Source organism: Gossypium raimondii, chromosome 10 (assembly GCF_025698545.1).
Source record: "Gossypium raimondii isolate GPD5lz chromosome 10, ASM2569854v1, whole genome shotgun sequence".
In the NCBI taxonomy this organism is placed as follows: domain Eukaryota; kingdom Viridiplantae; phylum Streptophyta; class Magnoliopsida; order Malvales; family Malvaceae; genus Gossypium; species Gossypium raimondii.
This window is the reverse complement of record NC_068574.1, coordinates 47,443,129-47,515,217: the sequence shown is the minus strand read 5'-3', so window position 1 is coordinate 47,515,217 and position 72,089 is coordinate 47,443,129. Positions and strand designations below refer to the sequence as shown.

At 30.6% G+C, this 72,089-nt stretch overlaps 3 protein-coding genes and 1 long non-coding RNA gene across 7 annotated transcripts; 3 read left to right on the top strand and 1 right to left on the bottom strand.

The window, feature by feature from the left end:
• The first annotated feature begins 20,919 nt into the window (after nt 1-20,919).
• Nucleotides 20,920-24,016, top strand: LOC105777138 (acetate--CoA ligase CCL3). The gene is made up of 3 exons (XM_012600219.2): nt 20,920-21,205; nt 22,130-22,720; nt 22,954-24,016. The coding sequence occupies exons 1-3, from the start codon at nt 20,993-20,995 to the stop codon at nt 23,848-23,850; spliced, it is 1,701 nt and encodes a 566-aa protein (XP_012455673.1). The 5' UTR covers nt 20,920-20,992; the 3' UTR covers nt 23,851-24,016.
• A 35,692-nt stretch (nt 24,017-59,708) lies between these two features.
• LOC105776795 (beta-D-xylosidase 1) lies at nt 59,709-64,445 on the top strand. Its single transcript, XM_012599707.2, has 7 exons — nt 59,709-60,158; nt 61,277-61,555; nt 62,009-62,178; nt 62,288-62,385; nt 62,470-62,817; nt 62,909-63,322; nt 63,415-64,445. Exons 1-7 carry the CDS (start codon nt 59,751-59,753, stop codon nt 64,014-64,016), a joined length of 2,319 nt encoding a protein of 772 aa, XP_012455161.1. The 5' UTR covers nt 59,709-59,750; the 3' UTR covers nt 64,017-64,445.
• A 2,114-nt stretch (nt 64,446-66,559) lies between these two features.
• Nucleotides 66,560-68,402, top strand: LOC105778296 (uncharacterized). Of its 2 annotated transcripts, XM_012601975.2 has the most exons (7): nt 66,561-66,710; nt 66,877-66,940; nt 67,553-67,615; nt 67,690-67,737; nt 67,950-68,012; nt 68,094-68,156; nt 68,222-68,402. In XM_012601975.2, the coding sequence occupies exons 2-7, from the start codon at nt 66,890-66,892 to the stop codon at nt 68,228-68,230; spliced, it is 297 nt and encodes a 98-aa protein (XP_012457429.1). In that variant the 5' UTR covers nt 66,561-66,710; nt 66,877-66,889; the 3' UTR covers nt 68,231-68,402. The 2 variants fall into 2 exon arrangements, with proteins under 2 accessions (XP_052477752.1, XP_012457429.1); XM_052621792.1 differs by lacking the exon at nt 68,094-68,156 and having other exon boundaries at nt 66,560-66,710.
• Nucleotides 68,403-69,511: 1,109 nt separating this feature from the next.
• Nucleotides 69,512-71,388, bottom strand: LOC105778297 (uncharacterized). Of its 3 annotated transcripts, none has more exons than XR_008189815.1 (4): nt 70,930-71,388; nt 70,747-70,810; nt 70,374-70,631; nt 69,512-69,750 (listed from the first exon to the last, which is right to left on the bottom strand). It is a non-coding gene; the product is annotated as an uncharacterized LOC105778297 (long non-coding RNA). The 3 variants fall into 3 exon arrangements; XR_008189814.1 differs by having other exon boundaries at nt 70,587-70,631; nt 70,930-71,383; XR_001128650.2 differs by lacking the exon at nt 69,512-69,750 and having other exon boundaries at nt 70,173-70,631; nt 70,930-71,380.
• Between the last annotated feature and the right edge of the window lie 701 nt (nt 71,389-72,089).

Sequence of the window (72,089 nt, the reverse complement as noted above, 5' to 3'; positions counted from 1 at the left end):
TTATAGGGCCATTAATGTATCTTGCAAACAACACACGACTTAATATAGCGTTCGTTGTAAGCTTGTTAGCAAGATTTAGATCTTTTTCAATATATAGACGTTTGAATTGAATTAAACATATATTTAAATATCTTAAGGGAACCACTGATATGAGGCTATTTTATTCAAGTGATTCATTTTTATTAGTTGGTTATGCTGATGCTAGATATTTATCATATTCAAATAAAGGTCTGTCTCAAAAGGGATATGTATTTACATGCTAAGGTATTATCATATCATGGCATTCAACAAATTAGACATTAGTTGTTGCCTCTTAAAATCATGCAAAACTAATTACAATGCATGAGACATGTCGAGAGAGTGTTTGGCTAAGGTGATTGTGTTGAGATTTTGTGCTCTTAGTGCAATTATTTTGTCATAAATACTGTGATTTTTTTACCAGATTGGTCAATAATATTTCATAGTTAAATTATTATCTTTCTTATTTTGTCCTATCTGGTTTTTGCATGAAAAAAATGAACTAAGAAAATATTGGCTCACTAATTACTTTAGGTTTAACTAAAACTAAGTTGCATTATAGGGATGGATTATGATGTAGGAAGAAAACTTATATTAGTAGGTAATCTAAATAGTTTGTAGTTCGACAAATCAAAATGAGAAACTAATTCAAGGGGCTATTAGTCATCTACTAAGTCCAATTGGAAAGATATCTTGTTTTGAGTATCAGAGCGTATGACTCCTAAAAAGATAAATACGTGTGTGGTTTTCTAGATTGGTAATACATCAGACCAGACCCAAGTTGAATTAATCTTAAATTTTTTTATGTATAAATTCACTTTTGATGTTCATAGTGTGGTTTATCTCAATTCTAAGTAAATGATTGACTGTGCGTATGTAACTGGTATGTTGAAAGCCTAAGCTTAGTCATTGTTAGAGCTTAAAGTTGATATGTTGGGTATAACATTATGTATGGCATGGATGTTCTTACAATAGTGGAATTCATAGCCTGATTAAAGAGTAAATGATATCCTCTCATTGACATTGCATGAATTATGAAAAATTAAATGTGATCATGGGTCATCCGATGAGAACACATGATTGTTATTCGAATTCATTAGTAATAATCTTTTTCATCATAGAAAATGTAATGGTGGTCATGAGATAAAATATGATTACATTTGGGTGAACGAATACAACCCAAAAAGATTACAAATATCCTATAAGGCTAACACACAAATGACAAGATCTTTGGACAAAGCATAAATCTAGGTTGTTTTCATGATAGTATATAATGAAGAGATCAATCATGGTACTTATAGTGGATTGATTCTATTGCTAAATAATGTTGTAACTAATAGACGATGAGTCAAAAGTTAAACACAAATTATTTAAGCCCTAAATATATACGTCCAAGCAGTCCCTCTGCCAGCTCAACACAACCTTGTATGGGTTGCAATTAGAACTGATATAATGAATGAATAAAAACAATGAAAGAGAAATATATTGCATGAATTACTATTTGCAGTAAATGCATTTTCTCGAAAGGAACAAAAAGATGACTTCGAAATTAATTTAGTTTCTTTTAATTGTCATTTAATTGATTATAGTTACATAATTGAAGTTCAGACTGAAAATTAAATTAATCAGTCATCGTATCTTAACTGAATGAGAAAATTCAATTTATTTACTCATAGATTTTAATACGGTAAATTCATCATTACTTTGGTGGAATTAAAAGCGAGTTGAGAAAATAAATTAATTTGATTAATTGATTTTAATTAATTAAATAAATAATATTTTGGGAATAGAAAACTGATTATTAGGTTGGATAATTTTATGAGATTGTTTTAATTAAAATTAAAATTTGTTTACAGATATATAATTGTACTCAATATATGAAAAGCTCAAACAACCCATCTTGAAGAAGGGATGGACGACACACTGATACCCCTAAGTGCCAGTGCCACCCCCCATATATTGTCCTGGAGGGACTTTGAGTTTTCTATTAAAATATTAGTTTTCCTCTCCTCAAGTAGAAATCTTATGATTTTTTTTCTATATAAAGGGGCCATAGGTGACCCAAAAACACACACATCATATACACGGACACTCTGTCGAGATTTAGGAAAATTTACTAGTTAAAAAATAATTTCTAAATTTTTTGAGTACTCGATTCTATGTTTTCCCTATTTTGGTTGCCCTAAAGAAAGTTGAATTTTTTCCACTGGAAAGTTATTATTTTGTTTTGTGATCAGTTTGGATTAAGAGCTTACTCTCTTAGCAACCGAGAGTTCGAGAATAACGGAGAAGATCATTTGGTAGAAAGTCTGGAATTCGACAGGTCTTGTGATTCCAAAACACAAGTACTAATTTTGATAAAATTTATTGTCATAGATAACACAACATGGATTTAGTTTTATGAAAATTTTAAAATTTTCACATAAGGTACATTTGGCATGCTACGTGTAATTGTACAATTATTTCATCAATTACATCAGTTTTTAACAGTTAAAATCATAAGGATTTGAACATCCAAACATTATTGTCCATTAGTTTAATATTTTCTAAAAAAAATCTATCCATCATCCTTTCACATCACTCCCTTTTGTTATAATTATGTTTCCAATCCTCCCTCTTTTTTCCATCCTTATTATCTACTTAATTCATATTTTTAGTTTTAACGCTACAATTTAGTAAATTCCCTGAATTAAGTTTCCTAAATTCAGAAGTCCTTTTAATTTCTTATAATGTCCAATCACCTTTTCTACTACTATTATTAATTCTATTTTTTTCATTTTCAAAACTTTTGAATACATATCAACCCAATTGACACTGTTCACTTCTCAAAAAATGTGAGGGATGTTACTTGCGGCCTTAGACACAAGTCTTATGCTAGCATGACCTAAATCAACCTTCAATCTTTCTTGGAGAGGTACTAGATAGCCTCTAAGATCTAATAAGCACACTAAGAGAGCACTCTAAAGCACACTAAGGGCCAATTTGACATTTCTACTGCGATTGATAAGTGCTTTTGAAAAGCTCAGTTTAGAAAAAGTACTTTTAGAAAGTGCAGCAGAAAAGTGCTGTGAAAAAGTGTGATTTTTTAATTTAAGGTGTTTGAAATTGTTCTCAAAAACTACGAAGGGAAGTTAAAAAAGTTCATTTTGGATGTAAGAGCCCTATCCCATCTCCGTTGCCGAATTAGGGTTATAGAGCATTACAGTACAATTCGAACATTAAATCTCAAATAGAAACAAATAATCAATTTAATTTCTAACATTCATTTACAAAATCCATTTATAAAATAATATACACTTAATGGCTTTAAATCGAGCCTACGGGACCCTAAAAATAATTTAGAAACATTCCAGGACCATTCTGAAAAAAACAGAAAATTTTGGAAAAATTTAAAAATTTTAGAAATAGGGGTCACATGGCCATGTGGCTCAGGGACATGGCCGTGTGGCCAACCGTGTGAGAAACCGTGTAACATTCAAAATAATTTCATTCGGTCGTGTCGCAGGCCGTGTGTCAGACCGTGTATCAAAATACCCTCATATGACCATGTTACAAGTCGTGTGTTAGACCGTGTTTAATTTGAAATAGGGACACACGGCCGTGTAGCACACTATTTTGTAATACACAGCCATGCAAAGAGACCGTGTGCAGCACACGGTCGTGTGACAGTCCGTGCCTTAGGCCATGTGCCCCTAATTGAACCTTCAAATGCAAGTTTACCAAATTAACTTACTTGGACTACAAGCAACCCTACATAACATCTTAATTTTCTTATTTACGTATTTATAATTTATGATTATAAAAATCCTATAAGTAGAGGGCATATATACACTTATAGCATTCAAGATAAAAAAATGTTACTCCCTAATATTGTGTCTTAGATTTTTTTTTTTTGTCTCTTGTTTTACTATAATTTCCTTTAATTTTATAACATTAACTAACTTTTTAAGCAAGCTTTTCCTTTTGAATTTATAACTATAAGAGCCATCAAAACACATCAAAATAAATCATTAGAGTAATAAAGTAGTGAATAATGAATCGAATTTACAATAATATTGTGATTAAATTGAAATTTTTTGTGATCCAAGTTTTTCCTAATTATACAACATAAAATGATTAAATAAATAATTTAATTCAAACTAATAAATATAAGGAATAACCTATACATTTATACAAGTTGTGATGCAAAGCTGAAAGAGTCAAATTAGGCGACTTAGGATTTTTGTCTGCCTGTGATGAAGTAAAATGGAATTTCAACTTTCCCGAATGATAAGATGCCAATTTCGAACCCAATTGTTGTCTGTCTGGATGTAGTAAGTTCCAGTATTTACTTAAGTGCAATTTGAGAGAATAGTTATCACTAATTATTCAACTATAAAGTTTGGGGAGGGAAAAGACCACCAACCGACAAGTTTTGAGTACATGAATCGAGTGTTTTTTTTAATCAGGTTCCCGGTGGACTGGTGTAAGGTTGGGTTTAGTGTGAAATCCCCCCATTTCGTGTTGTCCTTTTATATATTTAATATTAATTATATTAAAAAAATTAAAATTTATCACTACCAACCGCATTTACTTTCATCTCATACCAATTTATTTTCCCTATCTTTTCAATTTAGTTTTGAAAATCTCATCTTTTTAATGTAAATCACACCGCATAGATATATATTAGCACACAAACATTCACAAAATTTTACTTAGGCATCTCAAGATTTGCTTTTGTTGTAAATCATGAACCCAACAAATTCAATGGGAAGTAGTGCCATTTTTTTAAAATTAATTCTTTACAATTTCAAAAAAATTAAACTCTGGTAGGATATACAATTATTTTTCAGTGCAGGTTCGAGGCAGGTTAACGTTTTTTTATTGGTTGGGATGAGGTTGGGGCATGGTGGTAGAACATCATGCCAAGAATAACCAAAAATCCGCTCCCTTCTCTTACCATCACTATACTTAATCCTGAATATTTCACTAGTATGGTCTTCTCATTAGATTAATTATTTATTTCTTTTATTAAATTATAAAGTAAAAATTTAGAAGTTACAATATACTTTAAGTTTTTATACTTTTATATATTTAGAATTTAGAATTCAATCTTCATATTTTATTTCAAGAACAAATTTAATTATTAAAATTGTTAAAATGCTATTTTAATAACCTAATATTAACAAAAAAATTAACATGCTAACCATTCTTGAAAATCACATTAACATTTTAATTGAATAAAATATTTAAACTAACCGATAATATTATACAAATTGAAATGCCAAATCATACAAAATTAAAATACAAATATTAAATCTTAAATTTCATAAAATGTAGGAATCAAAACTAAATTTAAATCATTCCTACATAATCAAAGGGTTTAACCACTACCTTATCATGTAAAAAACCAAAAAAGGCAATGGACAAATGTCATGCAGGAAGGCTTTAGAGACTTCCTTTTCTATTTGGTAGTATAGATTATTATTACATTACATCTTCTTTGGCCAGAAGTATGGAGCGTACAATATCTATACCGTAGTATTTCAAGTCATCAACTCAATCAAGAAATAATATAAAATTTAGTTTTTTAAGAAGTGATAAACATTATTATAATTGTATTTTCTTATCTATAAAGTGTTTAAATAAAACAATTAGAATTTACCATTAAAAACTAAATATCTAGGATTAAACCCAAAATTAATTTATATCTAAATGATTTATCACTCCACCTATGATTCAATAGTTGAATAAATTTTATATAAATACATTTTAATATAATTTTTTCTTTACTTATATTCTCGGTGTTACTAATCTAATGTTTATTATCTATCTATCTATCTATAATCGAGAAAGGATTGTATGAAATTATGATACCACGTCATTCCTATCCAGTTTCAATAGGAGAATGACAAATTAGATTTTTTCTCTTGATTTTCACATTTTTCCTCCTCAAAAAAATTCAAATCGAACTAAAAATGCTAAAAATCAGGAGGAAAAATCTGGTTTGTAATTCTCATATTCAAAAGTGAAAAGGATGACATGGAATCACAGTTTCATACAATCCTTTCTCGTCTATAATATTATTAAAGGGTTGACTGAGTCTAGTATCACTCGACTTGATGACAATAAGCAAAAGTAGACTCTCAAGCGAATAAGCGATGAACGAATAGAAACCCACAATAAAGCAAATGCAGACCAAGTGTTTGAATAAATGCTCTCAAAATGTTCTATTACTTTGAATAAATTACACTGAGTGCAAAATGGAATGATTACAAACAAGGGAGAATACCTCTATTTATAGTTAAGCACCCATCACATCCAATAGTACAATTTAAATTACATTGACGATCAAGGTGAGATCTAATGTAGATCCAACTTTCTATTCACTCATGGGATCTGGGCGATTCGAGGGGGACCACCGTGACTCCTCTTTTCTTAATAATCCTTATATCTTTTTCAGTGTATGGATAACTATCTCTTGAGCACATGTTTAGGTTCGGCCTTAATGGGAAAATAAAATGGAACACCTAATAACGTATCTGAATCTTCTTCCATAATGGTACGGAACAATAGTATCATTGGAGCCTATCTATAATATTAGAGTCTTAAGGAATTTAAACTCTATATAATCTTATCCCTTAGGATTACAAATATTCACCATGGTAACTCTAGTTTTACTAAAGTGTTTCATTGGGCCACCAATGTTTTAAGTAGATGGGACTCTTAATGTGTTCCACGAATCAAGCCAATTTATGTAGGTTAAATGAGCCTCATTTGATCAATTGACCTCTATGGCCAATTCTATGCACAATGCTCACGGGCTTTCACCTATGACCCGTGAAAATTTCCCCCACCTATTCTCATGACACCCTTATTGTGTTTTTGAAATAACACTAGTTTAACTCATCCAAGAACTTCCTAAATGTCATGGCTGATTCCTAACTAGTCTCTGTATTGGGTAGTCCCTTTCCTTAGAACATGTTCGAAAATAGTTTTCTTGCATGGTGAAAAATAAAAATTTTAAAAATTGACCCGGTTTGTGATATTTATAACAATAAACCCTAGACCGAAATTGTACCTATGTTTTCGAATAAACGAATCCTTGTCGTTCTCGGCTTTCAACCAAATGGTCTTCTCCACTATTGTTGTACCATGAATTTCTTCGAGTTTGGGTTCGAACAATTCAAATCGAACACAAAAAATAGAAATAGTTCTCTTTTCTTTTGGGGTTAAAACAAAAAATTCTCTCTTTAGATAGAAATCAGCAGAATCATTATTCCGAAAAATTTATTTATTTCTTAGATAATAGAAGTCTCTCTATTTTCGGGTAGAATAATGATATTTAAAAGATGTCTAAATAGCCCTACCGGTACTATCTATTTATAAGAAGAGAATGTAGAACCCTTGTTGAATTGTAGAAGTTTATTTCAACTAGAAAATTAACTTCCTACTTAGAGGAGTGGGGTGGACGCATCCCCTAGTATTCTTACTAGGGTTGCTGCCCCTTCATATTCCAAGAAGGGATTTTCGGTCTCTCTCACGTTAGGTCTAATTACGAGTACTTCCCAAACTTTTCGACCCAGTACTTTATAATTTGATCCAACCCAATTAGGTTTTTCTATTTTCGAAGATAAACTTCAATATATTTATATTAAATGATTTTCTCACCCCAATTTACCCCCAATAAAATTATGATGATTTTACCCCTGGTAAAATTTCGAAAATGTATTTATATTTCATAATTAAACTTGTTCACTATAATTGAATGGTTTATTTTCAATTTTCAAGCTTTGAAATAACTCAAAAACATAAACTCAATCTTATGATCATTTTTGAGAAATTATTGTTCATTTCGCATTTCGCATTTTCATTTTCATTCCCATTTCCATTTCCATCTTCATTTTGGAGAAAACCACATTCATTTCCAAATGATTTCATTTCTACATTTTCATTTTCATTTTGGATAAAACCTTAATCATTTCCAAATGTCTCTTATTTCTCCATTTCACCATTTCTATTTATTTCTGCTCATTTGATTCAACATGTAATTCATTTCTAGTTTCAACGAGTTAGCGGAGGGACCGATTGGACATATGCAGTTGAGACTCAAATGATTTATAATTAAGTTCCAATTTTCGTCTATTAATTATAAATTCATTTAGTCACGAAGTCATTCTACTATAGTATCGTGACTGAGCACTCTCCAATGGCATACCATTATGAAAACAACTTGATTAGTGTTCGTCCAATGACCTTGTCATAAGTGTGTTGCCCTCATAGGATATCCTTAATCTCTTTGGGATAATATTCGTTCTCCCAATATGATAAAATTTTATCTCATGGTAACCATTACATCTTCTTTCATGAAAAGTCAATCACTATCAAATAGTGATCAAGTCATCTATCACAAAGGCAAATGACTCGTAACCACTTTTACTTTTCATCAACCATGTAATGCCAATGAGAGGATATCATTTACCCATGTCTCGGGCTATGAATCCCACTATTGTGAATGGTGCTACATGTTGTAGAAGTCGTACACCCAACACACAAGCTTTTGGTTCCTTATCTATTCGAACTCAGGATTTCACTTCATCAAAGTGTACGATTCACACATACATAGTCCATCATCCATTTAGGATTTAGGTATGTCACACTATGAAAGTCACAAGTGAATAAATCCATAATTGGATTCATAATCTATTCTTCTTGGGTCCATTTCGATGTACTGTCAGTCCAGTCAGTCACATCTATGTCTTTATCTTCTAAAAGTCATCCGTTCCGATGCCCAAGATAAAACATCTCTCTAATTGGACTTGATAGATAGTATATTAGTCTTTCAATCGGTTTGATCAATTCTGATTAGACTAAGGACATGTTTAGGTTCGTCTACTAATATAAGTTGTCTTTTTGTATTACTATCCGACCACATAATACCACTTAGTATTAGTTAAACATTAGACAATTAGTGAGCAACATTTGCTTTTATTTTGCTTTGCTTGGAAAAAACTTGTGAGGACAATATATAAACTATTAATGTAATTCATGAATAATTTTATTAACCAATCTGTTCAAAAAATTACAAGTGTACATAGACGAAAATACTACACTTAGGGCACCAAATCCAATAGAACATTTACCTCTTCTTATGTTTTCATTGTCGTCTAACTCAAACTATTCCTCCCAGTTTTACACTTCATTTGCAAGAGCCCACCACTCCTACTTGCCCCCATTGTGACTTTCCTCGATCAGGGATCCCTTTGATCCATGCAAATAGGCTTTGCCATGCCCACATTGAACACTGGTTAACCTTGAGTATTGCCGCCAACTTCGGTTTGTAAGCCCATTGACTTACTTGCTTCAAAACTCTAAAAGGTCTTTTGTGTCTTTGCGAAAGAAATGGTAAGTCATAATGAAAAACACTAGATAAGTGTTTGCGATGTACCTCGCTTGTAGCATTTACTCGATTTAACTTCCTAGTTTGCACCACTTATTTACTCGTGAAGTTAGATGCAAAACTCACCTCTCATAGGTGGTAGCCCCACTAATAACTCAATAGGCTGTTGAAAAAATTTGGTTATTTAAACTATTTTCAGTTACAGCAAAAGTTTAAAATTTTTTAAAATCAATACGGTTTATGATATTTATAGTAGTAAACATTTTCTCAAAAATTACCAATGTTTTGTGTGAGACAAATCCAAAACGTTCTCAGTTTTCAACCGAACGACCTTCTCCACTATCCTCCTACCTCAAATGACATCGAGTGTGGGTTCGAGTAACAAGAACCAAACAAAAGAAACAAAAACAATTTATTACTTTTAATGGAAAAGTAATTCTTTCAATAGAAATCAGTATAAATTATTATTTTCAAAAAATAAAATTTAATTCTAAGAAAATAAAATTTTACTTCTTTCTGACATAAGAACAATATTTGCAACTTATGTGTTAATGGCTCTACCAGTGCCATCTATTTATAGAATGAGATAGGAGAATATTGGTTGAATAAGTATAATACAAAATATATATTTAATAATAACTCTCTTTGTCTAACTAGAAAAAGGGGGTGACACACCCTAGATAAAAACACTAAGGTTGTTGTCCCTCATATGTAAAATGAGAGGAATTGGGCATCTCATGTATTAGGTCCAATTATATGTGCTTCTTAGACTTTTTATTCAATATTTAATCTAACTCAATATTTGTTTTCTGTTCCCCAAAAAATATTATTTACTTAATTAATTTAATTAACTAAATTAATTTCTCAAGTAAATAATTTTCTCAACTTAATTCTAATTCCGTCAAAGTAATGACGATTTTACTATAAAATAAAGTGACGATGATTTTACTATAAAAGAAACTAGGAGGAAATATATTTAATTTCCATATTCAATGGATCAATCTTGAATAATTAATTTAATTCCACTTTTGAACTTAAATTATTTAATTAAAATTAATTAAATGATAATTTGAAAACATTAAATTAATTTTCAAGTCATTTTTAAACTCAGTGATAAATTTCATTCATTTGTGAATGTGACCCATTTCTCTAACTTCATCATTTGTATTCATTTGCTTTTACATGCAATTCGTTTTTGGTTTCAAAGAACTTGCGGAGGGATCAATTGGAGATATGTAATTAGGGCTTAAATAATTTATAATTAAATTTCAACTTTTCGCCTATTAATTATAAACTTATCTAGTCACGAAGTCATTCCACTATAGTCTCGTGACGAAGCTCTTCCTAATTACATACCATTATGAAAGCTACTTAATTAGTGCTTTTCCAATGACCTTGTCATCAGTGTATTACACTCATAGGATATCCTTAACCTATTTAGGATAAATTCGTTCTCCCAATATGTTCCTATTTTATCTTATGTTAATCATTATATCTTCTTTCATGAAAAGTCAATTACTATCAAACAGTAATTAAGTCATTTATCACAAAGTCAAATGACCAGTGGCTATGTTTAATTTTCATATAATATGAAATATCAATGAGAGGATATCATTTACCCATTAATTAAGCTACGAATTTCACTATTGTGAATGATACTATATATTGCAGAAGTCGTATACTCAATGCACCAACTTTCGATTCCTTATCTATTTTAACTTAAGTTTTTACTTACATCAAATTATACGAGTCGCGTATACATAGTTCATCATCCACTAATGATTAAGGTATGTCACTCTATGAACGTCAAAAGTGAATAAAGCCATAAATTGATCTAGGATTTATTTTACTTGGGTATTGTCTAATGTACTATTAGTCCAGTCAGTAACATTTATCTTTATCTTCTAGGAGCCATCCGCTCTAATGCTCAAGACAAAGTATCTTCCAAATTGGACTTGATAGATGACATATTAGTCTTTCAATCGGTTTGCTCATTTTAGTTTAGACTAAATACATGTTTTTAGCTTCATCTACTAATACAAGCCATCTTTCTGTATTACAATTCGGCCATGTAATATCGCTTAGTATTAGTTAAATCTTAGATAAACAGTAAGTTAATATTTGCTTCCATTTTGTTCTGCGTGCAAAAACGTTGAGGACAATATACAAAGGGTATTATTATAATTAATAGATATTTTTATTAAACAAGTGCCATCTTTTATAGGAAGAGAAGGTAGAACCATTGTTGAGTTATAATGGTTTATTTCAAATAAAAAACAAAATCCTATTTAGAATAGGACTAGGGTAGACGACACACCTTAGTTTCCTACTAGAGTTACTGCCCCCTTCATGTCCATGTGTGGTTTTTGGGCCTCTCTCACTTTAGGTCCAATTACGAGTACTTCCTAGGCCTTTTTGACCTAGTACTTTGTAATGTGATCCAACCTGATTTAGTTTTTCTATTTCCCAAAATAAACTTTAATATTTATATATAAAATAATTTTTTCATCCCTATTTTACCCTTAGTAAAAATTTGACGATTTTACCTATGGTAAAATTTTGATGATTTTTCCCCTAGAAAATTTTGAGAAAATATGTTCAATATTTTACAATTCAACATGTTCACTATGACCGAATGGTTTATTTTCATTTTTGGGCTTCAAAACAGTCCAAAAATATAAACTTATTCTTCCAATCATTTTTAAGTAATCCATATAGGATTGCAAATGGATTATTTCCATTTTCATTTTCATTTTCATTTTTATTTTCATTTCCATTTTCTGAAACCTATATTCACTTTCAAATGATTCCATTTCTCCATTTCGAAAAAAAGCATAACTATTCCTGAATGTTTCTCATTTCTCTTTTCCTATTCATTCTGTTCATTTCTATTCAAACACGAAATTCATTTATGGTTTCAATGAGCTAACGGAGGGATCAATTGAACATATGTATTTGAGGCTTAAATGATTTATAATTAAGTTTTGGCTTTTTGCCTATTGATTATAAACTCATTTAGTCACGAAGTCATTCCACTATAGTATCGTGATTGAGCTCTCCCCAATGACATACCATTATAAAAGCAACTTAATCAATGCTCATCCAATGACCTTGTCATAAGTGTGTTACCCTCATAGGATATCCTTGATCTCTTTAGGTTAATATTCATTCTCCCAATGATCCTCATAGTAACCATTACATCTTTCTTCATAAAAAGTCAATCACTATTAAATAGTGATCAAGTCATCCATCACAAAGACAGACAACCCGTGGTCACGTTTACTTTTCGTCAACCATGTAATGCAAATGAGAGGATATCATTTACCCATGTTTTGGGATATGAATTCCACTATTGTGAATGACGCTACATATTACAAAAGTTGTACACCAAACACACTAGCTTTCGGTTCCTTATCTATTCGGACTCCGGATTTTACTTACATCAAAGTGTATGAGTCATGCATACATAGTCTGCCATGCACTCAGGATTTAGGTATGCCACACTATGAACGTCACAAGTGAATAAATTCATAAACCGATTTAGGATCTATTTTGCTTGGGTCCTGTCCGATGTATTGTTAGTCTAGTCAGTCACATTTATGTCTCTATCTTTTGGGAGTCATCTGCTCTGATGCCCAAGATAAGACATCTCTCAAATTGGATTTGATAGACGACATATTAGTCTTTCAATTGGTTTGCTCATTTACCTTAATGACATAATATACAATGTCCATTACATGAAAGTACAATCCTATCCTCCAAACTAAGTTGTCCACATTCCTCGTGGATCTTGTCTTCTTAAACTTTTTCGATTTGGGAACATCCATCTTACGTTTGGGTGTTGCCCTCAACATCTTTTTTTCCCACGATAGCTCTGCACACAAAATCTTTTTTTCGCCGAACCTAAATATCAGGATGCCACACCATCATCTCACATCATACACAGTACAAATGAGCTTTTTATTAAAAAGTCTTTCATTTTAACATATGCACGAGTTTTGAGTCAAACTTACTCTAATCATCCTTATTACATACTAAACATACATCAAATAGTCTTATAAATATAATTGAACATGCATAGGGTTCATTTAGCAAAATTCCAAAACATGTTGATATCGATACTAGAACATGGGTATCAATATTTTCCTTACTCGGTATCGATACTGATTGGAAAATCGGTACCAAAATAGTATTCTGTTTCTCGTCTAAAAATCAAATCCCAAAAAATACCGTACATTTTTTAAAGTATCGATTATTTTACCCAGAGTATCAATACTCATAATAAGGTATCGATACCAAATTAAAATACTGACTTCTTGTACAATAAAATATCACAGAGGTATCGTTTCTAAAACCCGAATATCGATACCTCTGCTCCAGACACCAAAAATACAGCATAATAAGACAAATAATCCATCCCAATCATAAATCATTCAACATGTAACTAATACCTCGTCAAATAAACATAAAAATGACCACAATAATAGTTCAATCGTCGAAAACATGTCCGAGTAACCAAGCAACATAACAAGAAAAATATCCATAAATCCTAAGAACTAATAAACTATGAAAATAACCAAAATATCATGGAAACACTTATGCAATAGTTCTACCACATTGCTTTTATTTCCCAAATCAAAAACAAATAATAAATCACCTATGAAGTATTACTAGAGACTCGCTTGGATCAATCCCTTGGAACCACACAGCTCAAACCGAAACACTACTAATCTGCAATGGATTAAAAGGAGTGGGTGAGCTTTACAAGCTCATAGAATGATCAAAATAACTACCATGCAAACATGTCATCATGCATTAAGGAAACAACCACGTAGCACAACAGCAATCCCAACTTTAATGTCATATTATACTTAGTCATATTTAACTTATTGGCTCATTTACATATTTTCACATTCATGTTTAAGCATATAACACATTACACATAAACACAATTAAAGATAATTTGACATTTGAGCTATGAAACGTAAAAGTGGGCTCCATCACCACTCATCGGGTACATGGATCTCTAACACACCAAATGACTCATAGAGTCGAACATATCCCAAAAAGTAAAGCCTATAGCTAACACTCTCCATCACACCAAACATGTCTCATTGAATGGATCTTAGCTTACATTTCCTTATCTATCCGACATGTCAACGCCCAAATCACATAACACATACCGGTGAGTACTCACAATCTTATGGCATGCCAACTATATCTAATGGTATCAAGTTCACAAGGCCAAAATATTCGTTATTAACACACATTTACTTACCATTCACCGCACTTATTTACTACAAATATCACATTATAACACAACATTATGACTGTCATCTAGCATGTATAGCATGCTTACATTTGCACTTTCTCAAAGGTAATCATGAGCACATATCACATAATATAACATCTCATCTCAATTCATAATTTTACAATCAACAAGTTATATTAAATTAAGAGTACGATAAAGCTTACACTCAGAATTTAGAGTAGGGTTTAGGCTACATCTAAATTCCCAATTAATGCAATGAATCGTGTCCACAAGCAACTATTCTAAACACTCACCAATTACACTTTCGCCGAAAAGCCGAAAGCTCAAACTAGCCTTTCTTTAACTTGTAGAAGGTCCTAATGAATTCAAAGCTTCAACACATTAAATCACACAACAACACAATCAAAAATCAGCTAAGGACTCAACTCAAGCTATCAAAAACATAAGCCTAAGCTAAGTTCTCAAGTAATCGAAACCTTCGACATAGCAAACTTAAATTCTAAATGTCTCGGTCTATACTTAATCTTTTCATCTAAAATTGATTCCGTTCATCTATTTATTCACCTACGGTTAATTCTCAACCTTTAAATTACGCAAAACTACTCAATTTATGGTATCAAAATTTTCAACATGTTTATGACAATTTCCATAAAAATCCATTAAAACATTATAAATCTTTAACGAAACTTCAAAGTAAGTTTAGAAACATTTTAATCATGTCAAAACTAATTGAATAGCACTTTGAAACCATGTTTTTACCCAAAATCCTAAAATCCACCATTAACGACCCAATTTTCGGCTTTTATTTAAAACATGCGATTTAATAGCTAAAAACTCAATTTAAAGAATCAAATAACATCAAAAACAAATAAGGAATCAAATTGTTTCCTTAGTTGACAAAAAACTGAACGTTTGATCAAAAACCCGAAAACCCCGATAGTTAAGCAATGGAGAAATCTATGGTGTTTTTCTTGAAAAACTATGGAGATTTATGACTTGGGGAATGATAGAAATCTAAGGAATTAAGTTTGGGAATCAAAATTAAATTAGAGGAGCTTTGGAATATAATGGACAGCAAAACAAAAATATGGAGAAGAGACTAAAGTGAGTTTTATAAAGATGAAGGGGGAAAATAAGGTGAAAAGGTAAAATTTGGTTTAATTGCCTTTTAAAAACTCATAATTTAGATTCTTTTACAAATTAGTCGTTATTTCAAAATTGAAAGTCTTTTGAACATTATTTTCAACAATTATTTTAATTTTCAAAATTCCATAGACAAAAACATTTTTGAATATCATGCTTATGAAATTCCCGAGCACACTAGAGCTAAAATCCCTAAAATACCCTTAAAACTCTTAGGCCCAATTTTGGGATGTGACAGGGAGCATCATTCTTCTCAATCAACTTATTATTAGTGGAGTGGAGTGCCCTTTATATCTCATCCATATTCATGTTAATGGCATCCAACACATATTATTTGAGTTGATCTTTCCACGATTCCAACCCTATGGTATGTCCCTCAACTATCTCAAGACTTTCCTTTATACCACTTACGAATACCTCGAGATTGGTCACTTGACATTCTAAAGCTGATAGCATATCCCTCGATCTGCTCGCTTTCTTGGCCTCTCCATGGGTCTCCCTCAGTTCAATCTGATCATGTACTTCTTTCCCCATCTAACTTAACACATTCAAACCTTGGCTCTAAATACCAACTGTCATTGGGCTAGAACTTTAGTATAGCAAAATCGTGCGGCCTTAGGCGATTTTGTTTGCTTCAAATCTACTTAAGTCAGCCTAACTTTAGAAAGGCAAGATTTCTCAACGGAAATTCTCTAAGGCACCAAAAACAAGTGGAAACAAACTTTCAAGCGAAAAAGTAATAAACGAAAAGAAAAGTCACAAAAAAAGAAATGCACATCAAGTGTTTGAGTAAATGCTCTCAAAGTATTATTATTTTGAATGAATTACATTGAGTATAAAATGGAATGACTACAAATAAGGGGGAATACCCCTATTTATAGTTGAGCTCCCTTAGATCCAATGGTACACTTTAAATTACATCAACAGTCGAGATTAAAGTCTATCTACAAGATGAGAATCCCAATGGATTTAAACTCTATATAACATTATCCCTTAGGATTACCAATATTCATCATGATAACTCCAGTTTTATTGTATTATTTCATTGGGTCAGCAAGACTTCAAGTAGATGTGTTTCTCCACGTGTTCTACAAATCGAGATGTGCGTCATTTAATCAATTGACCTCTATAAGCAACTTTATATGAAATGATCACGAGTTTTGATCTGCAACCAATGACATTAAACTACTTTTTCCTTTTTATTTGACTCCAAAAATCTACCCATTAAGAGTTTATTTTATCTATAATAATAACTATCCTTAAAACCAATCATTTACTTAAAAATAGTGTTTTTGATCTATAGTAACAACAATCTAAATACTGTTATTTAAACCCATCCACTAGTCTTCTTAACGGTTGTATTCACCAATTGTGGATATCTACCCAAAAAGAAAATTTAAAGCCTCTGCTTTAATTTCAAAGTTTCATTGGCTTGCGCTTTATTTATATGTAAACAAAAAAAAATATAAATACTGGGTTTGATATGTGGGTGAGAAAATAATTTTCTATTTAATCTCATGTTATAATTGTTGATACGTATATTTATCCACTTGTGAGTATACAGTGAAACTTAGAAAGAAATAAATCTGTGGGCGAATAGGAATTGGTTAGCCTCACACAGCTTTGCTGTGATGTGATTGTTGTAACTATTTGCCTTTAACTTCGATTTTAATCTGTTTCATTCATCAATTTTATTGATTTGTAATATAAAATAATAATTTTAAAAACTACAATAATAGTGTAGAAAAAAGATAACCATATGTGAGGAAAAATTATATATACTTTATAAAACCAACACCAAGGATCAAACCGCTTATCCATTTTAAGATTTATTTAAAATTTAATTTAAAAATAAAATTATAAAAATAGAAGACGTACATGTTATTATAATAAAATGTTAAATTATTTAATGTAAAGCTTAGAATTATTTCATTTTACAAAAATAAAAATAAGATTAAGTACAATAAACAATTCAGACTTTATATTTAATATTGTCATCACCCAATTTTTTTATTTTATTTTATTAACATATAATGAAAAATATTAGTACAATTTCTACCAAAAAATCAATTACAAGTGTTAATCAATTTAATATATCAAATTATTATTATTTAAATAAAATATTGTTAGGACTAAATATAATTTTACTATACAACAATATTAATAAAATTAGCCATTATACAATCAGCTGGTGAAAATTTTAAAAATATTTACAAAATAATAATAATAATAAGATGGATTTTAGTAATTTATTTTTAGATAAGGAAGTTTTTTTAAGTGGGTAGTGTATTTTAAAAAAAGTTATTTCTAGTCTGCAATTTTTAAATACAATAATAATTTTAATGTCATTTTAAAATAAAATTTTAAAGTAAAATATTAATTATTCTTAACTTAATCTAATATAATTTTCATAAAAATTCATCTAAGATCACGTACTAAAGTTGATTTTTATTTTATTTTACATTTATCTAATTGATTTGATATTCAATTGATATACGACATTAAATCAATTAGCATTTTTAAAATTAGAGTGAGCGTTTAATCAAATTGAGCGAATTGATAAAAAGATATTCAAGTTAAAGGTTGACGAATCCTATTTTACTAACTAAACTTATTTTAAAATTTTGTGAATTTAATTGAATGAAATGAAATACGAGTCAAGCGAATAAAATTGTCCAAGTTAAATTAAAAAATAAACAAGTCAAATTAAAACTTTATTGCCGATATGATTAAATTCCAAATTAGAGCACATAAATTTAAGACAACTTCTTTTAAAGCAAAATAAGAGAAAAATAAAAGGATTTAAAATTTTATAAAAGTAATTTTATTTTATAACTTTTTTTAATTTTGAATATTATATTTGAAATTTTTAATAATAATATAGATAAAATAATTACAGAAATTTAATTATTATAAAAAGTTATAATATATTTATTTATAAAAGCTTATGGTCAAGAAGTATGTACATAATTTATTTATGTGTTCATGTTATATATTAGAGAAATACTATACTTACACATAAAAAATGTTAAAATTTTCAATTATAATTTATTTATAAAAATAACTTCCTAAAATTATTGCAAAAAAAAAGTATTATTCATTAAAGTTGTTATGAAAGTTATTTGACAATTTATAAAATATTTTTTATAAAGGTTATATATTATGAATTTTATATTATTTTGACTTAATTTACATATTATAAAAGGATTCAAATTAAATTTATATAAAATTTAATAATTAAAGCTACATACTATTTGGACTTTGAACCCAAATATTATAAAGCTGTACTAATTGTGCAAATACAAAAATTTTCTTGCATCATATCATGGGGTATAATACCATTTAAGAGAATGATGTTAGACACAAGTACCATAGATAACTCACTAACTCTTTAATTTGATACATTTAAGATTTTGAAATATGGTTGAGAAGGCGGTTGTTGTTTTAAAAATATTTTCCATATTAACAATATCACCTTAGTATAATATAAAAAACAAGGTGAGTCATACTAATATGTTGCATATTTCATAACTTGAATTATAGGCGAAATTGAGATTATTCATACTTCAAAGATTACATGGAAAAATAGATCTTGATAATCTTAATGACATAAATTCAAATTCAGATGATGATAATGAATATATGTTAAATATTAAAGATGAAATAAGCCAACAAATATGCATTAGAATAATTAGATAAAATTGCGAATCGAGTGAAAAAATTTCGAGTTAATCAAGTTGACTAGTCCTATTTTATCATATTAACTCGATTTGTATTTTTTTAATCGAGTTGAGTAAAATGAAATTCAAGTCGAGTCGAATCAAATCAAATAAAATCGAGCGAAATTGTTCGAGTTAAATTAAAAAATTAAACATATCAAATTAAAAACTTATTATAGTATAACTAATCCCATGTTATAGCACATAGATTTGAAACCATATATATTTAAAAACTTTTTCAAAACAAAATAATAAAAATAATATATTTTAGTATGATAAACTTGAATCATTAATTCATTAATTTAGGTCCCTAAAATTATTATTTTAGAAATTTTTAAAATTTTAACCTTCTTTATATATTTTTAGAATTTTTTTAAAATTTTAAATTTTTAAAATATATATATTTAGAATTTTTATAAATATTTTGAAATTTAAAATTATTTTAAAATTATTTTGTAATTTTTGTTTGAGAGAGAGACCAATTTGCTCATTTTCAAAATTGATAGTGACCAAAGGGGTATTTGCACCGATATATTATTCGAATTGTAAAATTTAACTTGACTCGAACTCAAAACTCAAAATATTTATTTGAGTTGACTCGAATAACTCAAATAATTTGATTCAGTTAATTCGAAATTTGAATTTTATTTTATTTTATCGAATCGAGTTTTGCTTACCCTATTATCAATTCCTCTTTTATACTGAACATAATGCATATGGTGATTTGATTTTAGTTTTGGTTACATGTTCATACTAATATTTTTATGGTAATTAATATTTTTAAAATATAAATTATACAACTGTAATTATAATTTGTATTACCAAAATGATATATGGAATTATCTATCAAAATAATAATTTTGTTATTATTTGTAACACATCTACCAAATATAAACACATCTAAAAATTATAATTATTTGTAATTATGGCTATAAATGGTAAAATTTATTACCATCAATGCATATCTTAATGACGGTTTGGGATAAGCATCAAATATTTCCATTTTGATCCCTTAGAGTAGGAACTTTCTTTTCTAAAATTATAAACCCATAGATACACTGTATATGTAAAAACAAGGAAAAAATATTTGTTTTACACTAAAAAATTGAAAATATATTATTTTGATAATTCACATTCTTTCTTTCTATAAGAGAGAAAAGAAAGGTAAAATTGTATCCTCAATCCTTGTAGTTTGAAATTTAATCTTATATTAAAAAATTAAAGCAGTAAATAATAAGCACACCATAAATATACCTTAAAATAATTATTTTTAAATTTTTTAAATATAAAAATTTCGCCAATATATTTTAACAGAAAATCTACGTGGCGGTTTCGGACAATTCCTACTATAAATACTGACTTTACGAATGAATCACTTTTTCAGCTTCGAAACCTCAGCATTGAATTTTTTTTTCATTTTTGGATAAACAGGAAGGAGACGGAGAGGGAGTATCGACGGTGATGGAGATGCGAGACATCGATGACCTCCCAAAGAACGCCGCCAACTACATGGCTTTGACGCCGTTGTGGTTCTTGGAACGAGCCGCCACGGTTCATCCCACCAGAAAAGCGGTGATCCATGGATCTCGAACGTACACGTGGCTCCAAACTTACCAGCGTTGCCGTCGCTTGGCTTCAGCTCTTTCGAAACGCTCCATCGGCGTTGGTAGCTCGGTAATCAGATTTTTTTCCATCGCCTATCATCATTATTAACGATAACGATAGAAAAAATTCGGATAAAGTGAAATCTGTCTGTTTTTAACCTTTTTTTGCTTGCTGAGTTGAATCAAGAGAACAAACTTTAAAAAAAGAAAAAGACAAAAAAAGGGAGAATTCTTTTCCTTTTTCCTTGTCAAATTTAAAGTTTTTAGGTTTTATTAGTAAGCTTTAGTAGTATAACTATGCTCATAGATTTTGTATAGTGGAGTGGAGTTGGCCTAGATCTGGTAATTCATGTATTTATCGGTGTGATTTGTAGAGTAAGATATTTTATATTATTAATTATTCGGTTTGTATAGATTTTGAGACATTTTGTATATTTGTATCTTCTGATGTTTATATCTATGCTGTGAATGTTTAAGATGTTATTATATTATATAAAATTTAATATATTAATAATTTGTATTATAATGATTTTTGAAACATTTTGTACATTTGTATCATGTCATGTTTGTCATAATGTTTTCATGGAATCGTGTTTAACATAGCCGGTCTCGTTGGTCCCATGCTGTTGTTCCATTACTTGTTATTATGGTATTATTAGTGGAATAAGATGGAAGGTTTTAATTTGGAAAAAAAGGATAGAAGGTTTACTGCTTTTAATGCTTGATGCGTGGCCCAAATTTGGTATGGGGATTGCCAGTTGTGTTAATCTATTGAATCTGGAATTTTAAGGTTTTCTTTTTGGTGGAATAGTTACGTACTGACTTCTTATATGTTTATACATAGTTGAGAAATCTGAGTATCATTTACTAGATTGAAAGCATATTAATTTCTGCTCCAGAGAATTGTGGATGGATTCTTTATATAATGACTGTCTTTTATGCAACTTAAATGGTTCTATTGCTTGTATTCATTTTTTTTTAAAAAAATTGGCAGGTAGCCATAATTGCACCAAACGTTCCTGCTTTGTATGAAGCTCATTTTGGGATTCCGATGTCTGGTGCTGTTGTAAACACCATCAATATTCGCCTAAATGCATCAACCATTGCTTTCCTTTTGGGTCATTCACAATCCACCATCGTCATTGTGGATCAAGAGTTTTTCAATTTGGCGGAGGATGCTTTGAGAATCATGAAGGAGAAAAGCCAAAGCAATTTCACGCCTCCGCTTGTTATTGTCATTGCTGACGAAAGCTGCAACCCGGAAACACTTAAGTATGCTTTGGGGCAAGGAGCCGTTGAGTATGAGAAGTTCTTAGAAAGTGGTGACCCTGACTTTGCTTGGAAGCCTCCTCAAGATGAGTGGCAAAGCATTGCTTTGGGCTATACTTCCGGCACGACAGCCAGCCCAAAAGGGGTGGTATTACATCACCGAGGGGCATATCTAATGGCTTTGAGTAATCCTATTATATGGGAAATGAATGAAGGAGCTGTATATTTATGGACTCTGCCCATGTTCCATTGTAATGGTTGGTGTTTTCCTTGGACACTTGCTGCTGTTTGTGGAATTAACATATGCCTCCGACAGGTAATTTCTTGTCTAAATAATAGCTTATTGTTTCTTGGTGTGATTTTGTTGAAATTCTAAAGTGTTGGATTCAGTGTTCTGTTCTTGTGTATGTCATAATTTCAGTTCAGAGATTCAGACTTTCAGAAGTCTTTAGTCCATTATAAACAATGTGGATGCGAAAGTTGTGCGCTTTATCTATGATCATAGCTTAAACTTACTGATGCCCCTATTTGTTTCTTTCGTATCTGCAGGTAACAGCGAAGGGCATATACTCGGCCATCGCGAAGTACAGGGTGACTCACTTCTGTGCTGCACCTGTGGTTCTCAATTCCATAGTTAATGCCTCGCCTGAGGATACCATTCTGCCCCTCCCCCATGTTGTTCGTGTAATGACAGCTGGTGCAGCCCCACCCCCTTCTGTCCTTTCTGGAATGTCCCAGAAAGGTTTCCGAGTCACCCACACTTACGGTCTCTCCGAAACCTATGGTCCTTCTACAGTGTGTGCATGGAAGCCTGAATGGGACTCCCTACCTCCTGAAACTCAAGCTCGTCTAAATGCACGTCAAGGTGTCCGATATGTTGGTTTAGAGTGCCTAGATGTCATTAGTACTCAAACTGGTCAGCCCGTACCTGCTGATGGAAAAACCATTGGAGAAATAGTGTTTCGCGGTAACATTGTGATGAAAGGCTACTTAAAGAACCCGAAAGCAAATGAGGAAACATTCGCAAATGGCTGGTTTCACTCTGGGGATCTGGGTGTGAAAAATCCAGATGGATACATTGAAATAAAAGATAGGTCGAAGGACATAATCATATCGGGAGGCGAAAACATCAGCAGCGTGGAAGTGGAAAACAATCTCTATTTGCACCCTGCAGTAATGGAGGCATCAGTGGTGGCGAGGGCGGACGAGCGGTGGGGAGAGTCACCTTGTGCTTTCGTTACCTTGAAGCCTGGGGTAGACAAATCCGATGAACAGCGGTTAGCTGAAGACATAATGAAGTTCTGCAGGTCCAAGATGCCTGCATACTGGGTTCCAAAATCAGTGATATTTGGTCCGCTGCCAAAGACGGCCACAGGTAAGATTCAGAAGCATGTGCTAAGAGCCAAGGCAAAAGAGTTGGGACCCGTCAGGATGAGTAAGTTATAACTTGGCAAGTTCCAAAACTAAATTATTAGGCATCTAAATCTTGTTGTTATTAACATTAAAAAGAAGATAAAAAATGTAGGGGATTCCTACTAGTAGTGTTGTATTTTGTACTGTTTGTGTAGGCTTGTAGCAGTATTTTATGAATAAATATTTCTGGTCAATAATATATATTTGATTGAATGTGATAGATAAAGAATAATTAAAGTGATAGGAATGCTGTTATGAAATAATTTAGTAAGCTTGAAATACTATTTTTTAAAAGAATTGTAATGATATAAATAAAAATATAATTATTTTATGAGAGTTGGAATATATAATTATTAATTACATTAAACTTATTTAATTTTTGTAAATTAATATATTCGATAATTATTGTTAAATTAATACTTTTCTCTCGAAAACCTCTCCCCCTCTATTTCTCATTATCTTTTTGCCCACTGTTTCTCATGTCCCTACAATACCCAGAAATTAGAGCGAAAAAGAAATCAGTTCCTGCAAGTTAACCACCGTGACTATCGTCGCAATCCACCATCCGCCGCCGGTCAAATATCCAGAATGTAAATCAACCCCAAAACTTTCTTCTATTTATGTTTCGACAAAAAATATGGAATTGGTACAAAATTAGGATTTAATATTCTGATTTTGGGATAAAATCCACTAACGACACGTTTATCTTTTTGGATAGGGAACAAAACACTCCTCTTTTCTTTGTTCTTATTGTGCGTGCAAAAGAGAGTTCTTTAAAAAAAAACTTGGAAAATATTATTATATATATTTCTGAATTGTCCATTAAATGACGGGATATATAATGGGGAGGATATTTGTAAATTTATCATATTTGAATTTAGACTCGTACATTTGCTTTTAAATATGAATTTAAATAATAATATCTGAATTCCCTAAATAAAAAGAATTTGAAAATCAAGTAAAAAATGAAGTCCAATATTTAGATTTATAAAAGCAAAAGGAAAATCAATAGGCTTAGTATTTAGATTTTAAAAACATGGATTGGATTGGGATCTCATTTCAATAATATGAGGCTGCCTAGACGTGAAAGTTGAAAAGGCTTGTCTATTATGCTCACAGAAAGGCCTAGCCCGAAATTCTTAAATCCTAAAGAGCATGGATGTTTGGAATGCTTTATGAACAAGGTTTGGTACATGTTTTCATCACCATCAAGTTTGACTCATATCCTAAATTCTCAATATATTCAATGAAGTTGATACAAGCTATTCACATCTTAACAAGTCTCTTGGGATTACATGGAAAACTCTATGCACCATAGAGTCATTGGAATATCATTTTTGTTCTGTCCAACTTCTATATTTGCAAGTAAAACGGAGCAGTGTTAATTGCCTCAAGCATGGGTGATGAACAAAACATAAAAATAATGAACACAATCATATGTTTGTCCAGTTCGATTTTCTTATTTTCCCTAGGCTTTCTCCTAAGATATAATCTACTACCTTAGTGCATTGTACAACAAGTGGTTATAAACATTAACGCTTATCGAATTAGAATCTCACTCGTTCATCTAAAATCTAGATAACTCTCCTCTAAAACCCTATTTGATAAACTATTGAATAGCTTTATTTTTTCAAAATAGTCTTGATAACTATTCAAGAGATAGAATTTTTTCCAAAAAAAAAAAATGTGAAAAATGATAAATAGATAGTAAATAGTTCAACATTATTTTATTTTATTCTATATTTTCCTTCAAACATTTTACGTATACTCCAATCTTTGTTCATTTATTCAATATTTTTTTTTATTATTTTACGTATACGACCGTCATGATGTCCACCTACCAGTAAATTCAGCCTCCATTGTTATAGATTGTACATCAGGTTGGAATGCTTGATTTATGTATAGCAATCTAGGTTTAATTTCATTGTTGATACGTGATGAGTGCAATAAATAATATTATAATGTATATAAGATAAAGACAATAGTAAAGAATGGATGAATGGAAGCAGATCACGAAGCGTGTGAATTTCAATATCCATTTTCAGATAACTCTGGTACCCAAGGAATCAAAGGAGGAAGTAGTTATGGTATGTAGCTGAAAAGTGGATCGTTACAGGGTTAACATCACTGAATCAAATCAATCAAATTTTGTGTGGAAAATCAGGTCTTGAGTACAAGTTTTATTTTCTAATCATTTCTTTTAACCAACATACGTATCAAACTTGAAGTCCACGTCACTCACAACAAGAGATTCAATGATGCATTCCGTAATTGGTTTTACCTTCTTTCCGACAAAATTAAAAAGAAATCGTTGAATTCAATCTATTACTCAAAATGAAATCCATACATTATGAAATTAATTAGTTTTACTATAAATTCTAAAGGAATTTCAATTTCACCGTAGCGAAACCTAATTGGAGATGGGGATCTTGCTTATGAAATTTTGGAAATTTCTCTTTAACTTTTTTAAAATTTTTTTTTAAAAGTTTTTAATTAAACTCTCTATAATTTTGAGAATTCTTGTTAAGCCCCCAAACTTTTTAAAAATTTAATTAAGCCCCTCCAAAACTTAATGTCTTCTTCTACCATTAATTGAATAGGCATCTGACAAATTCATGGTGTAAAGCCTTGGATATTTTTGAGAATCGAAAAAGTATACTTCCTCTATTTGATGTTGACTAAAATAAGGTGTTTTAACCTTACTGCTTTACTTCTATTTGCCTTTGATTAGAATAAGGTTTTTTAAACTTATAAATAGACATAATCGTCTCTCCTCTTGTATCATTCGAATTCGACATTGTGTATTTTCTTCTCCTCTGCTCGTGCTTTTCCCCGAAAGGGTTTTTGCATAAAATTCTGAGTGTTCTGTTTTTTTCTCTCTTTCTTTGCAATTCATCATCATTATCAACGTTCAATTTTACACTATCGATTTGTACCTTTGCCTTGTATTGTAGCATTTTAGCTACTAACTTTGTTGTATTGATGCAAACAAGCCATGTTTCGATACCTGGACCCTTGGAGCATAAAAATTAATTAAAAAAAATACACAAAATCATCCCCAAACATCATCATACGATTCCATCAAGTTCCAAATAATTCCAAAACATTTCCAAGGTCCATTCAAACAAAATTTGAAGGCATACAAATTTTCAAACCAATTTAAGAGTAAAAACCTAACTTTAAAATAACAAAATAGTTTCAAAATGCACAAGATTACACAGGTCATACTCACAAATTCTTAAAATAGCCTAAGCCTTTACTTACATGCCAAAATACAAATAATAAATAAAAATCCTTACTTTAAAATTTCAACTTTGTCAATGCAATCCTCCCAAGAGCACGAACTCAAACTTCTTAGTGTAGCACCCTACACCCAACCCAATTGTTGGCTTCGAATGCATGATGTCATATTACTTTAACGAAGCAACTCAAGCTATCTCATTATATAATCACAAAATTTAAATCACAATTATCATTCAAACCAATTTAGTCATTAATCATGCTCACACATATGCATTCATAAGGTTTAGAATTCAAATTCATCATGTTACGAGGTTGTGCTAGGTTAAATTTTAGAGTTAGGACTTGAATTGAAACTCAACAATCAAATTTCAATGTTGTGTCTCAAGACAGAGGACTTCTTGTCTCGAGACAGGCCTCATTTTATTTTAGGTATTTTTTATTTCAATGTCAACATGTCTCGAGACACTAGATGTGATGTCTTGAGGCAAGGTCTCTTAAGTCTCGAGACCAACCTCCTCTGTTTTCTTGTTTTAGCTTCAATGTTTGGATGTCCCGAGACAAGGGGTTCTTGTCTTGAGACCTAAAGTAGGGCAAAAATGATTTAGCTTCGAAGTTTACTTGTCTCGAGACAAATGCCACTTGCCTCGAGATTTAAATAGGATTGTCTTGAGACACTAAGCATGTAGGTCTAAATATAAGGTAAAATTTGTTCTTATGGTCTCGAGACATGATCATACTATCTCAAGACACAATGGTAAAATGGCCTTAAATGCACATTTTCAAAGGTCCAAACTAAACCAAATGGCACCTCAAGTGTATCTAAACTTTACATCAAAGTTACACCATCAATCTAACACATCTAAACACAATCAAACATCACCAATTCATAACCACCAATGCATCAACATTTAACTATCTATTTCTCATAATCAAACTTATAGAAACTAGCATCGTTATCTACTAATTAAAGACTAAAATTAAATTTAAAAAACTTCATAGGCGAAATATCAATATATGAAAATGACCATTTAAACAACATGACCAAAACAACCTAGGTACATGTTATTCCAACTTAAACGCATATATACATACAAAAGAGGTAGCAAAATGATTCTCGAGTTGAGTTGTTAAAAATGGATGCTTTGACACTTTCAACCTACGAAAATCCTCGTCCAAGACCTGCACACAGGAATAAACAAAGTCGTATGATGAGTATTATAATTCAAATTCATTTCATTAAAGATAAACTAAAGTAAATATATGAGTATATATATAACAAGTATCAATTACATTTATATTTACTACTTTAACTAATTATACCAATCATCCAACTTTCTTTTTAATTTCACAATTCAATATGAATTTCCTTACTTATTCATGTTGGCCCCTATTATTCGATGATAGAAAATAGGACGAATACTCGAATCTATTTTATTCTTTCATCCGGTATTGTCCATATTGTTCATATTGCTCATTCTGCCATCCCAGACCGCCCAACAACAATGGCTTGTAAATCACTATATCGATGACCCTATGGCATGCCAATTATACCTGAACTATGTCTAACATTGTTTAACGGGGCATTAACATCATAATCACCTTTGTACACATATAATCGTAATATCAATGCCTCAACATTTATATACATAGCAAACACGGTTTGAATATTTATCACATATTCCAATTATCACCAATCAAATCCATTATTTCAAGTTAATAGGGAAACATGTCATTGCCTCAATGCATAGTCATATTGTTTATAGCAATTAATTAGTTAAATAAAGAAAATTGAAATTGAATTATAAAAGTAAAAACTGCAAAAGTTAGATGACATCTATCTTTTCCTTTCATTTCGTCTCTGACGTTCCAACATTGTCTTTGGCTACATTCAATAATACAATTACAGAATTGTTGTTAATCACACAATTCATCGAAATCAAACATAAATGCATTTAATTAAATTTAGCCCTTTACAACCCTAATATTCAAAACATATATATTACACAATCTATCTGATCAAATTTAGCTTCGACTTAATTAATATAGTACAAGGACCTCTAGCTTTCAATTCATGACATAATTTCTAATAGTTTTCAATTTATTCAATTTGAACCTTAATTTCAAAATCAACAATATAATTCATTTTGTAAATCCAAGCTAATTTCAATATCCATTAACATAATCTTACATAGTTTAAGCTTAGGATTGAACTACCCATCATCTTTAAGCTTTGAATCTAGCAATTCTTTAATGGTAAATTAATGCATACTAAATAATTAGTGAAATCAATATATAGGTTAGCTTAATCAAGCTCCCATGATTAAAATCCATAACAATATTAAGAACTAAATCCTTTTCATTTATAAATTAAAATTTTAATATTGATTGCACTTTTATAATTTAGTCTTTGTATTTTAATTATCAATCAATTCATGCTAGTTCTACTAAATAATTTAATCTATCACTATCGTAGATGACACATGAATTTTTCATTTTCAAACCTAACTATCTTGTTTAGCATTTTGACTCCAAAATCAGGTTTTTCTAACACTATTGGAATTTGGGTCATTACACAATGCCTCTCACCAACACATTTAAACCACTAACTCTTTAAACTTGAAGAGCTAAGTACACAAAGATTTCCTGTCTTATCCTAACTAGATTAGTTTTGAGTCTTTTATAGCCATAAGGTTAAGTTCCAATTAAGCCATTCTCATTATACTTCCACAGTAAGGCTCAACACTCAAACAATTTCCATTACACTATTTTCTCGTTACTTAATGAGGTGACTTGCACAATTAGCATTTATTAACCATTTAATGAGAGTCCAACTTATATTGTATCAAACTTAATTCCAATTATATATAATATTTATTCATTGACAAAAATAATTTTATATTTTATCTACATTTCTCAAAGCTTACCATACTAAAATTGAATCCTCAATCTTATTCAGCCAAAGGCTTCTGTCTTCAAATTCTTATTTCACATACCAACTGTTTCATATTTATTAGCAGACAGTCCATTTATACCGAATACCAATTTAATTCATAATTTTGCTAAGTCACTTATCTTTAGTTAACCTTATTATTAAATAAAATCTTTAGTAGAATTAATTCCTCCTTCAAGGTTCTTATGAGCTTAGAAATTGAACTCTTTGTGAATTGAGTTCAATATTTATTACTTACTTTTTCAAATAAACTTATTAACAAATTAAATTGCATATCCCTTTGTAGCTTAATTAAGAATAGACTCGGATACGCAAATTTCCATCCAAAACACACCACATATAATACAGGTAGAAATTGCACTATAAGTGCATACCCTTTAATCACACAGAGAACAAATGTGTTATGCCGTAAGGCATAATATCATATCTCCCTCGCACACATACAGATCCATACAAGCACGCATCTAATTCCTATGGCATATCAATTGCATCCTAGTTAATCTACCAAGCTCACAAGGGCATTCACAATATTAATCCATCAAATGATTCACAGTTCACATAACGATTCATATACTTACATATCACATAATATTTTCATGTTTTTTAGTCACATAAAAATTTTTATATTGCAAACATATCATATTTTTTGTGCTTATTAGAAACCAATATCATCAAACTCATTCACATTATCAAATTGTCACCTAAATGACCAATATCACCACACAAAGCTTCATAGTTTTATGTAGGCACTTAACAAATCATCTCATTTCACATATCGTACAAAGCATTCTTATTTTTCAATTTACTTACTCATTTGTGTTGGAAAAAATCCAGTTCGAAAATGGTTTTCTTGCACAGCGAAAAAATAAAAATTTTGAAAATCGAGCCGGTTTGTGATCTTTATAGAAATAAACTTTTTTCAAAATAATACCTGTGCTTTGAGCGAGACAGATCCTAGATGTTCCCAACTTTCAACCGAACGACCTTCTTCATTGTTATTATACGATGAATTGCTACCAGTGTGGGCTCGAACAATTTCAAATCAAACATAGAACCAAAAATAATGTTCTTACTTTTAGTAAGAAAGTAAATCTCTCTCTCTCTTACAGAAATCAGTAGAATTGTTATTCCCTGAAAATATAATTTATATCTAGAAATAAAATCTCACTATTTTCGAGTAGAATAACAATATCTCAAAGTTGTGTTTTAGCCCTACCAATGCCATCTTTTTACAAGGAGAGGAAGTGAAACCCTAGTTGAATTAGTAGAACACAAATAATACTTATTTAATAGAAAAAAAACTCATCCCCTAATCTAACTAGGAGAGAGCGGTGACTAATAGGGTGTGCCTCCCCTCATATGTATTATGATGGGGATTCATGCCTCTCCTGTATTGGGTCCAATTATATGTGCATTCTAGACTTTTAACCCAACACTTTATAATTTAATCCAATCCAATACATGTTTTTCTATTTCTCAAAATAAATATTATTTATTAAATTAATTAATTAATTTTTTCCAATTAAATAATTTTCTCAACCTATTTCTAATTCTGTTAAAATCATGATAATTTTACCGTAAAAGAATCTATAAGAAAATATATTTAATTTCTACATTCAATGAATTCACAATGCCCAATTAATTTAATTATATTTTCAAACTTCAATTATGTAATTAAATAATAATTTAAAAAACTTAAATTAATTCTTAGGTTATTTCCATACTTTGTAAGAAACGACATTCATTTCCGAATGTAACCCATTTCTCTAACATTATCATTTCTATCCATTTTTGTTCATTTGATTCAACATGCAATTCATTTTTTGTTTCAACAAGTTAGCGGAGGAACCTATTGGACACTTGTAATTAGGGTCAAATGATTTTTAATTAAGTTCCAGCTTTTTCTCTATTAATTATAAACTCATTTAGTCACGAAATCATTCCACTATAGTATCGTGATTGTACTCTCTCTAATAACACACCATTACGAAATCTACTCGATCAGTGCTCGTCCCATGACCTTGTCATAAGTGTGTTACCCTCATAGGATATCCTTAATCTCTTCGGGATAAATTTTACTTCATGAAAAGTCAATTACTATCATATAGTAATTAAGTCATTCATCATTGAGCTTTATTAGCTTACCCTATATTTTTTATCTTCTCAATTAATTAGTAAGCTTAAGACCGGACAACGTGTGGGAGCTCGGATTGATTTTCTCCCATAAGGTCTTTTTAAATAATTATTAAATTTATGGACTTTTAGATTGTGGGTCTAATTTGTATATTTTTATTTCGGTTTTGGGTTTTGTTGAGTTTTTAGTTAACTAGTTTAAGTATTTTGAATAGTTTCTGTTAATTAGATTAAATGTTTGATTTTCAAAATTAAACAAGTTAAAAGCTTTTCCACTTCAAAAAAAAATGAGCAATCTAGTTTTCCAAAAAAATAAGCGAATTAACGATGCGTCCATTGTTTCAAACTCAGTAGTAAGGAACAAATGTTTTAAAGAAACCTTTTTTTTTTATAAATATATAATGGCTTGTTTTTAATAAATGAGAACGAGTTTTCAGAAATTACTTTTTCAAAAAAAACAAGTGGAAGTTTTTAGAAAGCAAACAATTTAGTTTTAAGTAGTCCGTGTAACCCTCAAAATCTTGTCATAACTTTTAGGCCAAATTTAGGGCGTTACATTATGAGCATCATAATATTATGTTTTTTTTTAAATTTGGTAAAATTATGGTCTAAACTCCTTAAAATTTTGTTTGATTTTTTATAGATCTTGTAATTTAATATGATAAATTTAGTAATGCTTTTAATTTAAACCCATTTATTTTATTAACTTAAACTATCTCTTTTACTTTACATTAATTATTCATAAAAATAAAAAATGTATAAATAATTATAATATTTAATACAAAATTCATATTTTACTTATGCTAATAATGTAATTTTATATTTTTCTTTTGTAATATGAATTAATTTTATGTAAGTTTTAATTATTTTAGTTAGAAAATAAATTTTTAACATTAAAACTTCAGTTCGTATTAAAATCTTACATATGCAACATAAATAATGATATTTAAATATTACTTTTTATGTTTTATTAGAAGAAAATTATATATTTTTGCAGTATTGATAAAATATATATATGTTAAGTATGACTCTATTTTCAGTCAAATTTGAAAAATAATCTTTTAGTTAAACTTTGTTTAATTGTTTCAGTCAAACACTGATTAGTTTAGATTATTTTATTATTATTTGACATATGAATTTAGCTTATAAATAGGCTCTTTTACAACCTTAGTAAAGACACCCATTAGAGATTAGAACTCATAACACATTTAGAGAATTTTGTGTTTACGTTTTGAGAGTTCTTTGTTTTCAGGTTTTCGGGGTTTAGTTTTTATCTCTATCTTTTGTACTCTTCGTTCTTTTTCCATTATAATAAAATTATCTTTACCCGTGGTTTTTTATCCTCTTTGGAGGAGTTTTTCCACGTTAAATTTGTGTGTTCAATTTCTCAATTTATTCCACTATTTTGTTACTTGTTGCTTAATCGGGACGATCCTAACAAGTGGTATCAGAGCTAGTTCAATTTTCATAGATCAGCCCATTCAGATATGGCAACAACAAGGTTTGAAATTGAGAAGTTTGATGGTGAGACAAATTTTAATCTGTTGTAAGTTTGGATGATGGCAATTTTAGTTCAATCCGGTTTGAAAAAGGTTGTTATTGGGAAAAAGCCTGAGAATCTAAATAAAACAGAATGAGAAGAGCTTGATGAAAAGGCCTTGTCTGCAATCCAGTTGTGCCTCGCGAATATGGTATTGTAGAAGGTATTGATGGAGAAGACCTCATCCTCTTTGTGGAAAAGGTTAGAAACTCTTTATGCGACTAAGTCTCTAGCTAACCGTTTAGTGTTGAAACAACGTCTATTTACGTTTCGCATGAACGAAGGTGAGCTTCTTAGAGATAACATCAGTCAATTTATTACTCTTTTAAATTATTTAAAGAATGTTGAGGTTCATATTGAAGATGAAGATCAAGCTATGCTATTATTGTACTCTTTACCCCTTTCATTCAAGTCTTTCAAGGAGACCCTGATTTATGGCAGAGATAAAATCTCGTTCGAAGATGTAAAGGGTCATTTGTTGAGTAGAGACAAACTCGACAATGAGCTTCATTAGATAGCAAGGCAAATAGGCAAGGTTCCATTTTGGTAGCATCAAAGAAACGAGACAAAAGGTGTCGCTATTGTAAAAAGTTAGGTCACGTCAAAGCAGATTGTTATAAATTGAGAAATAAAAGAGCTGCTGAGAGTAATGAGGAAGATGTAGCTGGTGCTAATTTGGCTGATGAAAGTGGTGATGATTTCTTGTTAGTGTCAACGAACGATAACTCCAAGCTCACGTCCAAGTGGATCCTATATTCGGGATGTTCTTTCCACATGTGTCCCAATAGAAAATGGTTCTCTACATACAGTTCAGTTGAAGGTGGAGTTGTGCGCATGAGAAACGATTCATCTAGTAAGGTAGTTGGTATTGGAACTGTTAAAATCAGGACACACGATGGGACAATTAGGACACTCTCAGATGTCAGGTATGTACCTAATTTACGAAAAAATCTCATCTCCTTGAGTATTTTAGACTTGAAAGGATGCGGAATCAACATCGAGTCGAGCGGTATTAAAGTATCTCATAGAGCTCTCGTTTTGTTAAAAGGTAAAAGAACTGGCAGTCTTTATATTCTGAAAGGTTTTATAGTGACCGGTGAAATTGGACATCCCTCATCCGTTACAGAGTCGAAGTCAACTCGTTTGGAGCGGAGGCAACTTGGTCATAGGAGGGAAAAATGTATGGCCGTTTAGTTGAAGAGAGATTCTCTTTTGGATGCAGGTTTTGAAAAGTTAAGGCACTGTGTTCGTGAAAATCAGACCCGAGTTAGTTTTGATTTGGCAATGTACAAGTCGAAGGCTAGAAGTCTTCCAGTTTCTAAGCACAGATTCGACTTAGTTAATTCCCTGCATAGTTCAAGATAGGCTCGTGGCGGGCTTTGGCAAAGATGGCGTTGTAGAAATATGAGTCAAGGTGGAGATTTGTTAAGTATGACTCCTATTTTCAGTCAAATTTGAAAAATAATCTTTTAGTTAAACTTTGTTTAATTGTTTCAGTCAAACACTGATTAGTTTAGATTATTTCATTATTATTTGACATATGAATTTAGCCTATAAACAGGCTCTTTTATAACCTTAGTAAAGACACCCATTAGAGATTAGAACTCATAACACATTTAGAGAATTTTGTGTTTACGTTTTGAGAGTTCTTTGTTTTCAGGTTTTCGGGGTTTAGTTTTTATCTCAATCTTTTGTACTCTTCTTTCTTTTGCCATTATAATAAAATTATTTTTGCCCGTGATTTTTTATCCTCTTTGGAGGAGTTTTTCCACGTTAAATTTGTGTGTTCAATTTCTCAATTTATTCCACTATTTTGTTACTTGTTGCTTAATCGGGACGATCCTAACAATATATAATTTTAAAATTTAAATATTTTGAAACTAAGGTCTTTGTTTAATAACTTGTTGAGAATATTAAATTAACTAAAAATAATATCCTGAGTGATTTAATTTTTAACACCTTTGATAATTCATAATAAAATTCACATGATAAATAAAAAAAGTGTGAAAAATGATATGTGGATAAGAAGCTACTGAGAATATTTTCAATTAATCTTATCTTACTTTATATCTTTTATGTCATATTATCCTTTAAAGGTTTTACATTGAAAATTTTACTTTGTTTAAAATAACAAGAAATATTTTTAAAAATAAGGATAGAATCACAAGTGTTCATAATTTAAAATTTACACTTATCAAATGGTCTAATTATATTTCGTACTTAATTTTAAGTAATATATCAAACATATTTTATCACTTATCCAAAATCTCATATAGCTCGTAAAATCTCATATATATATACCTATTATAATCATAGGTGTCTTTATCCGTTTTATAGTCTAAGTAAAATCATGTTTGAGCTAGAGGTGATATTCACGTAAAGCCTTCCTAACAATGTCGACTAATACATTTTATAATTAAAATTGAACAAGATATATATTATTGGGTTTTTGCAATAATCTTTTATCTTAAAATTTGACATTCTTTTCTCGACTTTGCCCCTGATAATAACTTATGGTGTTACATTTTCCTATCAAAATTCTGATTGAATATTTGGTGAATAACATGATTTTTTCCCCTTAAAGAAACAAACATATTTGAGTCTGTTTTTTTTTTTTAACAAATAAAAAAATAAAAACAAAATCTCCAATTTTGTTGAGCAGAGTGTTGAAGTAAGTACATGAAGGAAGGATAAGAAAAGCATTAGCGTACGCCACTAACTAAAGGGGATAGGAATGTTATCACAATTATCTCTGTTTGAAGCCTCATAAGCAAAGCTTCGTCATCCAGATAAAATTGTTGGTATCCCTCTCCTTCTCAATCCCAATCTCATCCCCTCTCCTGATCTTTTACGTTTTTTTTTTCTTTTTTGATGATAGAGTTTATTCATTCTCATCCCAATGTTTGTGCAATTTTGAAGCCCAGATTCAAAGTGGGGTCTCATTTTCAACTCAGATATGATATGATCCACTAATACCCAAATGTCATCCAATCATCTCCCTTTCTCTCCATGCAAATTGTTGCTTTATTTATTTTTTTCCATATAAAAAATATCTTGAGTGGTGAAAGACTATCCCATTCCAGAATTTAGCATGTATGATTTAAGTTGTGGACAAATTTTTTTATCCAGTTAGATAAAGAAAGGTATGCATGATCTAAGTGAAATTCAAGTTTCAATCTAATTTATACTAAATTTATGAATCCAGATATGATTGATTAAAAAGAAAAATTGTTAATAACAAAAATAGAGTCTCAATCTTACAAATAGAATGATGAATTATTGCCAACTCATTTAGTTAGCATTATTGTTAGTTATTGAAGATGAGATTGGCATGGCAGGCTGTCCATATAAACCCCAATAAATACTAAGCCCCACAATATCCATATATACTCATGCAAATGCAAGTAAATGTATTTACAATGTTTTTGGATACTTGTACATGTTAGCAAGCAAGTGCTTGATTGGTTGTTAATGGCTGCAAGTAAGTGCCAAACCAAACTCTCCATGAAAATGATTTATGTATGTACGTGTGAATATGTGTTTTATATATATGGTTGAAAATTCAGGCATTCATCTAGAGATTAAGGTTATGCTTAATAAATTAAAAAAATTAGTACTGAAAAAAATAAGGGTTGAATTTAAGTTATAAAATTTATTTGGTAAACTATTTAAAATTAAATATTGAATATAATTAGATTGCTTGATAAAGGATAATATAATCTTAAATGAAATAGGATAAAATAAAAAATGAATTTATTCCTATTAAGTGATAAGTAAGACACAATCTACTAATCGTTTTCAACACTTTCTTGTAGAAAAAATCTATCTAGTAGATTTTATTGTGGATTATCAAACGTGTTTCAAAAATCTTTACCAAACAAGACTTAATTTTTTTATCGCAAGTGCTCTTCGAAGAAATAAACCGCTAGACATAAAATAATATATATGACAATTATTAACACCATTTGATTAAATAGCCCTTGGAAGAAAAAGAATGAAAATATTTCTTTATCCAAGTTTAGGACCAAGTTACCTAATTTTGGGACTAGAGTGGGCAAAAAAGAAAGTTTAGGACCAAGTTGGGAGAAGTTGTCAAGTTCAAAGTTTAAATGCTGCTTTATCCAAGGTTTTCAAAATTGGTCAAGCCATTGGTTCTTAGCTCGACCAATTCGACCAAGTAAATTAATAAAAATTCATAAAAAACAAAAATATTTAAAAATAGAGAAATTGATTCAATTGTTGGTTCTTTAGGGCTAGTTCTCCATTGTTGTTGCGATTGAAAAGTGAATTTCAAAAGTGTGATAAAAAAAAAAGCACAGTAGAAAAGTGTGGTTTGTTAACTTTTAGTGTTCTCCATTGCTATTAAAAATTGTGATTAAAGGTTAAAATGTCCTTTTTAGACATGATAGTGGAAAGTAAAAAATTAGTTAAATTACATGATATTTAAATAATTTGATATAGTAGCACATGAAGTATAAAATTTAAATTTCTTTTAAGTAATTAATATCAATTATTTGTAAAATTAATGATACATAAAATATTTTAAAACTTAAATATAAGGGTAAAGAACAAAAATGGTCACTAAAGTATTGCTCGCATTCTATATTGGTCATTGTACTTTTAATTTTTATCTATTTTGGTCACTAAACTATACGAAATAAAATATTTTCGTCATCGAACTTTAACAACTGTTTGAAATTTGATGAAAGTATTGACGTGGGCTTTTTTATTGGTCTAATAACAAATTTTGTCCCCCAAAATAGAGTTAGTAGAAATTGGGTAAGTGAACCAAGAGTGGTCACGCCCTGTTTTTTAATTAATGTTGTAGGAATCATATTAACTAAAATAATTTATTTTAGTGGTTAAGTGTTCTGAATGTGTGGCTAATGTCTTGTGTTCAAATCCCTTCTCTTGAATTTTTATTATTTTTGTTCCTTCATTTGACTGTTCACATGTAGGTTATATTTTATTCTTGTTTGCTTGTTGATAATAATGAGCTTGTTGATTCAGTAGTAAGGCTTTAGTTTACCCTTGGGTCCCTAGTTCAAATCCTGTTGTTCCTAAAATTGAATTAATTTTTGTACCCTCTTATTGTGACATCTATAGTAGCAGGATGTTGGTGAAATTCGAACTCTTGGTGGTTGGATAGGGATAAAGTTGATCAAATTTGGGGGTATTTAATATTTTATAAATAAATATATTTGTAAAATATCCCCTAAAATTTCTCCCCCACTTAAACGTTACTCTCTTCCTAATTTCTGATTTTTTGTTTTTTTTCATTTTCATTTTTGCTACTGAAATTCTTTTTGTCGTTTTCTCTTCCCTACTCCGTCCATTTTTCTTTTGTTTTATTTTTCCTATTTTGCACGATTAACAACCCTTGTTCTTCATTGTCGTCATTCCTTTTTTTTTCTTGTCACCACTCTGACGTTTTGACCTAGGGTCATTGCCTCTTTTGGATTCAATTGTAGTTAGTTTCTTCTCGTTGGGTGAAGATCGAGTGGCGAATAATCCTCTAGCGATTAGTGAGCCTTAGGAACTATTGTTTTGATCGGGAGTTTGGAAGTGTGTCGTAGCATTGTTTTCCAGAACTGTCAGGTGTATAACTTCAATTTTGAAAAATTAGTAATTGGCGCAAAGCCGAAAACCACACTGTCGATGCCACATGACTTTGTGTCAAGCTGTGTGTGTCACACAGTCGTGTATCAGGCCATCTGGGTCATACAGCCATGTATGAGGCCATGCGCCAGACCATGTGAGCCACACGACTTATGCCAAGTAGGGTGTGTGAGTCACATGGGTGTGTGGACCCATTTTGAGTAAGTTTAATTAGGGTTGAGTTTTGGATTGCATATTCGAGGTCAACAGTTTCATAAACTCCAATGAATAATATGTATGTTTGTCTGATCAATGAAATCTGTTGTTTCTATTGTGTGTGATTTATCTTGTGTGATAAGTATATAACATGTTTGATTTTTGATTAATTTAGTAATGTGAAAATTATTACAAATATTATAGAGTGGTTGAATGTGTTAAAGGATTTGTGTGTTGAAAGAAGGTAAGTATTTTGTTTAAACCTATCAAATGATTGTTATACGATTATGATAAATTATGTTTGTTCCAATTCTTATGGCATGTGACATTGTGGCTATTCTGATTATATTGATTTGTTATTATTGAAACCTGACATAATTGTTCTACAAAACATGAAATTCCAAGCCTGTTGATTTTTGTTAAATATACGATAGCATGTTCAACATGCTTATTGTTCTGATTTTGTATTTGAATGTCATGTCATGTCACATTGCATGGGGTTAGGATGATATGGTAAGGAGGAAGTTCTCGCAGTTTAATGATCTGCACTATCTGGTGGTTTAACCATATATCTGTTCTGACAGTTTGACTACAAATATGGTGGCTTGACCACATATATCTGACTTGGTAGTTTAACTGCAACTCTGGTGACATTGTCCACAATTATCTGTCGGTGTGTTTTTGGATGACAAGTTTTGGAGAACTCTAATTGGTGTGTAGCAGAGTTGGGTAGAAAATTTTCTGAAACATTTACATTATGTTTTCCAAAAATACTGCATTGACATAACCATGCATGCTCAATTTTGCTCATTTAAATTTGACAAAATTTTCTGTGATATTTTGATCTATTTTTTGTGTTATATGTACTTATGTTTGAGTTATATTATACATTGAGCTTCATAGCTAACCCATTTACTTCATCTTCTCAGTAATTCATGGACTTAGGATTAGGTAGCATTTAGGAGCTCGGATTGGTTTTCTTGCGTAAGATTATATTAAATAATCATTAAATTAAACTTTACTGGACTTTTGGATTTGGGGACGGATTTTTGAACTTTTAAGTTTGGTTTTGGGTTCGCTAGACTTTAATTAATCATTTTTAATTGAAAATTCTGCATGATTTCTGACAATTAAAAATTAGACGCTTGATTTTTCAAAGTTAAACAAGTTGTACGTTTTTTCTGCTACAAATCATTTTAACCGAGAAAACAAGTTTTACGAAAATAATAATAAAAAAATTAATTAGTGCGACTTTTTTTATAAATTGAGTATTGTATGTTATCTTTTTGGAAAAACTCACACATCTTACAACTGACAAGTTTTCTAATTAATAAAATGAGACCATTTATGTTTTAAATTGAACTTTGGACTTTTTGGACTGTTAAAGTATTATGGACTTTATTTCTAGTTTTTGATGGGCTTACTACCGGATTGTGTTTTTGTTGATTTGCAAAATGATTCGTTTCCACATTTTGAAATCGTGCTTTACAAGTTAACGACTCTGAAACTTCTAGTGCGAAACTAAGTAACAAATTAAATGTTTTATGTCAAGTAAATAAGATCTATGCGTATTTGCCCGAATAATTGCAAGAGATTTGTAAAAATTAACATTTCTCAAAAACATACTTTTCTAATTCAAAGTCTGGAATTTTAAAATAAGTTTATTTAATTTCTTGAGATTCGGTCATAATGTCTAGGGTAGGTTTAGGGTGTTACAAATTTAGCCCCTAATATTTACACATTCTATCCATTTGATCCTAAATATAGAAAATTCAATGATTTAGCCCTCAATATTTACAAAATTTATCATTTTAGTTCAAACTCTAAATTTAGCCTTTAAAATTTAATAAATGATAAATTTTAAATTTTAAACTTTTTAAATTAAAAAACCGGCCAAATCTAATGTAATAATTATAAGAAATTATTCCCGATTAAAAAATCTATGGAGTTATTGGCTACATCATAGTCACAACCATCTAAAACACATTTAGCCATAATAGTGTAAGAATTAATGAGAAAGTTGAGTAAAATCCAAAACAATAAATCTTATTAATCTACCTTTTCAAGACTTTTAATGTAAATTAAAATTCTTTTCCCATATTATATTTTTTGCATTGGATTTAAATTGCTATTTGCCATTAAAACACTGTCAATTTCAGTATTTGTCTCATTGCTTGATCTTCATAAAATATTCTAGAAATATAGTATTGTGTTTCTGAGAAATTGTGAAGTTTGTTTTACTAATCTAAGTTCACACCAAATTTCATTCATGTACTCTACTCGTGATTTGCTTGTGGTTCTCTTTTTAGTTTCTTATGCTTGAAAAAAGGGTTTCAAAAAAGTTTCGTTTTTGGTGCTTGAAAATGGGGTATTAATGATTTTTCAATACTGCTGTTAGTTGTGTATGAAGTTTTTCAAATTTGTGTGTTTAACCAAAGGGTGGGGGGATCAATGGCATCTTTTATATTTACTTTTAGGGTCGCACCTTGTTATGGGGTTAACCCAAAGTTGAAGTCTCATTTTAGAGTTAAAAGGTTAACTAGTGGTGATATGTTAAATGACACTCAAGTTTAAAAAATATAGATAAAGATAGATATTACTATATCAAGGTGTTTGGTTGTTGAGAACTGTGATATTTATTACTATTATTATCTCGTGTTTGTTATGAAGTAAAACATCAGTGTTATGTTATTTATGAGTGTACAATTTTACTCTTATATGTAGTAACCATTTTTGTAATATAGGTTCTTGTTTTCTTTCTTTTTCAATCGATTATTATATTTCATTATTTTAATAATATTTCAATTTTCAAAATTTAAAATTTTATTAAAATAATATATTATAATGTGATATGACCAAGTTGTTTATTGACAAATTTTTTATCAAACCATTGAAATTATCATATATTGATTTATTTTAATAAAGTTGTTGATTTATCGATTTTTGTCGACCAACCTTGGTACAAATTTCATGAACCCACAATTATAATATCAAAGCAACTACAACAGTAATGACAATTAAATATATATAAACAAAAATATGAAAGAAAAAGGGTAAAATGATCACATATGACTAATATATTATAACCATATAAAATAAAAATAAAACACACCCCATCAACTTAAAAGCAATGCAGCTAATTAATAAGATAATATTAGTCTCATAGGTAATTTAAAAGTTAAAATATTTTACATAAATAATACAATACATAGTTTATAGCACATTCACATATTTATTGTTACTTCCATAAATCTATAGCATATTCACCTTTTAAAATGTCATTACATATCATTTATCATCTATCATCAATGGATTAAAGCCAAAACACAACAAAAAGTTAGATGAATAAACATGGAATATCATATAACTAATTTCCTTCTGCTAGCAATCCCCTCACCCACATCTCCTTTTCTTTAGTTGGGATAATATAGAAAATAAGCATATTGATTGGATTACTAGAAATCTTCCTTGAAGCGGCAAGTTTTTTAGCTTTAGATAGTCTTGCTATTTTCATCAGCTCATCCTGTAGCTACATAGACTTCTGAGCAATTAAGTGCTTTGTCCCTAAATTCTTTGTTGAATCCTTTGTGACTTCAACCATTTTGTTTCCCAACACCTCAACTAAGAGATAGGGACCTTGATCATCCATTTTACTCTTCTCAGCCTATCTTACTCTTTTCAGCTTTTCCAGCCTTTTTTAATTTGGCCTCTACTAAGAGATAGGGACCTTGATTGGCCATTTTCTTTAAGATCTATTTCATACCCACCATTTTCAGTTCCTATAATGTCAACTTCTCCTACACCAGTACCATTTGCATTATTTTCTGTTCCACCATTATCATCTTTATCCTCTTTTAACTCTTCAATTACATTAGTTGTTGTTTGGGCATCTTTTCCAGTGGCACGGTCTTTATCATATATCATACTAAAATCTTCAAAATATGGCAATGCTCTATTCTTGAATGGGGCCTCATTCTTATAACTCTACATACATGTTCATATAGAAATTATTAAATGTGTTCAAATATAAACATAAATTTCATATATAATCATAATTTATAAATTCACCTTAAGGAATTCATCCCAAACTGCTTGCTCAACTGTCACCACTTTCCTTGTGCTGTCCCATCCAAAATCGCTAGTGTGCTTGCCATAAATCATGTCATATCATGTCATGTACAATTGACCACTTTTTTCTAAGTGTTCTTAACATGTTGTCAATATGAGACTTAGCCTTGGCACCAGAATTTAGGTTTTTGATTGTAACATTCTCTCAAGTACAGGTAGATGCCCTTTCTAAAGCCACAGTTAGCATTGTGGTTGCCTATATGGTACAATTCAACAAAGAAATTGCACCAAAATTCTATCCTGTTCATCTGTCCAATGTCTCCTAATAGACTTACTACTTGAAGTCTCATTTTTGAAGTTCACCTCTTGACCTGCCATTTTATTTATATATGCCAAACTGGATTAGCATTATATTTCATAATTGTTATTAAATCAAGTGTAGATAAAAATGAAAAATGTAGAAACATAAAAATATCTCATACAAATAAATGCACACACTACATAAAAGTACAAATAAAATATTTATAAAAATATAGTTTGTGCATAGACAACTAAACTTAGTTCATGTATAAAAAAACCATAGTTCTACATTTATTGAACATTTTTAACCCTAAAATCAATTCATTTTTCTATAATGTCACCTCATTTATCGAGTAGCCTTCCACTCTTGCAACATCTCCATAGCAAGTTATCTCCACATGGTCTACTCATTTGTAGGTTCAATTTTAAAAATTAATGTTTCATCGGTATCACCCCTGACTTCCTCACTACTTGAAGCTTCATCATCACATTCCAAAAGGTTGTAAGACATTTCCTTTCTAATATAATTGTGTAACAAGCAACATGTAAGGATAATTCAATTATGTGTCTTAATGGGATAGAAGAGAGGCTCCTAATTATATCTCATCTCATCTTTAAAAGACCAAAGAACCTTCATATTTCATGTGGAACCATGCTTCATGTTTAACAATTCTTCATGAGTGGTAGATTGAAAGCCACAACTCCATTCATTTAAGTGGTACCATTTTCTTTTAAAGGGGACTAAGAGTGTGTGTAACCCGCATCAACAAGGTAATAACAACCTCAAAGAATTTATAAAACAAAATGTCTAAAAGTTACATTTTAAATAAAAAATTTTTCTTAAAGATTGAAGTGCCTTACATGAAGTTTCATTATCATAATAACCAAGTTACATTTTAGACCATTCCTTATATTCAAAGCATCTTGGAGAACTCTACCGTTAGAAACTAACCCTTCCCAACCAAGTAATACGCATGTAAATTGCATGTCAGAGTCACATGCCCCTAGAACATTAGTAGTTATCTCATTTTTCCTTGTACGATACCTAGGTTTTTCCTCAAATGGCACTAGTACTTTGATGTGGGTTCCATCTGATGCCCTAAGACAATTCTAATAAACATATAATCACAAAGAGTTTTCAAATTTACTTAACTAATGTGAGTAATATGTATATCAAAACAACATTATTTTTAATTAATTACCTTAAACCATTTTCACCTGTCATATGTTAAATCATTTGGAATAGGTTTGGGTTTTCTAAATAGTATGTGTTCGAGTTTAATGACATTAATAAGGACTTTATTGAAATACCTACTCACTGTTTCACTTGACCTTTGAAACATGTCACTAAATTTCTGTTCTTAATGTGATGAGAAAGTATGAAAAGGAAAATTTCTACTTTCTCATCACTCAACAAGTGTTTTGTGTCCATCAACCCTCTTTTTATTTTTAGTAACTCGTACAACTTAAAAAAAAAATAGTTCTAGACATTCTTAATTCATCAATACAAGTTTGCTCATCACCACGGACAAAAGTTCTAATCTTCACTCGCTTCTTGAAAATATCCAAAGTGTAGGACTTAATTTTAGGCCTATAAGAAGTTAAGTTTATTTTCATGATTAAGTTAACAAAGTAATAATTTATGAGTGTTATCATCTTAATCCAATGACTTAGCTAGTATCATTCTCATTCAATTCCTAGACCTAATCAAATTAAAACATCCATCCTTACTTCTTTGAACATTAATACCCAAATAAGGCATTCTTTATGAAATATCTACAATTGTTTAACAACATACAAAAGTTGTTTATCAAGCAATTGGGTGATTAGATAGATTCATAAAATTTACAACTTAATGAGATACTAATTGTCCAACCAAGGTAGCAAAAATATAAGTAGCAGGCTAAGAATGAGAATAGTTAGATCTATCATATATGAACCTTTTACAAGTGGAAATTTATTTAAAAACACACATTTAATATATATACTCCAATTTTGTTTTTTTTTAAAACATACATTCATGTAGAAATAGTTAACTTGGTTTTCAACTAAATCAAGAGTGGGTTATAGAATACATACCGCAATTGAGAATTGAAGACTTTAATGCTTGTTTATAGAGGAAATCTAAAAAAAAGGGGGGAAAAGAACTGATAATGAGTCATGAATGATGAAATTTTTTATTAAAAACTATGAGTATTCATAAATATATCTAATAAAGTTTGAACAATTTTTTTACCTTTGATAACAATGGCTGATGTCCACAAAACCAACTAAAAATCTGACTAAGGCGAATGAATCTTTCAATTAATCGTATAGCTATGGTGAGCAAAGATATCGTTCTCGCAAGGACTAAAAGTACTAGTAATTACCATCTTTCTATCATTTAACCAATAAATTTAAGTGATTGATTAAAACTAAAATTAACTAAATTAATTAACTATGAATGTGACAAAGAACAAATCAGGAAAATAATCGAGTAAACAACCAAGAAGCTAAACAATACCCAAGAAAGAATTCACCTAGACTTCATCTGTCACTATCAATCTAAATTACATAATTTCTTCACTTAGTGTCTTGATCCGTATAAATCCCTAAATTATGCTAATATCTCTTTCGAAGAATAAGGGCAACTGACTCTAGGTTGATTGATTGGAATTTATTTCTAATTAAAACCCCTATTATCGCATTAACTCGATATATGGATTCCCCTATTAGATTTAACTCTAATTCGGTAGATTTATATCGTCTTATTTCTAAAATTGCATGCAACTCCACTTAATTACACAAAATCTACTCTTAAATAGGGTCTATTTCTCCTCTAATCTAAGCATATCAAACAGGGATCAATAGTCTAAAAATATCAAACCAAGAATTAAGCACATATAACTGAGAACAAGATCTAAATATTTATTGCGTAAAACAAAAAATCAAATGACAAAATTCATCATAGGGTTCATCTCCCTATGTATTTAGAAAATTAGTTCATGTTTGCAAATAAAAACATCCAAAAGATAGTATAACCACAAGAAACAAAGAAATTCATAATAATCTCCAAAGAAATCAAAAGGAAATCTTCGATCTTGATGGAAATCTATTTCAGAATCCGCTTCAATGGTTCTTTCTGAGTTATTTTCTTGAATATTTTGTGACAGCTCACTCCTATCTTCTTCGTTTTGTCATATGTAGGTATCAGAATGCCCGAAAAACCATAAAAATCATGTTTTTCCACTGTTCGGAGTGCAATTGTGAAATCGACACGACCTGTCACATGTTTGTGTGGTAGCCCGTGTGGCTTACACGGCCGTCTGTCCAGGCCGTGTGGAATGGTCCAGCCCATGTGGCTCTTGTAACTTGCTCTGATTTTTTTATTTTCGCTCGTTTTTCTCTCTTTTTGCTCCCAAATACTCTCCTAAGTATAAAAACATGAATTTAAAGTATTAGGAGCATAAAATTCACCATTAACATCAAATAATTACCCAAAAACTTATTAAGAATGAGATTAAAATATGTTATTTTTAGCACCTATCAATGGCAAATGAAACGGAGAAAATAGAAAAGATGAAGTCCATAGAATGATCTTTAATACTCAATAATAATAAAAGTGCAATTTTTTTTGTTTTAGATAAGGGTATTATTTGAAAAATAACATAAAAAATGTTAACAAAAGTCTTGTTTAAATACCACCTCCAAGTCTATTTATTTATCCCCATCTTGAAAGAAAAGTTATGTGAATGTATAAATTTTAAACTTACCAAACAACTTGTTTTTTTTTAAATTAGATATATCACGCTAGTTTTACCTCTACTAAACGAGTCATAAGTGATAATAATTATCTACTTACTTATCATATTCAACACTTTTTATTGAAAACTTCATATTAAGTAAAAAGTGTATATGGTTATCAAACATAATTAAAATTTAAATTTAATTTTTGAAAAAATCATATTTAACTTAAAACTCCTAATTGATTTTGGAGTAAATTAGAAACTAACTTGCATTTTGATAGATCAATGTGGAAGCATCGGAGTAGTGATAAATGAAGTGATGCCAAACACAATACATAGATTTTGTATATGACACATCTATACTAAGTTGCCTAACAAGCTTAAGCATCATGCTCAGTATAAATCAATTAAAAATGAATTCAAGGTCATCGTTGAGGAGAGTCTTACTGTTACAAAATTCAAGAACAAGTGGGGTGAATTTCTAAAAAATATGGCTTGGATGGGAATGAATGGTTGGTCAAGTTATATGCAGAAAGGAAAAGTTAGGTTCTTGATTATCTTAGTCATCTGTTTTGGGCAAGAATGAAACCAACACAAAGAAGCGATGTTTAAAAGGAAGGGCAATCTACTCCAGTCATAGGTGCATGGTTCTCTTTTTCAAACTGTCTTAATACACTTATGCAAACTCAAGCAATCATATATGTTTAACAACCATGACTTTTACAACTACAGAATTACATTAAGTTACATTAAACAACAATGACAATCTTTTTTTCATTCACAAGTGCATGATTTTCTTTTTCAAACTATATTACGACATGTTTGGAATTTGGAAGATGTTCTGAAGGTCTAGTCGACTATGTAGATTTAGATTTTGCCAGAGACTTAGACAAAAGAATATACCTCACAGCTTATTTGTTCACTTTTGGAAATAACACTATTAGTTGGAAAGTCACCCTTCAAGCCACTGTGGCTTTATCGACTACCAAAGTCGAATATATGTCTATCACAGAGGCTATGAAAGAAGTCATTTGGTTAAGAGGTCTATTCAAGGAGTTGGTTGATAAAAATGTCAAAACTATCGTATATTGTGATAGTCAAAGTGTCATACATCTCACTAAAGACCAGATGCATCACGAAAGAACAAAGCATATAGATATTCAGTACCACTTTGTTCAAGAGGTGATTGCTCAAGGAGATGCTCAGGTTCATAAAATTGGCACAAAGAATAATCCAGTAGACATGATGGCGAAGAGTCTTCAAATTTCCAAGTTTAGGAATTGTTTGGACTTGGTAAACATTCAATAGAGATTAAGTTAGGCCCTTAATGGGGCTCGACAAAGAAGACATTTTAGAAATACGAGTCAATGTGGAGATTTGTAGAGTGTGCTTCAAATTTTAGACGAAACAAAGTTGATGTCGTGATGAGGAAGAATTGTCGTCTCGAGGACACGACTACGACATCCTGACAACATGATAATGGACGTTTTGACGAGTCGGTAGCAACGTTACGACGTGGCAACGTGTTCCCCACTCAACCAGATTTCTTCTCCTAGTTAAACTCTGATATATGTTCTCAGTCAAACTCTGATTATTCAAGGATTTTTTAGTAATATTTGTACATGATTAGGCCTCTTTGCAACATTAGATAGTTCAGAAGAACAACAAAATTGAGAGAGTTTATGGAGATCGGGGAAACTTTGTATTTTGGGTTTAGTGTTTATTTGTTTCTCAATCTTGTACTCCCCTTACGGTTTTTTCCATGTTAGTGAAGGTTTCTTTATTTGTGGTTTTTTATCCTCTTCAAAGGGATTTTTCCACGTAAATATTTGTGATTAATTTTCTCAATTTTCATTCGTGTTTGTTGCATTATTCAGTTTCGAACCAACAAGACACTTATGCAAACTGAACCCATCATATATACTTTACAACTATGGCCTTTTTTTTGTAACGCCCTAAAAATTCCTTGGTTTTAATTTGTGTAAGTATGTCATATAATTGAATTTGGTTCTGCTGGTTTGGTGGTAAGGAATTTGTTAGCCTACTCTAGGGTCCTGTGTTCAAGTCATTGTGTTTGCATAGTAGGAATTCTTTTTGCTTCCTTGCTATTGGTGGGTAGTTGAGTTGTATTAGAATTTTTTTTTTAAAGATGGGTTAGGATATGTTTGAATTATCATTATTTTTATTTATTTAATTTGTTAGAATTATCAAATCCCTAATTTTACTCATCAAGCAACTGTCCATAACTCCACTTCTTTTTCCTTCACGTTTATTTTCTTTTCTTTTTCATCTTTTGCTATTCTTTCTTCTTTCTTTGAGTTTTCCCTTCATTGTTGGTTTTTTTTTGTTATCATATCTTTCTGTGTGTTCATGCGTGGTCTCGTTCTTCAATCGTATTTCAAGCGTAGAGTAAGTTTTGTTAAAGTAATTTTGTATTATTTAAGCTTTGGTATGTTTTTAAGCAAGATTTAGGTTATTGGTGTGAATTTTCATTTGACGTTGTGTTAAATGATTCTTAATGATTGTTGTTAGGCGAAGTCTTTGAAAATCAAGTTCCTCTAACGGAGTAAGCTTGTTCCGGGCGTTATTCTTTGGGTGGTAAGAGCTCAATTTTGGTTTTTGGGACTGATTTTATAAGAGAAAAGAATGTGTTTTGGGGGGTTATTATATTAAATTGAAGTCGTAATCGAGGTGTTGTGATACTATTTGTAGGGTTCATGAGTTTTTGATAGTGTGGGTGATCAATTTCGATATTAGATGTGTGATCTAATAAAAAAATTCATTAAAAATTTTGAAGAAAACGCAAAAAAGGGTTGTTCCTTGAAACTACCCAGTGCCATATGGTCGTGTGCCAAGCTGTGTGGTAGACCGTGTGCACCACACGGTTGTGTGAAATTTTACAGCCCGTGTGGCTTGGTTGTGTGGAGCACATGATCATGTGAAGCTTTGCAGATCGTGTGCACCACACGACCATGTGAAATCTTACAGCCCGTGTAGAGTACATGACCATGTGAAACCTTGCAGACTGTGTGGTAGGCCGTGTGGACCACATGGGATAGTTTTTTGAGTCGCGTGGGGCTTTTGCCCAATTTTAGGGGCCGATTAGGGGCTATTTGAAGGACTCAAAATTGGGTCCATAGGCATCATATATGGTCGAAAAGGGCTAAGTTTTGGTATGTGTATACAAATAAGCTTAGGAGGTATGTTAAGTAGGAAATATTACCATTAAATCATGTGCTATGTTATGATTTGTATGAAATATGTAAGTATGTATGCCATATGATTTATGATATATGTAAATATGATATATGATTATGATTTGTTTATGTTTTGGGGTGGGGTTATGATATGATGGAGGAAGTGTTATATGGCAGTTTATACTGCAATTATGGTGGCTAGACTACAAATTTATGTATGGCAGCTCAGCTGCAATTATATAACTGGCACACCGCCACCTATTGGTATGATTGGATGGATGGACTCTAGTAGTCCTATATGGTTTGAACGGTTGGACGGAGATGGTGGGTAGCGGATAGGAGTAAGACATGATATGCTTTGGTATGTTACGATATGATATGATATGATATGGTACAATATGTTATGTTATGATAAAAATATATCTTGATATGAAATCTGATATGCTATGAGACAAATTGATGATTATGATTATTTGTATTGAAATTATGGGCCAAATCACAGATTGGGCTTAAAGCTTACGCTTGTGTATTGCGTCATTTCAGGTGATCCTGCGACTTAGGAATTGGACGGTGACTCTAGAGGTCGGATTTCACATTTTTTGTTTAAGTACTTTGGACTTTTTATTTCTTTAATATGGGCATTTTCAGTCTATTTTGGGTTTTTATTTTGTTTTGGACATTTTAATTTTTGTTTAGTTTGATTAGGACTATTTAGATATTTACTATGCAAAAGCTTTAATTGTTTTAAGAGCGCTTAACTTATGATAATTAAAAATGAACCACGGTTTTATATACAAAAAACTATAAGGTTTTTCGCTGCAAGATTAATTGAAATTCTCTTAAAATGTTTTCAGCACACAAATCTTTCAAGTAAATTGGTTTTGATTTTAGTAGCACAATTAAGCTACGATTGTGGAAGATCGTTGTGTTTTTTTTTTCAAAAGAGTTATTCAATTGAATTTTCTATTTGTTGGATGTGATCTCCATGATTCAACTGTAACGTCTAAGCTGAATATGGGGTGTTACATTTTTTTTGTCAAAAATAATCTCTACAAAAGTTACCTTTGCACTTCTTATGTTTGATCATTGATTACTTTGTTCTTAAAACTAAAATCATTAGATTATTCACCTTCACGTATATAAATATAGGTTTTTAATTTCTTTTAAATTTACAATCTCCCCTTAACAGCATATACATCACAAAACACTTCCACATCTACTAATATCTAAACAGAGAAATTGGATAACAAATATTTTTTTGCCATTCTTCAATCCAATAATGTAGCCAGCAATAAATGTATACATCATATGGGAATTATTTAATCCTTCATTACAAGGTTTCATACTGTTTTTTGGATTCTCAATGCAAACCTCAGATTTTTCCAAACTCAAATCACAAGACGAAGAAACTTCAAAGCTTGACCTCTCCTCCTCGTCCTCTTCAGACCCAAATCCGAAGAACATCTTGAACGCTTCAACCTTAGCCATCTCAATTTCGAATGACTTGTAAATGTTTCTCTTTGCTCCAGGAACATTAAGAGCACACTCATGTCATGAACTATAAATGCATGGTTCCCATGAAAAATCACATAAAACTTTTTCATTTGATTTTGATTGTTAATTGTTCGAATACACCTAAAAAAAACAAACAGATGAAGATTTGCTTTTATACAAACAATGTTTGAAATATTTTTGTCAATAAAAATAGAGAGAAGAAGAGGAAGTATATTGAGTTGCAATTAAAGACAATTGAAAATTTATTTTGCAAGTAATACACAAATGAATAATATTTCAATATTTTTCCACTTAAAACAAGAGGAAGATGAGGGGCTAACCGTAGGAAACTAGGAAGGGAACACATTTTTCATTCTTAGTTAAAGGAGCAAAGATTGTATGAAACGACGATATTATCCTTTTTTAATAGTTTTATGTCACGTTCATTCTGAATTTTAGGAGTTTAATTTTAATTTAATTTTTTAAAATAAAAATATTGATATGACATAATTTATTAAAAAATACTGTTTCATACAATCAATTTTATCGGAAGGATATAAACTAAAAAAGAAAAAGTGATTTGCACGTTAAAAGAGAAAAGTTAGTGAGAGCTTAATCCACTTTTTATGTTAAAATATGACTAATGATTAGTTATCTTGATGAGAGAAATACTTTCTTAATTTAAAATATAAATTCTAATCAAGAGTATTTTTATCACAAAAATACGAGAAAACCGGGTTCTGTACATTTTATACAATAATTTTAGGTACGAAAATAGGAAATTATAAAGAGTATGTCGAGTGATGAGAAAATAATGAAATTTAAATTTATGAGACAACAAAGTTTATTGGGTGAGTAGATGGATAAAAAGGTAGCGTATTTGGTGTAGAAGCATATATGATTTCATAAAAAACCAAACAAGTTGGCTGCGATAATAGCATTATGGTCCCACAATCAAAAGCCTGACCCAATCAAACCCATTTGAAAGGGAGCTCTCATCCTCGACCATACACCAATTTAATGCAGAACATACAAAAAAAGAACCTCTTAGCATACGAATCTATCTGTGATGTTCTGTTTCAGTTTTGGCTTGGTTTAGAAAGTCTGTTTCTCTTTTTAATTGTTCTTTGGGTTCAACTAGTTTAATATCGTCCCTTACTTCCCCATGCTTTATTACATAAACAAACCCTGTTTGCCTTGCCTTTACACCATTGTTAGTTTTGCTTACATTTTCCCAATTTCATGCTTTATTTGAAACAGCCCTTTATCTTGTCTTGTCTTCACCCAAAGTATTAATGCAATAACAGCAGGAAGCAACTTGCAATTGGGATTTTCATTTATGCAATCATTTTTAGATTTTATATATTTTTATTTTAACTGATCATATATCAAAATTCTCAGAACTAAATTAATTCAATCTATTCTCTAATCAGTTTAATCAATGGCATTGCAATCCAAACTGACCCAAATTGTTTAGAGCCGAAATAAAAACTGAAAACGAGAACCAAAAACATAAAAAATAAAATAAAATTAATTGGTTGAATGGAGAATTGGAAGCAACTTAATGCTAAAAATTATTAAGGACATTAAAACAACTATTCAATTGATTTTATCTTTAAAAAATTATATATATATATATTTTGTTAAAGATGAAACAATTAAATTATTATTTTATCTAGTATGCAAAATAACATAAACTATTTTATTAATAAATTAAAATTATGAAATAAATGTTTAGAAAAACTTGATTTATTATTATCAACCAAAATAATTATATTTAATTTTACAAATATAGAAAATAATTTTATAATATTAATTTAGTACTTATAAAATTTTACATTAAAATTTTATTACTAATTTTTCCATTTATCAAACAATACCTAATAAATTTTCTAAATCATTTAATTTAATTATAAAATATAAATATTGATGTATAAGATACTAATTTAATGCCTTTTAAATAATAAAATAAAAATTTTCATGTCATTAGTCAGACTATACTGTGCGTAAGTCACAATTTTAATCCGTGTATTCTAATTCGGTCAATTTTAATTTGTATTTTTTTATTTTTTAAATTTGGTAAGAATTAATTCATTAGGTCAAATTTCGCTATTAGTCCCATAGTATATGTAAGTTTCAAATTTAGTCTATTTTATCCAATATGATCATTTTAGTTCTTATATTTTTGAATTTTGACATTTCAATCATGACTCAAATAATAGCTATTAAATCCATTAACTAAAAGACTTGACTTTTTTTAAGAGTATTATATCAAAATAGCAAGCTAACATAATATTATACATGTGATAATATATTTTCACTTAAGATTTATGAAATAATAAAATTTAACATTTGGGTTAATATTAAAATTTGATACTTAGAAAAATATAGATAAAATTAGGATAGAAAAACTAAATCTCCAATATATATATAGTGTAGGAAGCAATAGTAAAACTTAGCCAAAAAAAATCCTAGTACTCGAATCTGACCCGACCATGAACATATATGGTTAACTGTGTTTACAAGAATTAATCATGAAAAACCAACGTGAGCCAAGTAGATTCTTAATTGGTATTATGTCTTTTCACAAATGGTAGGTAATTTGATAAAGTTTTTTTAATTTTTCATTTCTTAAATGTGATTATAGTATTAGAACACATATTCTTCAAACCAATGGGTCCCAAACCAATCAAAAGACTTTCTTAATTCATACTACAACTATCTTATGTTATCTTTATTATCTCATCTGCCAACAACCATATCCATAGATATATGATAAGTCCAAAGAAAGAAAGAAAATAGCTTCCATTCAATTTTTATGAAATTAATTAAGCCTAAATAATTCTCTTTCTCTATGTTTTTATACAATGAGGATTTTGGTAAATAAAGAGATATTAGGAATAGTTGTAATATTTAGTAATTTATATTGTTTAGTTGAGTTGGTACCATGAGTCAATCGAAATTTAATTTAATTAAAAAATGATAAAAAATATTTTTATTTAAAAAGTACCAGATATTTATTATAAGAGCATTTTTATCTTTATATATATATATATATATATATATAATAATTTAAACTCAATATAAATGTAACACCCCAAGCAGGCTTAGGAGTTTTGGCTAAATCAAAGGCGTTACACTGATCATCGAACTGATCTAGTAAAGTCATTCATTTGCTTGAGTTGAATTGTATGAAAATCGCTCTTTTGTTTTTAAGAAAAACATTCATTAATCAAACCGACTTTACTAAATAATCCAATTACAATATTATTAAAGTGAAGTTTTGAGAAAAAGCAGTTAAGGTTTAGAAAGACTTATCAAAACTTTAAGTATTTAGCAAAGCGTGGAAAACATTATTAAGAATAATAGTTTTCTAAACCAATTAGCATGCAATTATCAGAGTATTAACCAAGTAGCATGCTTAAAAATTAATAAGCTAAATAATCCCAAATCACAGTTATAAAAGCAATAAGTAATTAACATTTTACAACTCAATAAATTATTTAAATAAGAGGGTTTGCATGTTTATTATTTCTAACTTTAAACCCTAATTCTAGTGGTTCAACTAATTAATCATACATAATGACTTAAGTTAGATCCCACAACTGATTGAAGACACAAAAACTTAAATTTTTGGATGAAGAATTTGGCAACCACTAAGAGGAGAGGGATGCAATTAGAAACCTTGAAATCTTTGGCTGAGTAATGTGGTTTGGCAATGGAGGAGAAAAGGGGGCGAAATTGAACTTTTAAGAACCCTAATTGCAATGAGGGTTTCGGCAATGAAGAAGAAGAAGAAAGAATTTTGAGAGCTTTTCTTGAAAAAAATTTCTAAATAAAAATTCTAGGTTTCGAAAAGATTGGCTATTTATAAAACTTCTTCCCTAATTGAAAATTGTTTGTTGACACGGACAAAGTAAAGGAAAACCTCTGAAATTATTTCAATATGGGACCTTGGACATATAATAGTTCCGAATTGAATCTCTTTAGAAAGAAGATCTTTTGTCTCATGGAAGCCTACTCCAGTCCCCTTAAAAAACTTTCGTTATTAGGTTAGCCATACACTTCACATGTTTCTAGCGATTCACATGGCATCATCAAACGATACAAGTCTTGGATAAGAATCTACAACGTGCTAGAACGCCCTTGTTGACGATCCTTTACTCCGATAACATCTAGGGTTCCTCGAACAATAGGATATCTCACATTGGGTAAATCCTTAACCTTTCTCCCTCTTACTAAGACTACAGAATGCTCTTGTGAATTTTGGCCAATACCAGGTACATAAGCAATGATTTCAAACTTAGAGGTTAACCAAACTCTGGCAACTTTACGTAAGGCAGAATTTGGTTTTTTGGGAGTGATAGTAGAAAAGTTGACAAATAAGTCACCCTTACTACCGCTCTATAGAACCTTAGAATTATGATTAATTTAAATTATATAGGTTTCCATCCGGGTTGGTTTGAAAATTTTGTACTTTATAGGGGTAAAATAAGAAAATTCTTAACTATTGAAATAGCAGGGTCATTCTCAATATAATTCTTCAATAAACTGTTTCTAAGGTACTTTTTATTTTTATTTTACATAAATGTTTTATAAATTCTTTTCACCACATTTTGAATGTGGCATAGTGTATTGGATATCTTTTGGATAGTTTCTTATAAAATATGTTTTGATATAATTAAAAAATATGCCCTTATTTTTAATACAAATATAATTAATAATTATAAAACACGCCCAGTTTGATATTAAAATGATATTTTAAATTTTTTAAAATTCATAATTTAATTTCAGTCTCTAAACAAACTCGCATGTGATATTGTGGGTGAGGGTATAATTCCAGTCACGAGACTTACTTTTTGTTGTCTTTTGTGCACAAGTAAACTCACGTGTTTGAGAAAATTACCGTCCTCAATGCCAGAAACAACAACAAAAGTTTTACCCTCACTCACTCGCTCTTCTTTTTTTATACAAAATGATATTGTTGTCATTTTCAAATATATTTATTAATTGGAAAACAAATAAATTTATTCCCTTTAGATTTAACAACTTTTGAATTCATGGAGTGAAAAAACTTACAAATAAATATTTTTACCTTTATTTAAACATAATTAAATATTTATTATAAATATAATATTTTTTAGAAATTTTAAAATCTCCAGAAAATCGAGAGAGAAAGAAAATATAATTATTTTAATTCATATTAAATTATGTTTAAGTATAGCTAATATTTATTTATTTATAAATAAAGGCGTCTATGTTTTGTGCCCTGCCAAGCTTCGATTCTAAATCAAAAATAAATTTTATATCAATACTTTTATAATTAAAATTATTTAAATTTAATTCAAGACAGGTTGAAAAATATTTTTCAGGCTTAACTTGATTGGTACAGTACTATTATTTCATCATATTTTTTTTATACAATTCTTAAAATTACTTATAATCCCTTTTTAACCTTTGAGATAGAAAAATAAACAGATTTTTAGTACACTCAATTCATGCATTCCTACATTGATAATAATATTGATACTAACTGAATTAAAATTTAATCAATAATGTTTTATCGAAATAATCATTACAAAATGTCATCAAACTAATAACCAAAATATTAATTGAATCTAAATAAAAATAAATTTAGATAAAACCCAAGTGATAATATACATTAATGGTGTAACTCGAATTAAAATATTTACTGTCACTTGTATATACTAAAATAATAAAATAGAAAAAAAATTGATATGTGATAATAGGATTTTAAAATTTAAAAGGAATCCCTACCAAAATAATCTGGTAGAGGATTTTTTTGTTTTCATTTCACGTATCATATATATATATATATAATAGCATATCCTATTCAATAATTTATCTTTACTTTTAAATAAATCATTTGCATTATTAACCAATTAACAACGAAAATGCAAACAACAATAGCTAATGTTACATATAAAAAGCAAATATTATACAAATATTCATCTAATTATGCTTATATTTTTATTTTGGTCACTCAATTTAAAAAAATTTAATTTAAGTACGAAATATTTTATTCATTCCTATTTTGGTCATTTGGTGACGGAAGTAATGACATGGCATCTTTCTAATGGGTATGCTAACACATTCAGTCATCAATACTTGCATATTCTATTAATTTGATCCTAGTTCTAAATAATTCAATAAATTTAACTCTTCATATTTATAAATCATATCAATTTGATCCTCACATTTTCTAACCAAAACTTTGACAATGAGGCATTCCAAGCCCCCCCCCCAAAAAAAACTTCTCCAATTGTACAAATATAACATATTTTACGAGGCTTCTTGATAATTGAATATATCCAAGGATTTTAGTTTTTGGGTCATTTAAATTTCTACTTTTCTTGTATTTAATGGTTACCCAATTTAATCCATAGCTGAAATATAAGTTATTTGCTGCTGGAAAAACTGAAAAAATATAAATTTTTGGCTGTTAATTGATTTTATTTTGTTTTCTAAATTACCCATAAAGACGAACTACAACTTTAATATTAATTGTTCTGGATTTTATTGAATTAATTAGTACCTACTGTTAGATTTGATGTTTCTTAAGCTTAGTTCTCTGGGTTTGGATGTTCAACGGTGATTTGATTATTTCATTTCTAAGCAATAATATATTTGCATGTGTTATTTATTATAAGTATGTTATAGTTGCACAGTTGAAGAAGATTTTTTTTATTTCTGTTTAGAGTTTTACAAATTTATAAATGTGGAATGCCTCTATTTTAAAAGTTGAAAGCTTTGGTTAGGAAGTTTAAGAATCAAATTGATAGAATTTACAAGTATTGAGGACTAAATGTGTTATTGTACTAGTTAAAAAAATCGCGTCTGAGTGACCAAACCAGAAACAAATACAAAATTTAATATCTAAATTGAAAACTTTTAAATTTAAATGGCTAAAGCAACAACGTGAGCATAATTAATGACAATTTGTACAGTTTACCTTATCTTATATATATGTGTTATGCTAGGAATTTAGGATCTAAAATGAAAAATGGAAAGAAAAAAAAAACACCAATAAAATCGATTCATTTAAAGAGTAGTTTAACGTGACTGATTGGATCAGAAAGATTCTCCTGTCCGTGACCACTCTCTCTTCATTTTAAGGTCACGCCTAAAAATATTTAGTTTTTTTCTTCTTTCCCACTTCGTCTTCTTTTTCAAGCTTTACATTATGATTTTAATGGCTAAAAAAGGCTAATTATATTTCCTCCTTTTTCTCACTTATTTACCGCTCTACACTATTAACTACTATATTCCAAAAACTACGTGTTCATTTCAACTTACTTTCTCATCCATTTTCTCTCACTCACAGTTGCTTTCTTAATGTTTAGCTTTAGCCTCCATGGACGTGGAAACCCAATCACGAATCTCAATTCCCCCTATATATACACCTTTAATCCATTTCCCCAAACCCCACACCAAAAAGCCTCTCAAACATGGCCAAACCCATTCTCTTTCCCCTTCTTTTCATTACGACTGCCGTTTTTCTGGGTTTTTTTATTTCGTCGGCGGAATCTCGTCCGCCATTTGCATGCGATCCTAGGAATGGGTTGACGAGGAGTTTGAAGTTTTGCAGGGCGAATTTGCCGATTCACGTGAGGGCTAGGGACTTGATTGGGAGGTTGACGTTGGCGGAGAAGATCCGGCTGTTGGTTAACAATGCGGCGGCAGTGCCGAGGCTGGGGATTCAAGGGTACGAGTGGTGGTCGGAGGCTCTTCACGGCGTTTCCAATGTTGGTCCGGGAACAAAGTTCGGCGGCGCTTTCCCTGGTGCCACCAGCTTCCCTCAAGTCATCACCTCCGCTGCTTCTTTCAATGAATCACTATGGGAGCAAATCGGACGGGTAATCAGAATAATATTATCTTATGGTGTGGATATATTAAATTTTTGTCAATCTTAAACAGCCTTAGCATTGCATGGATGGAAGGTTTAAACAGGTATAGAGTGAAGTAAAAATATAAAAAATTAATTATATAAAATTTGACTGTTTTATTTGTTTAAAGCCTTGTGAATGGGGTATTGATTTGACCACAAAATTGGTGAAAAGTGTGGGTAAACTCTATGTAAGAATTTCTTACGTGTATGACTCTAGTTACTAATTAATATTTGGTTTCTTAATTGTGTCAACATAAACAGTAACCACATGAAATTTCTATGTCTTCAATATTCTCTCTCCTTGTCTGCTTTTAAATCTTATTATATTAATGAAACATCAAAATCAGTTTATAAGGGAGAATGATCTTTTTGCTCTCCAACTTTTCACCCCTCTTAACATGCAAATCACTCCAATTGGATAGAAAAGTTAGAATTTGTTAACCTTACTAGCGTGGGTATGCCACGTAAGCAATTAAAATTTTTTTTTAAATTAAAGTTATTTTTTTTTACTTTTCTTTAAATAAATTTTGAAAATTTTAAACCTAATCTTCACATGGTAATCTACTTGTATATCACCTATTTTCTATCTATTTTAAGGTGACTTGACAAACAATGCAAGTTTAATGTAAAAAAAAATTAAATAGAGGACTAAAATGATTTTTTTTATAAAGTTGAAGGGCCTTGTCTATAATTAAATATTTAAATACAATTATAAAAAAAAAAAAAACAAATACATTTAACTACTTAAATCAGCCGAACAGTTGGAGTCTCGGAGATTAGCTGATTAGTGACCACACTGGAATATGAACTAATTTACGTATTTATCTTGGCTACGGCGACCATAGGGTTCCACTTCCATTCAATGAAAAAAAATCCATACCTACGTAACTTTTATTTCATTTAAAGATTAATTTAATTGATGCGAGTTAGTATATGATAAAGAAATATGTTATTTAATGTAACTCGAAGAAAAAAACACAAAATTTCACTTATTTACTCCTGTCATGGGAATATGTTGGGAGTATAAAGACCAAATAAATATGTTGTAATTCATAGAATATTAAACTGTTGGGATATGGATTGCAGGTGGTGTCAGATGAAGCAAGAGCAATGTACAATGGAGGAATGGCAGGTTTGACATACTGGAGCCCCAATGTTAACATATTCCGAGACCCACGGTGGGGCCGAGGCCAAGAGACTCCTGGTGAAGACCCTGTTTTAGCCGGCAAATACGCCGCCAACTACGTCCGTGGCCTCCAGAGTCCGACGGGGATCCGCCTTAAGGTCGCTGCCTGCTGCAAACATTACACCGCATATGATCTTGATAATTGGAATGGTGTGGACCGATACCATTTCAATGCCAGGGTAAGAATCCCAAGTTGCCAACTTGTTTTCTACCTTTTGTAAAGCAATTAATAGCTTAAATTATTTGCTGCACAGGTAGCCATTTTAATATTGTTTTTTTCTCTTCAGAATAATTTACTCAACCCGGGAAAATTCCAAAGTTATGGCCAAAACTGACAACTTGCAATGCCCATATCTCTGTTATAGCCTTGAAAATGACTGCTGTATAGCTTTGGACGGATCTTATATATATAGCTGCTAGCTCGATTTAGGCATTGAATCTGGACCAGTCAATTAGCCTAATCTGACCGTCTAAGAAGTTCAATGATTTACTTTGAACACAGGTTTAGCAGTTAGATTAGCTACGAGACTCCTAAAAATAGGGCCGTTGTGATCTCACTTTCAAATACCCTCTTGGGTAAAATAGATCAAGGTTATTTTGGGTCCAAATTTAAGGGTTTTAATTGATTGCAGGTTAGCAAGCAAGACCTGGCTGATACATATGATGTGCCATTCAAGTCTTGTGTGGTGGAAGGGAAAGTTGCAAGTGTAATGTGTTCTTACAATCAAGTTAATGGCAAGCCCACTTGTGCTGACCCTGATCTACTCAAGGGTACAATCCGAGGTCAATGGGGCCTTAGTGGGTGCGTTACTATCAACTTAATAAACATATGAGAAAATATAAGAATATGATATGAATATGGTTTTCTTTTTTGGATTTGGTTTCTAATTGTTAGTGCTTGGATCAACTAGGTATATTGTATCAGATTGTGATTCAGTTGGGGTAATGTATGATACTCAACATTTCACATCTACTCCAGAAGAGTCTGCTGCAGCTGCCATTAAAGCAGGTCAGTACTGAACTTCAGCGTTTGACCCTATTATGAACTGTTGGGATTATTATTGAGCTTGGGCTTGACCATTTGATTCTGCAGGTTTGGATTTGGATTGTGGACCATTTTTGGCAATCCACACAGACCTGGCAGTGAGGAGGGGGCTGTTAGCTGAGGCTGATGTTGACTTGGCTCTAGCCAACACCATAACAATCCAAATGAGACTTGGCATGTTTGATGGCGAGCCATCAGCCCAACCATATGGGAACTTAGGCCCAAGAGACGTGTGCACTCCGGCTCATCAACAACTTGCTCTCGAGGCTGCCAGACAAGGCATAGTTTTGCTAAAGAATTCTGGTTCTCTGCCATTGTCCACTGCACGCCACCGCACTGTTGCTGTTATTGGCCCCAACTCTGATGTCACTGTAACAATGATAGGAAATTATGCAGGTACCAGTCTCATTTTGGATTCATTTGCTTCATTCCCAGTGAAAGCTAAGTTCATGAAAATACGACGGTTCCCTTTGTTTCTTTGATGCAGGAGTGGCATGTGGTTACACGAGTCCATTGCAAGGTATTTCAAGATATGCAAGGACCATTCATCAGGCAGGGTGTTCAGATGTTGCTTGCGACACAAACAATCTGTTTGGAGCAGCGGAGATTGCAGCCCACGAGGCAGATGCAACCGTACTCGTAATGGGGCTCGACCAATCGATAGAAGCAGAATTCAGGGACAGGGTAGGGCTGCTCTTGCCTGGACGCCAGCAAGAGCTTGTTTCCCGAGTGGCTCGAGCTTCTAGAGGTCCAACCGTGCTGGTCTTGATGTCAGGTGGTCCTATCGATGTCTCATTCGCTAAGAATGATCCTCGAGTTAGTGCCATTATATGGGCTGGTTATCCAGGCCAAGCTGGAGGAACGGCAATTGCGGATGTTTTATTCGGAACAACCAATCCAGGTAATCTTTCGGTTTCGGGATTTCATCACATTAAGGACATTTTAAACATCAAACCTCCCACTTTCCAAGCTAATTTTGATGTAAAATAACAGGAGGGAAGCTGCCAATGACATGGTATCCTCAAGATTATGTAGCTAAAGTCCCAATGACAAACATGGGGATAAGGCCATCAAGAGGCTACCCTGGAAGAACCTACAGATTCTATAAAGGTCCAGTAGTGTTCCCTTTCGGACATGGCTTGAGTTATACAAGTTTTAAACACTCTTTAGCCTTAGCTCCAACTGATCTCTCAGTACTTCTTGACACCAATCTTTTTGCCACCAAAAACTACTCAACATTGTCAAGCAATGCTATAAGGGTGAAACATGCCAAATGTGATTTACTCTCCTCCCTTTTTCACATTGACGTTGAAAACACTGGCAATATGGATGGAACTCACACATTGCTTGTGTTCTCCACGCCACCTGCCGGGCAAAAATGGTCTCCGAACAAGCAATTGATAGGTTTTCATAGGGTTCACGTCATCGCCGGGTCTAAACAACGTGTTAAGATCAATATTCATGCCTGCAAGCACCTTAGCGTTGTCGATGAATTCGGTATTCGAAGAATTCCAATGGGTTCACATAGTTTACACATTGGTGATCTCAAGCATTCTATTTCTCTCCAAGCAAATTTGGAGGGCATCAAGGTCTAAATGCTCAACAGAGTCAAAAGAACAATATAAAAAAAAGACCCATACTAATAACAAAGTTAATTTTTATTAATCTTAAGCTTTCTAAAGAAATCTCTCTCAAATAAAATGAGAAAAAAAAGATCAGAAGTTTGGGAGAGTTTGAAATACCACTACACTTCCAAAGGGAAGAAAGTGGTCATAAATTGTTAAAAGTTCTTTAGTAGTGTTTGGATTTTAGTGATTCTTGTAAAATTGGTATTGAGTCCCCAATCTATTTTGTTTACAAAACAAAATTGATTGAAAATTTGAAACAGATTTGGTGAATGAATAATAGGAGCTTGTATTTTTAGGTTTGGGGTTTTATTGCTTGCTTTAAACTTTGTAAAACTTCAGATTCAAAACTCTGAAGAGTTATTGTTCAAAGAAATACATGAGATTTTTAAGGTAAAATTTGCTATATGCTATTTGTCAATGTTGAATTTGTTTATGTATTTCATTACATTGAATTTAGCATTATATATCTTTTAATAAAATAGTGTAATTGATAATATATATAATTTGAATTAATATAATATAAAAAATAAAAATTTAAAGAAATATACAAGACTTAATATAATATTTGGTACTTGAATTGATACATTTTTTTAATTTGGTATCTAAGTTTTTTGTCCAATTTCGCACCTAAACTTGGAATTTTTCTAATTTGGTACCTAAGCGTTTTTTGGTCCAATTTGGTACCTACACTTATCAAATGTAATACAAATTACTCCAATAAACTAATTAATAGTGTTATTTTTATGAGATAATAAAACAATTAATGTATGACGGGCATCTAGCATATGGTATGAAATTTCTTTTTATATTTTAAATGTTGAATTATTTTTAGTTTAATTTAATTTTTAAATTTAACATAATGATTTTTTTTTGGATTTTTAAAACTTTTGTTTTTTTTCTTCAATATCCATTCATTAGGCATAGTTTAAAGCACAAAATTTTTAACTTGGATTTCCTCTAATCCTAATGATATTTTTTTGTGGAATTGAGGGTTTCGTGAAGACCATACCATGCTTTAAGCATGTGGTCTCTCTTGAATCTTTCATGCCATTAACAGTAAAAGTAATCTCAGTCTCAATGAAAAGTAAAATCTGAGCATTTTATTTAGCGAAACAGGAAAAACTTCAAATAAATATAATCATTCTTGCTATTAAATTCCACATCATTTCCACATGTCGGTCATACATTAGCTATTCGTGTCTCCTTATAGAAAAACTAACACCATTAGTGTTTGGGTGTAATTTGTATTTAACATTTGATAAGTTTATGTATCAAATTGGAGGAAAAAAACTATAGGTACAAAATTAGGAAAAAGTGTCAAGTTCAAGTACCAATTTTGACCAAAAAAAGTTTAGGTGCCAAATCAAGAAAAAAAGTGTCATGTTTAAGTATCAAAAAAAAAAAAACCTCAAGTACCAAATTAAAAAAAAAGTGTCAAGTTTAGATACCAAATTTTATATTAAGACTAAATATAAAAATAGTACAATTAAAAAATTAAACTAAATTAATATTTTATTTCTTTAAATTATTATTTTATGCAATCAATAAGGTATCATTTCCATAAAGGTTAATTTATAAAATTACTCAAGTTTGTATAAAATTAAAAATATCAATCTAATTTTAACTTTCATCTCTTTACATTATGAAAATGAGAAAGTTGTTGATAAAACACATGAATTTAAATGGTTGATTTTTACTAATTTGTAGAATATAAATTCTTGAACTATTGATTTCCATTGTAAATCAAGTGTTCAAGTGCTAATTTCAAGGTCAATGAGTTAGTCAGACGATGTGCCTGTGTTACTTAATTGAACTAATTTATTATTTTCATAAAATAATAAGGATTAAATTTTGATAAATTAAAGTGAAAAACTAACTTTTCAATTATCATAAAGTAAAGGGATGAGTTTCAAATTAGAAAAAGAGAATCATTAGTTTTTCAATTTCATTATTTCACCCAATCTCACACGTGTAAAGAAAGAAGAAGGTGTCGGTACAAGTGAGAGTTTCGTATGGGCCATTAGATATTGATAATATTAGCAGTATATACAAACCATAGATCTTTTATAATTACCTAGATTATGAATTAAACAAGGAAAAATATTAAATACATATTTTTTCAATTAATGAAGAATCCAAACATACCTTTCTTCTTTTGATTCGGTGCTTTGTATTGGACAATTTTTTTCTGTCGGTATTGTTGTTTGTACAGAAGGACATGGATCCCTTTCTTTAAAGATTAGGGAGAGATTATACATAATTCTAGACATTGTATCAAGAAGAAAAGATATGATAAAATTCTATAATGAGATTAATGTTAAAAAAAACTTATTTTAATTTTATTATTTTACCCAACCTAAAATATATATGAATTAATTTATTATCATAAAATATGGAGAAGGAAGATAATAAAATTTGAATGTTATATGTAATTATGGGATTAAGTTTTCATTAAGAGTATAAAAGACAAAATTTTACTTAAAAAATTTGAAAAGGAGAGAATTTCTGGTATGAGTAAGATATATAAATATACTCTTATTATTGATATTCTTATCTCACATTCTCACTCAACGCTTCCCTCCTTTCCTTTCTCCTCTTTCTTTCTTTCTTTTTATTTTATTTTTAATCTTTTGCATTATCTCTTTCTTCTTCTTCTCCAAGGTAATGCTAAAGATCCCTCCTCCGTTGCCGACGCCGCAGTTTCTAGTTGTCTTGTTTTTCAATATATATATACAATATGAGCACGTTTGTGTTGCTTTTAAGGATTTTGTTGGGTTTTTATTATCATTATGTTAATAACAATATGATATTTGAATGGTTTTAACAGGAGAAACTTAACAATGGCAGACTGCAAACATGGTGATGAAGAGTTCGACACCCAAGCCAATGAGGTAATAACATCAATACAATACAAATTACTATGAAACATTTTAATTAATAAGCTTAATATTAATATAGTAATAATAAACAAAATGAAAAACAATCTACGCCGTTAATTGTTTCTAAAGCTTTCTTTACTTAATGATTGATTAAGTCCACGTTTGAGGGCTCACATGCAAATGGGTGTAGTCTAACCTAATTTATTTAACTCTAACTCTAAATTGGGATTTTAGTTACCATATTTCTGAAAACAATTTCTTTAATTGCATTTAATTTCCAAAAATGAGACAGAAGATTTTTATTTCCTCTTTTGCGTGATTTATGGTGTTAAAAGTGATTCCATGTGAACAACTTTAGGATAGTAGCTATGTAGGGTCCCTTAAATCAACGGCTATCACGATGGCACGACAAGTTGTATACGTTTGTGATGGGATAGTGGTGAAATAATACTTTGTATTTCTTAGACATTCTTTTTGAAATGTCGGCAGTGTTGGGTTGTACGTACAACAGTAGCCTATTTTTTTTTTAAAAAAAAATTTCTCACTTCAATAAATTCGATCTGTATTTAATATAAGTTTTAGAAAATATATTATTTGTAATTAAAATTACAATATAAAATACAGGAAACAGCAAAGGGCAAAAAATATGGAGGACTGGCGCCAAAGAAGAAACCCTTAATCTCAAAGGTAAATAAATATTTAGATTAAAACAAATTGAATTATGTGATGAACTAACAAAACAATATATTAAATGAATGTAGGACCATGAACGTGCTTTCTTTGATTCAGCAGATTGGGCATTATGCAAGGTAATATTCGGGACATTTTTATAAATCCAATAAATTAGATATTTGTGTAGAGACAAGACAATACTTGATTAACTTGTCTTAACAAATTCATGACATAAAGAAAAGGGGAAACCAGAGGCTCAATCTGCTTTGGGCCCAACACCAAAAGAAACATTATTTGTTGGTTTACCTCACTCCAGTTTCTTATAAATCACAATTTTTGTATTAAACAGCAAGGTGCGGGAGTTAATCAAAAATCAACTGTGGCAATCGAGACTCTCAGACCAAAGCTTCAGGTGTGATATTATACCATATATCACAATTTTATGTTACTGATTGCTTATCATGATTTATAAAATGAAATGTTGTGAGTGTAGAGAACACCGCATCAACAATTACCACCGAGGAGACCTACATGTACATCTGGTCGAGATAACATGGTGAGTTAATCAAAGATGATGTTAGTGTATTTGTTGGAATGAATTAAAGTTTGGGTTTGTTGCAGGGGCAGTAGATTTGATGAATTGGTGTGAGAATTTGATGAAGGTGATGAAAATGGGACGCTTTATATATATATATGTTAATTACTTATCATTTAGTGTTTGTTTGTTGAGGAGATAATCTGAACACTTACCTATTATCATTTATCAATCATTGCTGGCCTTGGAATGTGTTTATCTTCTTAAGTTTATACCCCACTTTGCTTAATCTTTTTGTCCTTTTATACTTTGAAAGTAAATATACAGACGTAATCATTCCGATTTTTTTTTTATTTCGACTCCATCTTATAATTTGATTTTTTATTATTTTAAATCCAATTTTAATTTTAGAACTATTTTATATATTATAATTAGAATTGTTAAACTTTATAATATTTTTACTATTTTTATTATATATTTTTAGTTATTTTTATAAGATTGAGTGGTGGAGGGGCAAACAAAAGCCGCCCACACAATTTTCTTCTCAAACAAATCAGTGAACTCTGTACTTCACCTAGTCTCCAAATTTGGTGCATTCTTAAACTACACATTCTCCATTTGGGTTGAATTTAGATTTAGCTTAAGTTTGTATCTAATTATTATTTTAATATTTAAAAGTTCTTTTTGGTTTAATAATTAAAGTTGCAAAATGTTGACTACATATTTGTTATAAAAGTTAATATTTGGTATACTATTAAGTTATTTCTTTTTATTTTACAAGCAGCTTTAAAAAAAATTATCATGTATTTTTTAATATTTATTTATTTTAATATTTTACTATACCCTTATAAGACACTTGTCAATCTTTTAACTCTACTAGTGGAGTCTAAACACTCCACTAGTAATGTACCAAATATTTTCTCTTGTTACAAAAGAACTAACATGGCTTGTTGGTCCCACGAAAGATTTATAACGTAAAATAATTTTTAAAAAAATAAAATAGAAAAATTAAAAATTTAGAAAAATCTCACCTTTTTTTCTAAATTTTAAATATTATAAATATATATTTGAAATTTATAATAATGTATGTAACCCCATACCCAACCTAAACATTATGACTAGATTATGAAGGTTACATTGCTAAATTGAAACTTCAACCACTTGTTTTCAAAACAAATCTTATTTTATAAATCAAAAGTTTGAAATTTTAAAACTAACTTTATATCTTTGGTAAAATTGTTGGTCACAAAAACATGTGATAGCGTCTTGAAATATTTGCTTACAAAACTAATTTAATAAAACAATCTCGACTTAGTTACTTGTTTCGTAAAACACTTTATACCGAATAAATCTTTGCAACGGCAAATCTCTTAGAGTTGTTTAACTTTGAAAAATGCTTATTTGATTCGTTTCATCAGAATTTATTCCAATTAAAAAAAACTTATCGACTAACTACAAACATCAAACCAATTTCAAACCAAAGTTAACGTCCGAAAAAATAAAATAGTCTGACAATCCAGTCCATAAAATCCAAAACAAAAGTTTCTGAAAGAATTAAAAACAATAAACCGAACTGAGCTCTTAAGCGCTGCCAAATCCTAAGTCTGAGGATCACCTAAAAAATATTAAACAAACAGAGTGAGCTAAAGCCCAGTGTGTGCCTCGATCCATGAGTACAAATCACATGAAAACATGCTTATATGCATATATTAGAACAGAAAAATCAAAAATCTCACATGTGTAGATGCACATATCAGAACAAAATTAATCCTACCCCCATTCGCTACACACCATTCCGTCCAACCAATCACACCAAATAGGGCTACAAGAACCCATCCAGCCATCACACCAGAATGTGGTCGTAGGCCACTTAGAAAGTTTGCAGTTGTGCTAACAGAATACACATATATTGCAGAAATACCGCCAGAGTTGCATTAAATCTACCAGAATATGTGTTGTGGATATACAGCCAGAATTGTAATAAAACTGCCAGAAACATACTTCCTCCATCACATATCCATATCTCACTCCAATGCATGCGGAAAAATCATATCACATGTTCATGCATATAAACTTATCATGACACAAGAATTCATATTAAAACAGATGCATGTCTTACATACATACTAAATACGGAGAAAAACATAACATAGTTTACTCAAAATTTACTAATCGAAACATATTAAAACTAACGTATGTATACCCTATTTCATAGATTACAAGGTTTCGCATGCTTACAGATTATTTGTATTTCATATTTTAGTATCAAACACTCGGCCCAAGCAAGGCCTACAACTAGATCAAAATGAACCCCTACGACGGTGTGTCCCCTCGGTCGTGTGTTATCGATTAGCAGATTCGATTTTTCATGTATTTTTAAGATTTTCACGCTTTTCTCGATTTTTTTCCGAGTAAAAAACACGCACAAACATGTGGGGTTAGAACACATACTTGAATGCTTCTAACACGTTGTCACAATTGCAACGAACTTGGAACCTACACACGATTACCATAACGAAACCATTAACATCACATCACTACAACAATCAAAACATTCAGCCTTTGAAACTAAACCAACACTAGCCTCTAAACTAAGACATCGATCACTTACCCCGAAAAGCAGCGAACAATCAACACCTAATTCACCGGAGGATTACGTATTTCACGCTTCTCACCTATCAGGGATATTACACAATCAAAATCATGCCAAGAAAACTAAATAATCAGAACAAAAGAAAAAGAAACGTACGAAAAAACCCATAGGAAATTACGAAACTTAAATAAAAATTCTTACCACACACACAGTCAGAGTTGTTCAAAATCATGTTATGACACTGATCAACACAAAGAAAAATTGACATAGGGATGGTGATGATAAAAAAAAAGGTTGCTATCCAAACGAAAATAACAGTACAAGAAGAGAATAAAAAAAAAGGTAACAGAAGAAGAAATCAAGGATTGGTTGTGAGATTATATATAAAAAAGGTTAAAAGAAAAAAGGAAAGAAGAAAAAGAAAAGAAAAGAAATCAAAGGAGCGACAAAAGCTTACAGTAGCAAAAATGGAAGAAAAGAAAAATTTGGGGAGAGTAGGAGAAGGGACGACAAATTGAGGGAAGTGAGAACAATAATCGGCAATAGAGATAATTAGCAAAAATTCAATAGTCAAAATGAAAAAAAAAATGAATAATGGAGAGTATGGAAGGAGTGGAGGAGTCGGTTGGTCAACAAGTGAGGAATTTTAGGGATTTTCCCCAAAAATTCTATTTAAAATAAAAACAGATAATAAAAAAATATATAACAAATCAAATTTAGTCGGGTGAAATAGAAATTAATTTTGTTTTTGGGCACCACATGATTCAAACATAGGACCTCTAGGTAAGCTTAAACTTTACCACTGAACCAGTAGACTTATTCTTGATAGAAATCTTACAAAAATTAAAGATAACCCTTAGGAACCAAGTCAGGCATAATTTCAAAATTGATGGAAAAATTTCAAAGAAAAGGGAATTGAACACAGGACTTAAAGCTCACATTCAAGGCATTTAACCACTGAAATAAATTAAATTACTTGGCAAAATTTAACAATTCAAAAATTTTAAAAATTGGGGCGTTACAACTCCTCCTCCTTAAAGAAATCCAGTCCTCGAAATTTACCTAATTAAAAAAGATGGGGATACTGCTGATGGATTGCATCTTCCAACTCCTAAGTGGTTTTCTCAGTAACATGATTCTGCCACATAACCTTAACTAAAAGAATATTTTTCATCTACAGAAATTTCACCTCGCGATCCAAAATTTGAACCGGCTCCTCTTCAAAAGATAAATCCGACCTCAACTCGATCTCCTCAACTGGAATCACATGAGATGGATCAGATCGGTAACGCCTCGACATCGAGACATGAAAGATGTCATGAATATGATCTAACTCTAGAGGTAGCTCCAACTAATAAGCA

What these genes read in the sequence shown, in the direction of transcription:
- LOC105777138 (XM_012600219.2), top strand. Translation starts at nt 20,993, where the DNA reads ATGGAGATGCGAGACATCGATGACCTCCCAAAGAACGCCGCCAACTAC. An exon ending in CCATCGGCGTTGGTAGCTCG is followed by an intron (nt 21,206 to 22,129) that starts GTAATCAGATTT and finishes AAAAATTGGCAG; the next exon opens with GTAGCCATAATTGCACCAAA. An exon ending in TTAACATATGCCTCCGACAG is followed by an intron (nt 22,721 to 22,953) that starts GTAATTTCTTGT and finishes TCGTATCTGCAG; the next exon opens with GTAACAGCGAAGGGCATATA.
- LOC105776795 (XM_012599707.2), top strand. Translation starts at nt 59,751, where the DNA reads ATGGCCAAACCCATTCTCTTTCCCCTTCTTTTCATTACGACTGCCGTT. An exon ending in TGCAGCTGCCATTAAAGCAG is followed by an intron (nt 62,386 to 62,469) that starts GTCAGTACTGAA and finishes TTGATTCTGCAG; the next exon opens with GTTTGGATTTGGATTGTGGA. An exon ending in AATGATAGGAAATTATGCAG is followed by an intron (nt 62,818 to 62,908) that starts GTACCAGTCTCA and finishes TCTTTGATGCAG; the next exon opens with GAGTGGCATGTGGTTACACG.
- LOC105778296 (XM_012601975.2), top strand. Translation starts at nt 66,890, where the DNA reads ATGGCAGACTGCAAACATGGTGATGAAGAGTTCGACACCCAAGCCAAT. An exon ending in AGAAACCCTTAATCTCAAAG is followed by an intron (nt 67,616 to 67,689) that starts GTAAATAAATAT and finishes AAATGAATGTAG; the next exon opens with GACCATGAACGTGCTTTCTT. An exon ending in CAGATTGGGCATTATGCAAG is followed by an intron (nt 67,738 to 67,949) that starts GTAATATTCGGG and finishes TGTATTAAACAG; the next exon opens with CAAGGTGCGGGAGTTAATCA.